Below are 60,948 nucleotides of genomic sequence, written 5' to 3' on the forward strand. Positions count from 1 at the left end.
CCACGTGTGTGTGTGTGTGTGCGTGTGTGTGTGTGTGTGTGTGTGTGTGTGTGTGTGTGTGTGTTCGTGCGTGTGTTCGTGCGTGCGTGCGTGCGAGAAAGAGCGGCGATAATCGATTAGGCGAGCCCCGTACGCATGGGAGCGCGCGCGTCCGCCACCACGCAGGGGGGTAGTCGGTGGGAGGGCTGCAGACAAGGAGGGACCATTGAGGAGCTCAACGGACGTCCTGGCTCCGGCAGGGGTGGAGCCACGCGGTTCGGCCGGCTCTGCTCGGGTAGGCAGCAGCCACGTATGTATACTGGGAAACTGGTTTGACCAGATAACTAATGACGGGGCTCGGGGCAACCGGAGCCCCGTGTAATGCCGGCAGGAGCAGACAGGGGTCACGCCGAGGGGGCCAGCCGTGATCCATTCTTGGCGCCGTCGACAGGTCCATTCATCCTGCTGCTTTCGGCCTCCGGGACGACTCCTGCGTGCCGCGGACGGCGCCGTGGTCTCGCAGCAGTGCCTTCGTCTTCCGAAGGTAGACGTGTAGCGTGCTGCTTATACCTGCCTCGCCCAGTCGTCATCACTGGCCGCCCTGCCTGCTGCTTCGCCGTGAACGAGGCGCCGATTAGCATCGACGACGACCAGTGCTGGCGCTGTGGCGCCTCTCCTCGGCTGCTGTAGCTGGTCCGGGCGTCGTCGCCGTGTCGGCCAAGAGCCGGGGCAAGAGGGGGGGCCTGTTCATTCACCAAAAACGTGGTACCGCGTTTGCTCGCGTAATCACGGCGCGCACCCCCTACTCCGCGCCTCCCCGTGAGAACTTTGTGCGTCGTCGTAGGAGAGTCGAGCTCGGCCACACCAGCGCCCCCTGCTTTTTGCTATTTCTACTTCTGTCTAAGGCTGTCTGTATATTCTAAGGCTGTCTGTGTATTCAAGGGGTGCGCTTTATTCTGCACAGACTACTACTCCAGGGTGGCTTTCGGTTCAGGAGGAGCACCTTTGAGTGGTGCTCATAGCAGTAAAGGGGCCTAGCTTGCTTCGTTTTATGGCTTCTTAGTATTGTGCTGCTGTGGTCCCCATGAATGGAATTACGAGGCAGAAGTAGGCAGCTTCAGCCAAGGACAGCCTTCTCCCTTATGGGTTGCGTGCTTTCATCGCGTAGAATATTAAGCGCATGCCTTCACGGTGTCCTCGCCAGGTGTACAGCTAAAAAAAAAAAGAACATTAAGTGGAGAGAAGACGTGTTTATGTTGGCGCGCCTTAGTGTGCGTGACCGAGAACCGAGGCACCGAGTCTTGACTAATCGACGAGCGAGCGCGCAGAATAATTTGGAGGAGGTTAGTTAAGAGTATAACCAGGCAGACTACCAGAAATTTTGGCCTCATATTATCAGAGAGGCATGCTAAAACATCGCAGGTATTGCCCACAAATATTAACGTTACTAGGCTTAAGCCCCAGGCAAATCACATATAAATTACTTGTCCCGTACAGTATATAGCAGCACCTGCTACTGCCGCCTATGTTTGGGACTCGGTGCGCGGAGCGTCAGTGTCTTTGCACAAGGTGTTTGATCTCAGTGCGCTAGTGAGCTGTTTAATTCTTTAACTCAGCACTCTTGCATTTAGGTGTTTTAAGCTCTGCACTTACATGTTTGCTTGCATGGAGTTTATGGGCCAGGGGAGAAGGCTTTGCCGCTCACCTTACTCTGCTGTTGAGAGGTCTTTTTTTGAGGCTGCTGCCTCTGACCCAAGGCTTCTCGACCCGCGTTTCCACTGGTTGCAGGACTCCGAGTATAAACTACTCTAATTTGAGTACTGTCTCCGCACGCCTGACATGAGTAAAAAAAATCTTTGAGATCAGTGCGTTGACCCGCACTGGAGCAATGCGAAAGCAAAACGTCCACATACTATATCGATGTATGTGGCTGTTCTGACGTCCATGTACTATATTGACGTCCATTGCTATTGTGACGTCTAAGTGTATTTTTGCGTTTAACTAATGAACTAATTACACCTCGTCAACGAAATTTTTCCCCCGGCAACATTTTATCACACACTATCTGTCACAGTCACACTTTCGCACATTTATATTCAGAGAACGACGTACTCGTGCGGACTCTTCTTGCTGAAGCGACAGAGCCCTATAATGGTCTGGCATTAATAATCTGCCACTTTATACGTAACAGCACACACTTCAAACAGGACGGTAAAGAAAGAGCTGACGTTTCATTTTTCATGCTGTGAAATTCACGGAGCTGCGCCTGTAATTACTTCATTGTCTTAATTGCAGGCGCGTCTTGATTACAGCTTTTGAATAAGGAAAGGTAATTTCTCGCCGAGAAGGAGGAGGAGAGGAGGGAACATTAATCGGGAGAACAAATCTGTTTGCTATCTTGCACTGGGGCGAAAGGGAGGACGGGATTACGAAGATGAAGGAGAAAAGGAATTTAAAGCATAAGAGTATGACAATGTACAGACTAACGCGATTTCACTTCAGGGCTCACCTGTTCAGATCGAACTGCTCTAACACTGTTTATTCTCGCAAGGTGGCTGGAACGATTACATGTGCTTGGCTAGCCGTATCATTCTTCTATCGTGCACCGTTACGCGAGATAGTCGCGCCACGATGCGGCCCCGCAGCTTCTACTGCGACCGGAGCCGTGGTCAGTTTGCTTTTCCGGGCGGTAATATATTACCACCCAACAGCGAAGCAATCAATACCCGCCACGGTGCATCTTAGTGGCTCTCGGTCGAAAAACAGAAACAAGAAACGACAGAATTGTGCCCAAAATACGACAGAATGTTTTGTCGTAGGGGCAGATTTTTCGGTGGCACTGCATTTTCTTTTTGTACTACTGTAGTATTGTTCTGTACTTCCGTGGCTACGACAAGGGACAGCACACTCGTACAGAAAATTCTGTAGTTCCTACAAAAAATTCTGTTGGTGCTACAAGGCCATGTCCCGATATACTACGAAAAAAAAAAATCAGTAGAAAACTTTTTGTTGGGCTTTTCGATTGGGCTATGACGGAGGATTTGGGATAGAATCCCAGGCACAGCGGTTTCAACAGAGGCAAATTGAAAAACGAATTCATATGCGCTTCCAGTCTCAGAGCAAGGTCGTCGAAGTTAATCTGGAGCCGTCAACTACAAGGGCTTTCACTCTCCTCTTCCTTTCATCCCGAACTTATCGGTTCCCACCCCGCGCGGATCAGCTGTCGACTGTGCGACAGTTACTGAGTTTTTCCTTTCTTCGTGACTACCAAACCCAAGAAATGCAACAGAAGAAAAACAAGCAGCAGCTTCCCGCGATTTCGTAGACACGTACGTGATGCACATCAAACCCAAACCAGGGATATTCACGTGACCCTGCCAACAAAATAGTGTTCCTGTATACGCTCCCGCAGTGAGCAGAGTTGCGCGAAGGTCCGCCATTATACTCCAAGTTCTGCGGGAAAGCCGCTACTCGTGTGGCAGGAGCCATATGATTAAGGCATCGTCGGCGGTGTTCGGTACTTCCCTTGCTTTTTCTTAACCGCAAGTTACGATGAATCAGAAGCGACACGTTTTCCTTGTACTGTTTAAATTCAGGGGCACTGAAGCAATAGCCCACCATTCTTTTGAATAAAAACACTACACTGAAAACTCGATCGTCGCATAACTCGTCCGGAAATCTTCGGTGTTTGCTCAGCAGATTGATTTGTCATGGCACTGTGGGATGTCGTTTCTGCTGAAGGACGAATCCCTGCATAAAAACGTAACAAATGTTTATTCGATTATTCGTTTATTCGAATAATTCGATTATTATGTTTATTCGAACTAGGTTACTTCTGGCATTCCTTGATTGTGGCAGAGTTGTTTTCAAGATAGTGTACCCTGTGCGTTATGACTTAGCTTTTCACCTCAGTCAACTATCTTGCCCAGAGATTTTGACGTTATCTTTTTGGTTGTTATCTTTTTCTCTTTTCCTTTTTTAAGAAATTTTTTTCATGAGGTGGGTTGATATTCTGTGTTCTTCCCATAAAGCGCTCGTGTCGTGTCTTTCTTCTTACTTTCGTCCTCGTCTTTCGCGCTACCTTCACCATGAATCCGATTCAACTCACCCAGCTTTCAACCTTGAACCTTTTCATTACCCAAATACTGGCAAGACAAAACAGTTGTATTATTTTATATTTCCAAGGATATCGGTAAGTTGCTATTCATTGCACTAAATTAACTGTCCAAGCGTTTTAACCTAATATTACTTTACTTAATTGTTAATATCCGGATCTGCGGTCACTACTTAGCCTAGATAGAAGTACTCGCTTACGAAATCTAATGAGCTGAACCACGTTACGACGAAGTCGTAGGGGCCTCGCTATTGCTTCGTTATAGCCGTCGCTTCGTTACAGCCGCAGGTGACCACAAATGGTCGGAACTCTCGCATGCCAATGGACAACATAACTGGCGTTTAGTCTGTAGAAAATGTGTGCTGACGCCGTTGGGGCTAGCGTATTTTTGCGTCCAAAACGGGTGCTATATTCAAAGCCATTGAAAACGGGTGCTCCTGACTTGAGGCGTTGCCAAGCACCCGCTTTTACCACAGCCCGTGCCTTCTTGGCAAATTCCTCGTTGGCGTCGCTTAATTATCCTCGCAGCTCCGGACCCCTCCTGTGACCTGACAGTCGAAAAACCGCCGTTTTACATTAGTATAAACCCGTGGAATAGTGTGAGGGGCCCGAGTGTGTAAGCATATGTTGAAGGATACACATACAACCGACACTACGGCCGCAGGTGGAGTTTGCCGGCTCGGCAAATGCTCTCGCACAGCGTACGGTTGGCGTCAAGCTTGACGAGGACGATCGCAAAAGCTACCGTGTTCAGCGCCTAGAAGACGCTACTAAAAATTTGGAAGACTTCATATCCTGTGCTCCACAATTCATGCCTCCAAGGAAGCCTTAGACACGTGCTCCGAGCGTTCGCGATGCGGACAATTATGGGTACAGTAACGAATATCTTAGCGTCTCCAACGCACACCCATTTCTTCCCCAGCCCGCGTAGTTTTCAGCGCCTTGAAGGAATTATATAGCCGATGACAGGGAGAGGCTTATTCTGAATATTTAGCTCTGTTGCACTAGCGCTGAAGACAACACGGGCCTCGGCAAAAGCGGGGCTCGCGGTGAAATTGCCACCGCGAGTATCTGCTTTGGTTGGCTTCTCCGCATTACACCTAAGCACGCTGGGCAGCATTGCTGTTTTATGGCTTCACCGCATGGCAGCAATGCCTTGTGGTGGAGAGCAGGTGCGCCAAACCGAAGGCTATTGCTCTGACCATGGCCGCCTTTTAGTCAACAGTAATCACCTTATGCTTTCATTTTGCACCACTGCCACTTGTCTCGGCCTTGTGAAACGAGCGGAATGCCGACACCGTCAAGTACACCAAACGGCCAAACCACGAGTCGCGATCATGCCAGGAAAACTAAACTGAGCACGGAAGTTGAGAGGCACAGTGTGCTCGCGCAAAGCTCGGAGCGGGCCGTGTGCAGCCAGGGGTTGTAGATACGGGAGAACTCTACTGATATTGGCAGCTCTGCCGAGGTGCAGCGGGCCGTGAGCAGTGTGCTGCCACCTTTAGCATGCCGAGTACCGTATTACCGTTGCCGGTACCAGATTACCGGGAGCCTGCGCGTAGCCAATGCGCATGCGCAAATTGCCTTGACGGCGCCAGATGGCACCACATACCCGGCAGCTGTGCTCGCGCCCGCAGCTGCGGAACCAATCAGCGCGTGCTCAGCGGTGGTAGGCGGGCTCCCGGTACTCCGGTAACAGTCTTACACCTTTAGCATACCGTACCGCGTTATCGTTACCGGATTACCGTGAGCCTGCCCACCGCCGGTGGGCACGAACTGATTGGTTTTGATGCAGGTGCGCGCGCACCTGAAGGGTACCTGGAGCCATCTGGCGCCGTCAAGACGATTTGCGCATTGGCTGCGATCGGGCTCCCAGTAGTCCGGTACCGGTAACACGGTGCACTAAAGGTGTCCATTGTTCGGCGTACCGCGTACCGAGTTTCGGCCAAGCTAGTTGCGACGCGTCCTCAAAATTTTGTCGCGCCGAAGTTTGCGCTTATGTACCGTTTAAATGTTCTGCGCATGTTTTATGAACTGAGTGAGTTATCTGTGGTAATTTCAGTTTGTTGCATCGAATGGTTATAGAATTGCTGCGCAACTACAAATCGATATACCCAACGCAAAAGGGCTGCTGTGGTCCATTTTGGGTTCTTTATATCGCTTCGCAAGAAAAATTTAGTACGTAAGAGCTAGATATTAAATACATGGTCTTCTATTGGGGCACTCAAGGTTAACACATTTCCATTTCTGTTGTTTAGTAACAAACTGTTTTGTTATAGCAATTTTAACATTACCTATATCTACCATTAGCTGTAGCCTGCAACCAATTAAGCGGCTAGGATAAGCTCATGTATTTGAAACCATGCCTTCTGTCGAAAATGAGTTCAAGCCCTTTAATCCTAGTGAGCTAGGCCAAAAATACCAAGACCGACAAGTCGGCCACTGACCTGATCGGCAGATGAGCCTTGGACCGACATTGAGCTAACGTTGAGCAGGGACGCAGTTGCATAAATGTCGACCAGGAAGGTTAGGCCGACATGAAGTTATCCGATGTTATTTTTAAAAGATCATAATATGTACGTGACGGAGATAACCGCCGTTGAGGGTACCGGGAGGGAATACGGCCGCTATAGTCTCATGTAAACAAAACATTCAAAAATTATTTCCTGTTATCAAAGGGCGCAATGAAACAGGCGGCCAGCCTACGACTACTTTTAAGATACGGACATGACAAAGTATGCATAGCCAATTCGAAGCTCATATCTTTTTAAAGCTTACCGATAAATGTTTGTTGCGATGCCGGACAAACCTTCCACAACTTCTAGTCGCTGAATCAGCTGGATGCATACTCGAAGAGACCAGGCTCCGCGTGTAGTTGGGTATGCTGCCGCGTGTGCTACATTTGCTCGCAGATTGGCCGTACAGATAAACTATCTTAAACAGATCTACATGAAAAGCAGTTCTCAAGCGACGTTGTAAGTCAACGTTGGTTGAGATCGAAGTACTTCATGTTGTCACTTACCCTACTTTATAGGATGCAAGTCGCCTTTGCAACCCGTACGCTCTTGTTTTACGGCTCACCAAAGCTTGTTGCAGGTGCGTATGACACATAAAAATATGCGCGTAAAGAAAATGAGACATGAACGACAGGCACTTACTGGCAATAAAAGCGCTTTATCTCAACTTTCGGTATAAATAATTGTGAAGAGAAACAATGAAAAAAAAAAATCTGGAAAGTACTATATAAAATAAAAACTGAAAAGTAAAATATATTATCTAAAAAGCAACGCTTTTTTCTATATAGTATAGCGCCTGTTATGTGTGTCCACCCTTCGCGTATTGTTTTTTAGCGCCACTGTATATAGTCAGGTATGTAGTCAGGCGAACACGCCTATGCCGCGCTTTTCTACTTTGCGTCGAAGTATTCCTTTAAAACCAGTTTCTGAGTATGTGTAGACCCTTTATACAGAAACACGAATCAGGCTAGCTGTGCACAGCAGATGGAAGTACGCAGGTAAAATAATTTGTTTTGTTCACACGCGCGTTCACGTTATATTTCGGCCTGATTGTACAATGAACCTATGTACCAATAAGCCCAACTTTCTTTCCTGCTTTAGGTGTGTTTATTTAACGGCTATAAATTGTTCTTCTAAATTCTACTGCAGTTGGAAATATACATGTAAAATTTTTCACACCCTTCAAGGTGTAACACTGTACAAGGGCTAACACCCTGCGAGTTCAGAAGCCTTCTTTCTTCACGGTGGAATGTCTGTGTGAATTCCCTGTGTTTGGCGACGAAGGACGCGTGCTGTGCTGTCTTGGGGCCGCAGTGTTCGGCGGCCGTTATACAGAGCACAGGTCACTGCTAGCAGCCTGCGACTTTCAAACCGCACTTTTCTCGTTTTATTTTACGCCCATCTTCCCTTTTCTCCAGTTCATAGTTGCCAACCGGAGGACCCACTGGTTAACCTCCTCGCCTTTCCTTTCTCTCTTTCTCGAAGGGTGTTAGCCCTGGGACAAGCAAACAACCTTTTTACTCTTATATGGTGGTACAATTTTTAGAGTGATATTCGTTGGGCCATTGTCTCAATGCCGGTATCCAATGACGGCCAAGGATTGAGGGGCTGACGTTGCCCCGCGTGAGGTACTACAACACGCCCATCGTGCAGTCTCGGCACGACCATGGTATATGAGGTCGTGCCGAGCAATTTAAGGTTGGGGTAGCGTCTACGGCCTGACTTTGTACCGACGTTGCTCCGCCCCTCGGGACGAGTGAGAAATACGGCGAAGGCTATTTAATCCACAAGATGCGATCAATTCCGCGACGAGCCGTTGCGTTCAGGCTCTGGCTACGGCACCAACACAATGCAAAGGCTTCTTCGGATGCAGCAGTGCCTCAGAAGCATTGCTAGGCTTGTCTCAGTGAGTATTGGCGCCCGCACACACTTGAAAGGGCAGTACAAACGTCATGATGACACTTGATGCACGCCCGCAGCAACACGAAAAAAAATAGTAGAGATAAGCTTATTGGTGTAGCGAATGTAATCAGAGACAGCTGATTAACGAGATTAAGAGCGGTGGCGGTGAGCCCGGGCCTTTTCCTTCTGCTGCGAAGCGGCCATATATAGTACCAGCTGAAATGAAAACGCTCGATCACTGTGACGTCATGCGGTACGTCCAGCCATATGCGGCCGACCTTGACTCCACCACTTGTAGCTTCTCCGCGCATGGCACTGGCGCTTGGTCAACCGGTGCCGACCAGAGGCTTTTCAGCACACATTCGCTCCTCTGGCATCATGCTTAAGCCATGCAGACGCCGAGCTGATCGGCCCAAAGCAAGCTCACCTCGCTGCCAACCCACGAAACACAAAAAGCGCTAATAGACGTCTAAAAAAAGTCTCGAAAAAAAAAAAAAAGCTTGACATCTAGAAGAAGTTTCATCTAAGCAGTGTTTTAGACTTAGACGTTTACTAGCCCTCTATTAGCTCTGCTAACGCTACGCTTGTATACGGCTAGAAAACTTCTGAGGTAGAACTTTTCTAGAATTTTTTTAGACGTTCCTTTTTTTTCCGAAATGGGCGCCTGTAATATCTTACGCATTTCAAGACTGATTTTTAGTGCTGCCTTTAAACCCTCTAAAGCTTTAAAAATGTTATAGTTCATTTTTCTGGTATACACCCAAAAATTAACTCAAAGCTGATCTGCAATGACCCGAACAATAAGCCCACATTACAAGGGATGTATGGCTGTAGTAATGAGCCATAAATGCATGTGCTAGCACACTTTTCAGTCACTGCGTTACTCTTTATTGAATCCAGTGCATACACCCACACACAAAAAAGAAAGGGACCAGGAAATTAATGTTAGAAGCCATGGAGGAGGTAGCTTCACTGGTTTGGCTGACATTACAACGGTAAGCACTTGGATGGCGGGAAAGTGTCGAGCAGCAACCAACTGTTAAATCAAAAATTCATTCGGCCCCAGGCCTTGTTCACAACGGATGCGTTGATGATCAAGTTGCTGTGATGTGGACGGCAATGAAGAGCTCGCTAGGTGTTCCAAACATCGCTTTCCTTGCAAGGAGGATGCCAACTAGATGGTAACAAGGGGAGGTCAAATCCAGCTCTGTTCAGCAGCCTGCAGAAGTGAAAAAGATTAGAGTAACCAAAAGCACAGTTAGTCAGGTGCATGTAGAATGGCCAATGAGGAGTCGGAAGCAAATAAGACCAGGAAATGGCAAGGAGTGACAGCACAGACAATAAAATAAGCTAACCAAAAACATATATGCATATGATGTCATTGCAAGCGGCATTTCAGCAGAGTGCTACGGCTCACCATAAACTCAAGAAGTCAATCACTGTGGAGGCCTTTAACAGAAGCAAAATTCAAACAGCGTGCATGGACACTGAAAGCCAAGCAGTCAATAGCAAGTGCACTGCCTTACTGTCATGCACACTGTACTCACAGAACCTCCTAAGCTGCATCTTGCAAACAGGCTTTCTCTTACCTGCAAGATGTGGCTGAATCAAAAGTGGTTGATGGTTGACATCTTGCACCGTCGCACGAAAACATAGCACAGATGCTGCTGTCCTGGTAATACCTGCATCACTTCAGTATACACCAGAGATGGGTTAAATCTTGGACCTCTCCTTGACAGCCACACAGGGGCACATCTGAAAGATAAGAAATAAAAGTGTGTATGTATAAGGTTCCTAACACTGCACTGCCAAACAAGCCCTTTCTAATCTGTACGATGAAGCTCAAACAGAGGGCAAGAGATTACTTACACCACTGCACAAGAAGCATTTGTCCAGATTCCCACCTCAGAACTGAAACAATCTCCAGGCCAAGTTTTCTGAACAACCAAGTACAAGGTGCTGCGATTAATTTGCGTGAAACTAGACCAGGTCCTTGCTCCTCCGGCCAACAGTTGGGGTTCTAAAGGACAAACAAATAATGGGGCTTGTGGAATGAACATTAGCAAACAGCCCAGACCAATACAAGAAATCATGAAGTGAAAGAAAAGGTGTCAGCTGCAAAGCGTGCTTACCAAAACTTGAGAATTTGAGCAGGAAAGGAGGTCCTCTGAAAACCACTGTTCAACAGCCTGTACCCAAAACGAAATGCACACAGTGAAGCAGGGACAACGCCAGCTGTGCACGGCGCAATGATTTTCCAAAAAATAAAAGCTGCCATGCCTGCAAAGAGCCGTAGTACTTCACTGCACTGTCAAACAGCCTGCACACATACAGAGCAGCACCACTGAGTAAACTACCTTTGTGCCGGGGCTCTCAATCGTAATGAAATAAAAGCTTGACGCAGTTAAGATAACCAAAAAACTGAAGGCACAGCGCACGATGGACAGGACAGGTCCTTCGTGCGCTGTGCCTTCAGTTTTAACAATGTACCGACTAGCCCAAACAAATACCTTAGTGAAGATAACCAAAGCCTTTTTAACGCGAGTTTCACTGACGGCAATCACAGCAAGAATTAGAGCACACAGGTGGCCAGATGAGAGTCCTTGGCAAGAATAAAACCCTGCCAGAATGCAATAGAGCACAGACTTTAATCAATGTCTAGAAAAAAATTCGCGCCTTATCAACGTACGCTTAAACAAAGCTGGTTGGTTTAAAGCTTTGTCACGTTCACCTTGTCACCGCCTTGGTAAAGAAAGCAACTCGCATGCGAGAGCAGCCTAGCTGTATCCACTTAACAAAAGCTCAAATAGCACTTTGGTATGTAAAGCACTGGCTGATACTGTTTTGTGATTTGTAAACCAAAGGAGTGACACACTAGCCGACCGTTCAATCAGGCGCGTTAGAGGCTTAGCGAAAGCAATTTCCGAGGCTCACATCTCAGTGCAACACTGGTAGTAAACGGTACCGCAGAAAAAGGGGAAACTGCGAACTGCAGCGGCGTGAAGTGCCCACCAGCGCGGAAAAAAGTGCGCAGCGAAACGTACAACGTACGCAGCATCCACTTCGCGCGCGTATCGCTAGCCTCTGCAACGCTAAATGGCGAAATGAAGTACTGCTTCAAACGGTTAAAACCACTTTGGCAAACTAGCCTGCATCGCCACCGTGCGAGCGACACCAAGCAGCAAGCTGCGGCGTGACTCAAGAAAGATTATTGCCTCCAAGCATGCCTCCAAGATCTGCCGACACGATAGCGCGCGGGTGATAAGCGCGCGAGCGAGCTCGGCGAAGGCGGCGGCGAAGGCAGCGTACGCTGCGCTAGAGATGTAAAATTTCAAGAAATTTTGATTGGCATGAAAAAAACCATTCTTTTCAGGGTTTTTTTCATGAAAAATTGGAAATTTTGCAAAACGTGTCAAAAACAGATTTATTTGCAACAGCACAACGATCAATAATAATGCTTCGAAGTAAAGTCGAATATGCAGTTATAGATGACATATTGTGAAACGAACTTGTTCTATTGCACCGAGAAGATAAATAATGATTTGCACTTCAGGCGAATATGGAGATCTAAATATCATATTTGTGGAACGAACTTCTTGTTCTATTGCACCGAGAAAGAAAACATGAAAACTGATCCATATCGGACTCATAGTCACTGTCGCTGGATGTGGCACTACGCGCAGCAGCATGGATTGAAGTTGTGTCCACAGCTAGGTTCGACTGCACATACACGAGCTTTCGTACGCGTTCCCCTGAAATCCTGTTGCGAGTCCTTGTTCGCACGTTTCCGAAACGTGACCAGTTTCGTTAGCAGCTGGCGGTTGATGGTGGCATCTGCAGCAGTCGGCAAGCCAGACGAGTTAGCGGCTGGTTGGTGCAAAGGCCTTGCCACCAGGTAGATGGGGCCACGTGCTTCGCTGAGTCCCAGACCCCTGTCCTGGATCAAATTCCTGCGGATGTCCTGTACTCTGCTACGTTGGAAATCAAGAAGCTAGGCTTGTATTTGGCTAAAACCGCTTACGTGCACAGCAGCCTATGTTATTTATGCTGTGTGTGTCGCGCTGTAAAATTTGCAGCCATTTTGTTCTACTTCAGCCGTGAGTTCAAGTATTAGTGTGTTTTTAAATTAAGCCTGGATCTTACATGTGACCTGGCCTTCAACCCGCGTACTCGCAGCACGAACATTTTAAAAGCACTACCTGGCACCGGCGATGACCACTGCTCTCCAATCGTTCAACGATGCACACTGTAATGGTTATCAAAGGAAAAACAAAAACCTAAACTGAAAGCAAGCAATCATAAGACCTTGAAATTGCATTGTGAAATTTTCGATGTTTCTTTCCATTTTTGCTCGTCTGAAAAAAACGAAAAAAACCGGTTTTTTTCCAAAATTGCAGTGTTTTTTTCAGGCCTTCACATCTCTACGCTGCGCCTGTCAATCCGCGTGCTGCCGCCAGCTAGCCGAGGCGTAACAGAGGCGTTCGCAACATGAAGCAAATTTTTTCGCTAGCGTAACTACCGTCGGCTTTCAGGGCCATTATATGTTACCTAAATCCAGCCTTACGAGTGGCGGGTTAGCTGCACTCGATGTGGAACGTGATTCGGGCTCCGTAGGAGAAAACGCGCTTTCAGTGTTCGAATACAAAGAGCGGTCTTTGCACCGGCGCGCCTGCTCTTCGAAACGTCAACCAGGAGAGCCATCTAATTTATGTGCCGTGAGTTACAGCATGTTTAATCCACGGCGGCAACTCTCTGCTGATTGCTAGGCGCGTCTCCTCGACGTGGTCTTAAGTTCCACGTGTTAGAAACAAGCCTAGAAAACATCTGACTACAGATGTTTCACAGAAGTTTCACAGCAAACATCTGACTGCAGATGTTTAAGAGACGTCGCAGAGGAAACTTCTTCTTGTCGACATCTATGAGACGTTTGAACGCAGCGCAAGACGTTTGTAGTCATTTGAAGCTGTTCCGAGACGTTTGTAAGACGTTTTGTGTTTCGTGGGCGGTTTGTCCAAACGTGTCCACGCTTACCCGGGTCATGCAGCGCAGACCGCGAAGCTGATGCACACGACGGCTTAAGCGACGCTTCGCATTCTTTTATCTCAGCAGCACCAGCTTGACTTGGCCCCTTGGCATAAGCGCCTGCGGGCAGCGCTCGCCGCGTGCCTTTCTGTTTCAACGTACTCCCGTCGAAATAGTGACGTTCGTGAAAGAAACGAGGTTTCTTAAAGGGGCGCTGAAAGACCTTCTGAGGAGAATACATGAACTCGCTCAGTCACTGCATTCTCTCATCTTGAACACCTGTGCCAAGTAATACACTTCTAAACGCAGCAGAGAACTCAAAATCGCGCGCGAAATTTGGCTAGTCCTTATCTGGAGACTTTTTCGTGCTCACGCCTCTTCCGTCACGCGCTCCTGCGTAATTATGTTCAGAGATGGCTACTGGTTAGATAATTTCAGGCGTCATACAGCTGCCATGGCCGCGGCCGGCCAGCAACGTCACTCCAGTCGGTCAGGAAGTTCCACCCGCCCGGGAATTCCCGCGCGCGGCGGCGGACGAGCGCGGAACTTTGAACGCGCAAAAATTGACGAGAGGAAAAGCGGCCAAGACAATGAAATTCAAATTTGACTACAGATTACTAAACTTCTACAAAACGTATTTAAAAATGTCTTGTTGGTGGATACTCGAGAAGCGGTGTTCTTTAACATCACAGGAATACCGCACCTTTATTGGGAGGCTTTCAGGGCCCCTTTAACACGCTGTCGCTGGCCGGACTATCGCAGTCCGAGAGCCTCTTTACGAACCATCGGCCGAACAGCTGTAGAACGTCGAATCGCATCACCGCATGAAAATGCGTCTCCTTAATAACGATATTTGAATAATCGCACAGTGAACCGAGCACTGTCTGAATTTTTTTTTATCATTGCCACTGTTTAAAGATTTAGTCGCACCCGAAGCTATTGTCATTCCAACATATGTGCCTTTTTATCCCTTGTACACCGCCTCAAAATTTTGCTAGCCGCCGCGGTGGCTCAGTGGTTATGGTGCTCGGCTGCCGACCCCAAAGACACGGCTTCGATCACGGCCGCGGTGGTCGAATTTCGATGTAGGCGAAATTCTAGAGGCCCGTCTACTGTGCGATGTCATTGCATGCGAAAGAACCCCAGGTGGTCAAAATTTCCAGAGCCCTACACTACGGCGTCTCTCATTGCCCTAGTCGGACGTTAAACCGCATAAACCTATACCTAAAATTGTGCTAACTGCATATTTGCCTGCAAAATTTTCTTGCACATCATGGTGAAAAAATTTGTGTTCATTATGCCAGCAAATACAACCAATCTGCTCACTACGCCATAACTATGCAACCAGACCACCTCCATGAAATCGGTGTCAGATCAATTAAAGGGACATTCAGGACAGCTCCATCCAATTTTAGTTCTGTAAAAAGTACTCTACAGCTCTGTGTGCGTTGATGTTTGCCCAGCAGCGAAAGATGATTTTACTGACTGGCCGAAGCCGCCGCCGAGAGTCAAGACCTTTCGGCCGTCGTCTAGGTGGATAGCCCTCTGGCTGTTGGACTTTAAAAGTTTTCCTATCCTATCCTATCCATGAAAATTGCAGCCAAAAAATTTTGTCGCCACTCTATTCAAACTTGTGACACCTACACGAAAAAGGACTCCGTGACCACAGCTTTGAAGTGAAGCCCAACCCTTGACGTCCGCGCACAAAAAGGCTGTTAATGCATGCAGTTTGCTTGTGAAGTTTTCCGGTGATGACGACGTCTGTACTACTTTTTGCCCTTTTCTAGCTTGTAAAAGCTACGTTTTCAATTAAAGTAGCATATTCTTCGTCGCTAAGTTTGATTCAGAAAAACTTCAAGCATACTTATGGTATAAAAATTTTTTTTCTTAAAGCAACATTTCTGAAATGGACAGTCGAAATACAGCATTGGAACTTTTTTCTTTGTTGGCCACAAGTACTTTTTTTTCCATACCGAAGAAATATCTTTTGTGATTCTTTCCAAAATACGCAACTTTGGGGCGTTTTCCAGTGCTCATATAAGTACACCGTTTGGATGATATTGATACCCCGCACCTCCACCAAAAGATGTTACGGGGATGTTACGGTAAGTCTATATTGGCGGCTGCTCTGAGACGGCCAGCACTCAGCAAGGGCCCAGCTACCCACTGTCAACGTCGTCGTCGTCCAGCGCACCGCCACTTCTTCGTTCACGATTCGTTCACTTAATCAGTTACCAGTTCACCGGTAACAATATGTTCTTCCAAGCATTTTTAAAGAGCAAAGTCAAGAAATAACTTTTTTTTGGGTCCATTTTACTTACATGGAAGGCAAGTTGCAGGCCAAGCAACGAAAGCCAGCTCGATTTACTTGATAGTTAAACCACTGTTTAAATCTGTATTTCAAGCAGAGACACGAAATGCTACTTTCCATCCCTGCCCCTCCTATTGTAGGCAACTAACTAATGCTTAGTAAGTACCAAGTGCACGGATAGAGTCACTGCAGTCACAGAGGCACATACAGAGCATTCATAAATTTTTATTGCGCTTCCTCGATGCGATGAAATGCATATTATATATATAATATATATATATATAAGTGCTAAACTATTTATACTACACAGCCTTTTATGTCTGCTACATGACAGGTCCACCATGTCTAGCAGAAAACAACTTAAAAAGCATTTTTTTTTTCCTTTTTCCTTGTCTCGCTTTGAGTACAAAAGCAATATTGGGACATGCGACATAAACACGTCATTCGAAAGTGTCGTCTCTGAAGTTCAAAATTATCAATTCCATTTTTTTTTTCTCATTTTTTTGTACACGACAATGGTAAATAGCGCTTTTTTTTTGTCACAAAGAACAAACACAATAACATTGAACTGGAGTGTGCTGTTGCAGCCCAGGTTCTGTGATCTAAAAACTGATGACTTCATCTGGTCCACAGGCCCAATTGAGCGTCCAAGCTGTCAAATCAGGCAAAGAAAAGAAAGAACAGGTGACCAAACTGCAGTTAGTCACTGAGCAAAGTCCTTTTAATAGGCTTTCTAAACACTGGCGAATCATGCAAAGTCATTCACTCCCGCAACATTTTTTCTTTCATGACTGAAATCAACAGCAGTACTAAAGTAACTGCAATAAAAGTATTTGCTGATGTTTCTATCAGCTGTGCCCTCTCTGTGATGATTCCTCTTTCTAGTCCTCTGAAGCCAAGGGACAAATAAGGCAGCTGTTTAAAGTCATACACTCAGCCTATGCAGTCCAAATCTGACTGGAAGCCCATTAAAAGAGGTAAGTATGCTTTGTGACTTTAAAAATAGAAAAAAAAAATGCTCCTACATAAGATACATAAGACTGAGTAATACTTCGGAGCATAATAAGCAGCCATAAAGATATAGATAAAGGTCCAAGAAGATATGCGTTCAGTCTCAACACAAATGACACTGAAAATGGCTAATGTGCCATTGGTAAGAAGCAGCGTAAGACAAGCATGACTTGAAAGAACACAGCTGTTCAATAAGGAAGATTGTTATTCCATTACGCTTCATGTTCATTTGAAGCAATAAAGAAAAAGAAATTCATGCAAAGCCACCGCCTCAGGTGGCTTTACAAGAAATGAGGGATTAGACTAAGGACCCAGTGTTTTTAACACCACAGTAATAGCTAGATGCTTTACAGCGACCAAGTCAGGCATGAAATGAGGACATTCAGGCTAGTCCCAATGTGACCATAAAAATTCCAAAACTGAGCTCCCAAAAATTTCAGAACTGAAGTTCCAAAAATGACGCAGCATCCATAAACAAGGAAGCGACCTGATTAGTTTTGCCAATGCCACTGACGGTCCGAATGTGTTGCAATGTTTCTTCCCCACCAGGGGCAATGCAAACGTGTACCGACTTTTGCACGCACTAGAAAAAGGGCTGTTAAGACTTCGTGCCAAGAAATGCTAATACAAATTTTTATGAAGTGAAATTGTCAATAAAAGCCTTTGTACCTCATTCAACAACTGCACATTTCTCAAAATGTCTTTCCCAACAATACGTTCTTTCCCCACATTGAAAAAAAAATGCATGAATGAGGTTCTGCTACTTCCTACACAGAGAGATACAGTGCTCCTGCTTTTGTAGTTTCAGTGGCACCAGTGGAGAGCGCTCATGACAGTTCATTTGAATGTGTAACTGCAATCTGCTCAAGATGATTATGACCAAGTGCTCTGATAAAGAAAAAAAACTGTGCTTCCAATGCAGGTTGTGCCCTACGCATGCCACTCACTGTGAGAGTCACATAGAGTCTTGCTGGGTGGAGGAAAAGACCAGTAAGTGCTCTGTGCTTTGGCTGGGCGAGTGGTAGAGGGACACATCCGAGTTGCAGCGCGAACCAACGTCTTCAAAGCAGGCCAGTTCTGATGCAGCACATGTCATTGAGAAAACGAGAGGGAGAATGCCCCAGTTACTTTGCCATCAGCAGGCATGAACACAATTAAGAATAAAAGTCTCCAGGAAGTGACGACAGTAATTCAGAAGGGCAGGCACAACACCAGCCAAATCTGTTAGGCTTAGCTTCACAGCCACTCAGGTATATCTTCTGTTCCATGCAAGGCACCTGACCGTTACTGGCAGGAAAAGCTCACAGGCGCCTTTGACTGTGAAGTACACTGTGCAGACCTGTGTGTTGTAGAATTCTCAGCTTAATAAGAGATGTGCTGGAATACAGCAAAACCTTGATATAACAACCGTGGATATAACAAATTATTGGCTACATCGAACTATTCTTAAATATTTTTCACAAACACATGCAATTTCATTTTATACAGCCGAGCCCGGATATATAGAATTACTGTTTATATAAAACATTCAGAACATCCCCTTAAAACTCGCATGCAAAAGTATAACACTAGTAATGTTTGCGCATATTGAACCCTCATTCAGCGAAACATTCAATATATCGAACTGTGTGCCGCGCCCTTTAAGTGCTGCTTCAAACAGTGCTCTCAAAACCCTTTTCACACACAGAGATGGATAAACTGCGCACACTTGGGCAGCTGCTGCTGCTGGCAGTAGTGGCGCTACGAAACTGTCTGATGAGGTGAACGCGAGTACCTGAGGGTGACCTGCGGTCTTTTTTACTCATTTTCTACACCACAATGCTGTCATGCGTTGACGCCAACCTTACTAAGCTACTGCCTGGCATGCTTCGCTGCCAAAATCATTGCTGAAACTAACCGTATCTCAATTTTAATGAGACTATAGTATTTATGGTTTACTGGCAACAGAATCAAACATCTTATGACAGGCAGTGGCTAGTTCCAAAACATCTTCCGTTGCAGATTCCATGCAAAGCATATGAGGTGTAGAAACCCAGCGGTGCACTGCCAGCACACCGGCGGGCAGCATGTCGCTGCAAGAATGCATCAAGCGTGGGTGCAATGTATTCTTGCTTTTATATATCGAATTATAAATTTACTGAGCTATTTCGCGATTCCCTTCGAATTCGATATATCTGGGCTCGACTGTATATCAAACACGGTTGGCCCATGGAATGGATATTACCTAACTCTCTAACCCCAAGCGATGCCCGCTCCAGTGACAGGAGGCAGGCTTTGCTGCACTACGCAAGTGACTGGTGATGTTGTGGCGAGCATTCCCACCAACGTTCAGGCTTTTATCGTGTTAAATCGTGCTCTCCAACATTACCACAAAAGATACAGCAATGCAGAGGGTTGATAGTAGGGTGCTGCACACATTCTGGTCTCTTGCACCTATTGACAGCATCCTGGAAGCATCGCAATGGACGGTTGTAGCCTTTCAGGTTTTGCCTCGACGTATCATTTCCCCCGCGACACGGCTGTGATGCGGGGAAGCCACCCTAGCTATCGCTTGGCTTGCAGCGGCGAGAGACAGCGTCTGGATCGAGGGATAGTCTCCAAACTTGCCAAGAAATTACATCAGCATACCGACTGCACTCCCTCTATCCATCCATGAACAAGTTTCTGACCAAAACTAAAATTAAATGCGTGGTGATGGCTACTGACAAATATCCAGCTGCTCCCGCTTCTACTCTCCAAAATATACGCAGATAGATACACACCAACATGCAAATTTTGTTCACAACCAGACACACTACCAAACTCCCTTCGCGAATGTGAACATCCATCCTTCACACATCCAACAATCACCACAACCGAACAGTGAGAGACACTGTCGCGCAACTCAGAAGCCGCTGCTCAAGAAAGAACGGTCAGCTGGGCCGCGTAGGCCGCCATGGCGCAAGGGCTTGCAGCAATCTGATCTCCAACCCCTTGCTGAAATCTCTCAGAAATAAAGTTGTTACCTACCTACCCAATGTGTGCTGGTGATGAAGTGTGGGGAAGCCAACCTAACACGTTCAGTTCTTTCAGTGTTCAACGCCTTCGGAACGGCACTAATGCTTCCGAGCAGATTTCCCCATTTCTCTAGTTAGGATTGCCTAAGTTGTCGTACCTTCACTGACTAATCTGTGCTGCTCTTGCGTGGTTTTTTGATGAAATTTTATATTATGAATTTATGATTTTTTACCTTTTGCACTCTTTCGACTGTACTAGTACACAAAACAGCATAAAAACACATTAAATTGTGCAACAATTCATTCCAAATTGAAATTAACAAACAAATTTATATGGCCAACAACATCGCTCCTAATTCTTGCAAAAAACAACCCACTCTCAGAGAGATGCAATTGTCTTGCGCTGAAGACCACTTGAACTTGCCCCGTCTCCACACTCTCCCTGCTAAAGCAAGCATTCTGTGGGTCGCTGTCTTTTTACTGACAGAATTGTGCTCCCCTTGCAAGCGCTCTTGATCAAATTTAATATTACAGACTTTGGCTTTATCGAACTATTTTACAAGTCAACCTATTCGCCTCCAACCCGCTGTTCCTTCCATTCAACCTGTTCACACTCCCAACTCACCACTGCCGCTAGAGGTGCGCACAGCTTGCCTCTCCTTGTATGGGGACTCGTTCATGGCATCGGCAATGCGTTCCATGAGCTGCTCCTGTCCGTTGGCCTGGGACGATGCGCCCGAGCTGTCAGACCAGTGGCCGCACACCTCCAGGAGGCTGGGCGGACCTTCGAAGCTACCTGATGGGGTTGAAAAGACACGTGACTGTCATTTGTGAGGGAAGCGCTATAGCGTCAGTCACTCAAGTAATGTGGTGAGGCCTCAACAATCTGAGCTCGCTCACTACGGATGATAGCGGTAACATTAAGGGGGGACACCCCTCTTAGAACTATTTTTTTTATTTATGGACAGATTTACACCAAATTTTCACTGTTTGTACATTTTCATGTGCTGATTCTAAAACTGCAAACAGTTTCCCCCTGCAGCAGTAAGTTTTGTATTTATCATGAAAAATATGTCTTTTGTTTGGAGGAAGTTTGGTTAATTAACATAAGATCTTGTGGAGAAGATTACTATTTATAAATGATCTAGAATCACCAAGGAGTGCAATAAGGCATAAATGAGCATTCTAGGACGACTTGGACAAAAGTTACAGCTGGTCAAACATTACAGAGAAAAAGCTCATTTTGACTACTGAGACAAACGATCTATTTCCAAAATTTTCCTGAGGAAGCAGTAGTTTAAATTTAGCCTTATTGCACAACCTGTGCATTTATCTTTCTAGCACAAAAAGAATTGTAGTAATAGCTAATATAGAATTGGAGATATCGCTCCTCCAAAATTCTGTGCATGCCAAAATTTCAGTTTTGAGAAATCGAAAAAAACGTTTTTGGCATATTTTTGTGGCACTAAGGGTAACTAGAAATCACAGAAGTGAGTTCTGGCTGGTTTCTGATATAAAAGCACCATTTCCCGTCGACATAACTGCGGTTGCAACAAGCAAATTGCCAGCGAATAGATGGCATTGTTTGGAGGAGTGCCTTTGCACTGTGACCTCCCCCAAGCTGCAGCGCGCGATTTTACCTCACAACACGCGCTGTGATTGCAGTCAGCCCCTAACAAACGATACGTGCTCTTTGCTCATCTTGCCCCCCAAAACATTGAGCAGCAAATTTATTTCGTCAAGGTTTCCCATTCCGCGCTTTGAGGGACGCCGTTTCGCGGCCCCCGCCGGCGCCGCGTCATCAGGTTTATCGGAGATCTCGATCTATCGCGCGCGCCGTTGCTGGCTGTCAACGGAAGCTACTTAGGTATCGCTTTTTCATCTGCACAGTCACGATTACGCTGTCTGTAGGCGGCAGGAATCGCCCTGATCACTCCTCGCCGTCACGCTATAAGCAGCGTCGGCGTTATCAGGCCATCACGAAGCGTCGGTGCTTTATCCCTGATTGTAGATAACGGGTCGGCGCCGCATGGCTGATTATAGATAACGGGATGCGACGATGCAGCGTACACAACGCGCTTCGTATCTATACCTTTCGCTCCCTCAGGATGAGTGTTCAATCCTCGCTGTCACGCTAAGCATCCCCGGTTACGGCGTTATCGGACCGTCGTGGAGCGTGGCTGCTGAATGTAGACACAAGGATGCAACGATACAGCGTTCCCAGTGCGCTTCGGATCAATATCTTTTAGTGCTTTTAGACTAAGACTTGCGTAAATTGAAATATTTCGCACTTAGCGCCCCACAAACCTCACTTCGCCGTGACAGTGGGACTGCCGGACCCACACAAAATGGCGCCGGGCTGCAAACGGTCGACGCCGTCAACCAACCAAAAGTCGCCATTTTGGTCACGTGATTTTGAGAGCCAATAGCAGAGCGCGTTTTGCTCAATTTTGTTTCTTTGTTTGCCGCTGCTTGGGCTTGCTCATAGTTGCCAACCGGAGTATGGAAATAGCCTGAATCGAGACATTTCAAACGAAACCAAAATGGCGCCGGCGGAGCGCGTATTTTTCGAACTGCGGGCAGTCAAAGTTCGGTGCGATTAGACCTCAATTTAAAGGGCCGCGCGCGCGGTTTCACGTCTTTGGAACGCTATAACTCATGAATTAGGCGGTATTTTTCAACGAAAATTTGCAGATAGCTGCGCAATCACCTCAGGATCGCGAAAATGAAGAGATTGAAAATGCGATTTTTTGACCAATTTTCGGCCGCAAAGAGCCGTGTCCCCCCTTAACAGAAAGAAAGAGAGTAGAGAAAGGGTTAGAGCTAGGCAGCAAATGCGAATTAACTATATGCTAGCTGAGATCAAGAAAAGAAAGCGGATATGGCCAAGGTAAGCAATATGGAGAGCAAACAAGTGACGGTCAGTTAAGATAACAGAGCGGATTCCATAAGTAGGCAAATTCGGCAGGGCATAGCAGAGAGTAGGATGTGACTACAAAACGTACCGCTACAAAAAGTGCAAAATGATGAAAAAGCTGACAGCCTAAGTCTGGCAATCCACCTGTGTTACCAAAGGAGAGAGAGAGCGAAAAAGAAAGAAACAGGTGGCCAGATTTTAATGTTGTGCAGGGGGCAGCTCAGAATCAAACATACATCTGCTTTGCGATACTCGCTCTAACTTTTATTAGTATGCTCTTCCTTTTACATAGTACTAATGTTTTTCGTTTTTCTTGTTGCCTTAGATGCAGCATACGGCTGTTTTCTTTTGTATACATGGTGGTCCAGTTTGGTTTCTAGCATGTACTGTGATGTTAGAATCCAAGGTACTCAACAAGAATGCGAAGCCACCCACTGCGGCAACTCTCATCGCTTTTTCATTCACTCCATAACAGCTTGGTCATGAGTGACACAGCTGCAGTGTTGTTCCTTCCATTACATCTCCCCCCCCCAACTGGTCGTCTCCTGAGCAGCGTACAGGCAGCGAGCTAACGCATAAACTGCTTATACAGAAGTGGTTTGCACAGAATGTCTTTTTCTGCCCAGTCATGCAAAACCCAGTTGTGCCTGGGCATCTCATATAAAAAGTAATAATAATAATAAAAAAAAACAACTCAATGATGCCTGCCCGCCAGGGTGACATGATGGAAATGCGTGAGCAGTCGCTGCTACGACCTATGCTCAGTGGCTACACACCGATTTCTTTCTTTTTTTTTTACTTTTTCGGCATCTTCGTTATCGTCATCTTTTAACACTCCGGCGTTGATCACTCTGCTTTGCATTCATGGATCCCTGGAAGTCCTTACATCACTCCTGGCGCAGTGGTGCAGCGATTAAGCAATGCTCTATAACCCCGCGACAGCAGCTGCTACCATCAGTGGGGCTTGTGCGACCCAGATTGTTCCTCATGCACAACCTCTCGTGACCAATCATTAATTATCATGGTGACGTTAAAACTGAGGTGCAGTCAAACAGTGTTGCCTAATGTCCTCATTTCGTTCCCATTTCTGCCTCAAGGAGAATCTGATAGCACCGTTCTCCGACATCTGGAGCCCATACCTCAACGTGGTGCATTGGGGTCAAGCAAAAGCAAACATTTTCTTGAAAACGGTGCAGTACTCGCAAGGGAGAGCGCAGAGCTTTGTCAAGTGAGCTTACCTGAGGTAGCCTCAATCAGCAGGGGAGGAAAAGCACTGTCCGAGAAGTAATGGCTCATGGATGGCACAGCGACGGGTACCGACATGGGGCCGGAAAATCTGCAGGGAAGAAATTTTTTCTATCCCTTAATGCACTGCCAAAATAAGCTACTGCGACCGTGTACAATTCAGCAGATCAATTTTCACATTGTATATGAAAAAATCATTGTGCTATAACACATGAAGCCTACAAAACAAAAATACCCCACAAATGTGGCAGAGCATATAGATTGCTGCGGTGAAAAACTAAAGAACTGCAAACCAAATGTAAAAGGTACTGTGAAATGCTTCTTTTATGTATTTTCTTATTATTCTTCATCTGTTACTTTTGGCCGCAAGTACAAATAAGCTAATAATTTATAATATGTTCATTCAACAGCAAAAAAAGTGACCCGGAACAATGATGGCAGAAAACCTACTCAAGCTAGCAAAAGGTAGTTTGTTGCAAAACTGAAGCCTGAACTGAAAACTGTCTCACCATTTTTGGATGAACTGGACACTTTCGTGAAAATATATAGCAAAATATAAATAGTTCAAATATACAGTAAAAGCTTGTTAATTCTAACTTCACGGGACCAGAAAAAAAGTTCAGATTGATTGGTTAATGTCACTTAATACCAATATAAATGCAAACATGTTCTCTCACCGCTGGCTTAATCTATACGTGAAATTTTCACTTCTCAGTTGAGTTGAAAATGTCCCTTTAGACGTCTTCTTATCACCGGCATAACCAGTACCTTAACTTTTCACTTGATCAGTTGCAAGTGTACTGCTAGAATCTATACACACATACAAGCACCTAGGTGTCACCCTGTGCCACGACCTCTCCTGGTACACATGTAAAAAACATTGTCGCATCCGCCAACCAATCACGTTTTCTTTTAAGCATCATTTACGGCATGCCCCTCAAAGTGATAAATTTCTTGCCTGCAAATCATTTATCAGACCAAAACTAGAATATGCATCTGCTATCTGGAGTCTGCACCACGCATACCTTATCAGCACACTAGAATCAGCGTGTCGCAGCCTGCCAGGGAGTCCATGGAACGGCATCGCACGCTTGGCGCGATGCCTTGCCCGTTGGACAAATCGCTCGGAGTCTCTCGGAGACCTCTCAACAAACCCGATGCCAAGAACACGAACGGGCAGCAAGCCGCAAGCTTCATGGTGAACACGCCTTGGATATGCGCTGCATTGTTCACCCCTCACCGCGTGATTCCTGCGTCCCCGCACGGCCCCACTGCGCCCGAACGAGACGAGCGGGAGGCGCTGCCATCGCGCACTATCTGTTGGGGCAGTGGCGTACATTGCGAGGAGGAGGAGGAGGAGGGAGTTGTTTTAGTGGGTGCTGCTAGATGGCGCTACGTGTGCGCCAAGCGAAGAAGAAAAGTAGCGGAAACGCACTTTGCTACTTGCTTAACTGCGACTTTTGTAATTTCCATGCTCATAATTACTAATGTACACACCGCAGTACATGTCAATAAAGCACCCTTCTAAGACAACACCGTATTCACTAGACGCGCCTTTGTTCATTCCAAACCATCGAGCTGGCGTGGCGGAGTGGTTAGCGTGTTCAACTCGCACTCCGGAGGCCCTGGTTGATTCCCCAACTCGACTGATTTCCTACTCGGTTTTATTTATTACCGTATTTACCCAATTCCAACGCGCACCTTTTTTCGGGGAAATTACGTCTCAAAATCGCATGCGCGTTGGATTCGAGTGCAAACCGAAACTGCCCCATAGCTGCCCATCGTCATCGCCATTATACGATGTGGGAGCTCACTAACTGCTGGAAACATGGGAGCACGTTTGCTCGTCGTTTTCTGCGTCGCAGGAGCCGTTTTCAACCGGTGTGGCGCTTGTCATTGGTCGCGTGCTCAGCGACCACGGACCGCGTTCACGGCGACGGTATCCCGTGCACTGCCGCGGGCGGACGCCTCATCACTGCCGTTGCACGATCAAGATACGCGGATCGAAGAATATGTTGATGAAGCAACGGTTGTCGGAAACGCGTCATTTCGGCGGTAAAGTTCCAAAAACGATGAGACTCCTTTCTGTTTTGCGGCCGACTCTCTGACAGAGATTACATCGTCCGCAGGCGGGGCACGCCGCGCCGCTGACGAGGTCGTGCATCATGCCGATCTCACAGATAACAGCGCTCCCGCGCTCGTTTTTACAATCGAAGATCTTTATCTTTCGCTCAGACGCACTGACGAAGTCGTGGATGCTCCGCAAGAAGCATCGCCGTTGCCGCATTTACGCCTAGCAGCAGACGAACCTCCCGTAACCGGAGCTCTCCGCTTGCGCTTGGGGCGTCTTCCTTTATACTGATGCTTTGTCAGGAAATTGCGTGAGCGAAAATCTCGTTTCTCAGTCACATCCATAGCGGAGACAGGAGAAAAACCCGGGCAGAAGCGTTGGTTCACGTCTCGGTGGCGGCAGAACGAAGAAAGAGCGTCTGCGCCCGACCGTGCGGTGGAATGCTCGTAGCCAATGGAACGGCTCCGATCGTACCACGTGATTTGAAGGGCCAGTCGCGACGCTCGACTCGGGCGGGAAACGATCTTTTTTTTTCGTATTTTTATTAAGAATGCGCCGCTGCCGAAGTGGCTTCTCGTAGACGATGGGTAGGCCTACTTCCCCGCGAATATTCAAGAGCGGGCGACGCCATAGAGCGAAATGCCGCGTTCCCGAAATTCGGTCAAATTCGCACTTTCGCGAGCCACCGCGAGTGCTTTAATTGTATTTTTAACTAACTTCCCATTGATTATCGGCTTTGATTTTTTTACACATAAAAGAAGAGGCTTGGGGGAATACAAAACGCAAGAAAATACAAAATCGACTTTATCGAAAAAAATCGCGGTTTTTTCACCCGCATCTCCCCTTAAAATATAAAAACGGTTGCAAATTATTTTCATTCGTGGAAGTCACATGCACGTTAGAAGCGGGGCTTGTAGTTTTTTTTTTTTTTTTCATTACCAATATCGGGCGCGCGTTAGAATCGGGGCTTGAAATTTTTTTTTTTTTGGTGCCGTAAATTGGGTGCGCGTTGGAATTGGGTAAATACGGTAATGCTTCTGAGATTTTTTGTCACGGCCAATGACGCGACGACGTCAACCAACTTTTCTGCGACACAGGGCCCTTAACACTATAACGTTAAAATCGTGCCTGCCACAAGGTTTGTTCATTCTGTCCATTCATATGATGTCAGGGTATTGTCACTTAAAAGATATTCAGGTCTTACTTTAGCAACTCATGCCTTCATCGTTGCATTGCTTATCTCTGTCTGTTTCATTAGTCTTTTTACACTTTGCTTTGCAGACTACCCTACATCGCCTTACCAGGCCGTATATCTCATCACAAAGGCCATCCACTACTGGTTGCTTGCCAATGGCCAATGCGTTTTCCGCGTCCTTTTTTCTTCGTGCTGCAACTGACTGGAATGGTCTTTCCCACGACGTAGCAGCCACCCCCTGTCCATGAAGGTTTCTTAACAGTTTACATAATCACTCCAACGATTTTATGTGGTGATCAGCACTATACCACCACTCACTGAATACCCCCAAAGTGGGGTCTGTTTGGTTGGTTGGTTTGGTTTGTGGGGGTTTAACGTCCCAAAGCGACGCTGGCTATGAGAGACGCCGTAGGGAAGGGCTCCGGAAATTTCGACCACCTGGGGTTCTTTGACGCGCACTGACATCGCACAGTACACGGGCCTCTAGAATTTCTCCTCCAAAGAAATTCCAGCCGCCGCGGCCGGGATCGAAGCCGCGTCTTTTGGGTCAGCAGCCGAGCACCATAACCACTGAGCCACCGTGGCGGCACAAAGTGGGGTCTGTAAGGTAATAAAGTGAAGTGAAGTGAAATGAACAAATGAAAGAGCCTCACCCAGGGCTCTGCATTGTGTCCGAGTCCTCGCCGTAAGAATCAGGGGACAGGGGCGTGTACTTGGCGTCGGAGCCCTGCGAGTGCTGCGCCGACAGAGGGGTGCTGGCGGGGGTCTGCAGAGTTTTGAACGAAAACTGGGGGCCCATCCACAGCCTCCGGTGAGGCCCCACATGGGTAATAATCTCCACCTGCAAAATGGAAGACACCACATGTATGATGACGATGCTTACCGGGCTGAAGTAACAATGTAGTGCAACTAAAGATGACGGATACTAGAAAAAAGGAGGAATACTCCAAAGGAGGGCCCTCACCCACAAGGGTATGGGCCCTTGTGGGTGAGGGCCCATACCCACAAGGGTATGGGCCCTCACCTTCGAAGCCCTTGCTTCAACATTGGCATGAGTGTAATCTCGCCGCCTCTCATACATAACACACAATGTCAAATTTTTTTTTTCTCTCTCTCTGCTGCTTCCTCACTGCAGTAGAATCACCTTGTGCCACAGCAGCCAAAAATTAACAAAAAAAAATTCTGATGCTTTCAGTCATTAGAGGCAACTGCCTAGTCTTTACATTTTTAGTTAACGGGGGAGACGGGTCTTGGACGCAAAAATTCCCAAAAAATCAATTTTTGGAAAACTGCATTTTTCGAATCTACAACAATTATTCTACCGATTTGTCAAGTTTCTCATCTGCTCGATTAATATTTGAGCCGTAATATCAATTTATAACAAGCCTCAGGGCTAATTTCGAGCCAGTGTTCACGCCAAAACAGCGCGCTTTCAAAAAAGTACAGCTTCCGTCTCACGCCCGTGCTCATGGCAATCTCGGTATCGTTTGAAAGAGCGGTCTTTCCTCTTCAAATTGTGTGTGCCAGCTCCCTGTTCCGCCGATTGGTTGAGTAAAAAATAACAAATAAAAAAGGTACCCACGCGCGTTCCTATTCACTAGTCTGTGCACGTGACGAAAAGGGCTCGCCTGATTGGCTGAGCTCACTTCCCATCGTCTGCTGCGCACTTCGGAGACGCGCCCTGACGCCATTTTGACAAGTGCTGCCGGCCTCGGAAATTTCGCTGTGATGCCGACACCGCTGCCTCAAGGCACAGATACGGCAAAAAAAGGAAGAAGTCGTTGATCGCAAATGTCAAGAAACGTTCTCCGGCGTTGCAAGACATCGATGACGAGCGAAGTTCAGCGTCAAGTGCCGGAGTTGGCGAGCCTGCGGTGCCCATGGTAAACAAGTAGGTCTAGCGGGCCCACCGGGTGGAAGCGCTCCCGATGTCGGCCGTGTTCGTCGGGATACAGCAATGCTGACGCTTTGCGGTGTTGCGGAAGCGAAGAGGAACGTATACTCAATACTGCACAAGCTGTCATTAACTGCAGCAACAAAACGTATGAAAGATTTGACCGCCAGCGATGTCGCGGTCAACCTGCTTGATCAGACCAGTTTCGCTGTGATTTGACTGCACTCGCTGAACAGCCTTCTTGGTGAAACTAAATGCTAGCCGCGCGGGGACAGCGTTAGAATCGACCGTGGTGATCGGGATTACGGTTTTGCTGTGAAACTCATCCTCTCGTGTTGTAACTGCGGCGATACGGGATCGTAGCGGAGTTCACCGCGCGTGAATGGTACGCGAAACGTCAACCCCTTTGCAGTGAACATTCTGACTGCGCGCGCGGTGGTGAGCACCGAAAAGAGACAAACTGCGCTCAGTGGCATTTTCCGAGCAATGAATATTTACAAGCGCCTGTCCGATAAAAAACTCCTTGAGGGTTGTGCATGAGGAAAAACGCAAAACAAGTGCTTGCATTCCCTCCTATGGGCACTGGCACCAAAAGAGAGAGATGCATCTATCTCGCTTTGGTATCCAGACAGCTGTAGCAAAAGTAGTCTTGAAGTTAAATATGGGCTATGAGAGGAGTTCAGCGGGCATTTTAAGCGAGCTAAGCATGAATCCTGGCGTGCGAAGTGCCCAGCGCATGGCTGAGAAAGACAGACGTGGTTCAGCTGCATCTGCTGAAAAGGTGCAGCACACCATGAAGAAGCGCCACAAAGATTGCAATAATCAAAGAGACTATGCTCCTGGGGCATATTAATGATTTGTCACTGTGAATGTATTGATATTTCCTACTTTTCTTGATTAAAAAATTACCTCTATTTGTTTTTGCCGTTTTCTCAAAATCTGAATTTTGGTGTCTCGGCAAGTCTGCAAACTCAATATTTCGGCACCTATTGAAGATAGAATAATAATTTCTTTTTCAGCATGAAGCCAAATATGAGAAACGCAATGTTGGGAGCAGATTTTTAAATTTCTTCTTCAAAAGTTTTTTAAATAGCTTTTTTTGTGACCACTAAATTGGTTTTTGACCTTTGGACTTCATTATGCAATAAAATAAAAAATAATTGTTTAATCAAAAAACTGCTTCAACATTGTGTTCCTTATTCCTTCCTGTGTCTAGCAATGTGTTAACCTGAAGTTTTTCTTCAGTCATTATTTTTCAATTGTTCTTGCAAGAATTGGAACAACTAGGGTAATTATCTAAAAAATAATTGGTTTACAAAAAAGTAATTGCAGTTTTGAAATACACTAAAAAAACTGCACAAGCACATCAAGTTTCATCAATTTTGGTCGGTAAATAAGGAAAATAGTTTCAAGACCAGTCTCCCCCCTTAAGGCAGAAAATTTGCCTCACCAAGAAAGACAAAAGCAACAGTGACATGAGTAATGACCTCCCCCAAATTGTCCATGGTGCCGTGTTGGTCATACTAAATGGGTAACCACCTCACACTAAGCTGATCTTTTTGCCTGCAACAGCTCCACTCCCCTCTCTAACTCCCGAATTGGGCCCACAAGGTATTACAAGTACAATCAAACCTTGTTACAATGAACGCAGATATTACGAATTATTGGCTACATCAAAATGTTCCTAAATATTTTGTAACATACACATGAATTTCTTATTTCATACATGGAACAAAGTTTGCCATGAAACGGATATATCGAACTGCCGAGCGCCAAGCTGTGCCTGCTCGGAAGCCAGGCGACAGGCTCTGCCTCACTACACAGCTGACTGGTGGTGGTGCAGTAAGTGTTCATGCCCTGGCTCATGCTTTATCTTACATTGGCCATCAGCACCGCAGAAGATATAGCGGCGATAACAGCTGGTAGGCCGGCGGTGAGCACCCGCCTGTGCTTCTCGCACTCGTAGGCTGTGTCTTGAAGGCAGCGACACGGTTGGTCGGTTGTTCTAGCTTTCCAGCAACCATTCTCTGCTCATGCCAACTGTCACCGAGCAGTGGCGGTGAAAACACTGACAGCTTTCATCATGGTGCCCGATTCTCTACGTGACACCGCTGTAATGTGAGGAAGCCACCCTGGCTGACGTTTGACCTGATGGTGTCATGTGCTGTGATCCTGTGTGGGGAAGCCAACCTAATGCGTTTGCCGCTTGTTTTTTTTGTTGTTGTTTTTGCGACCTTCTCTATTGCCGTGAGCGGCTTCGAAACAGTGAAAACTATGGAAAAGGTCTCTCCCAGTTGCCGCTCCTTCACTGACTAAATTTAGCTTCTCCAACATCAGTTTTTGGCGAAATTTTATATTGTGAATTTTGGCTTTGTCAGAATATTTTACAATTTCTTACCAGTTCTCTATAACGAGGTTTCACTGTAAAAAAACAAAACATTTAAAAAAAATTCAGATTTAACACTTATCTGAGGCACCTGCAACAACTGCTTTGCTCTATGAGATCTGCAACATCTCTTTTTTCAGTGTTCCAAGGCATGCTTTCAACTTAAACAAGGCATGTTTGTGCTGAAATGTCTCATGAATAGTTTTAAAGAAAAAGAAAGTTATTGATCAATTCGCTCTCGCCCTACCATAAGCTTGCCGTCCCGGTTAGCTCAATTGGTAGAGCGACTGCTCCGGTGAAGCGGTGGTCCCGCGTTCGATCCCCGGAGCAGGACGAATTTTTCTTTAACTACGAAGTTTCTGAGAAAACTCCATAACTTTCCTTTGTAGCCGTATGGCTGCGCTTGGGTGGATGCCAATGAGTAATTACTCCCTTATTACAAATTTACTCCACCTTGGGGGATTCCCCTAAACATTTGACCAGAAAAAGAAAGAAGACATTCAGTGCACTTCAGATCAATGTAAATCAAGGTTTAGTTTTATCGCAAGCACAGTTGGTTCCTTCTTTCTAGTACTTTTTGTCTTGCGGGGAGCTGCGTACATAATGAAAACTGTCAATAGGCTTTCTACTCAACCAGACTACTGAGCATGTCTTGCCACAACTTCAGCCATTCCTCTGAATAATAACTGTGTACAAGATATCCCCCCTAAAAATGCTACACTTAAATGCCATAAACACAGACAATGCAGAGAAGCTTGCCACCATACCTGTGAGAGCCAGCTGTCATCGCTGTCCTTCTGACTCATCCCTGGACCTTCCATGTGACTCATCCCATTGATGTCTGTTTCAAAACCAGAGCCACAGTTAGCAAAGTGGAAAACAAAGTCATCACACTACAATCCTAACCTGGTGCTACAAGTTTAGAACAATGCATACTATTGAAAGAACAAGCACTGCAGGTTTTAACGCACAGAAATCAAGAGCAGGTATGTTACTATTGGGCTGTTTGCTGGTATGCAAACTATTCGCAGATTACAACTGTGTATCCATGAACACAGCCAAACTTGCTTATTTCCAACTTGGTAATTTACTGTTGGTATCAAATCACTGAAACATCTCTGTGAAAACTCAATGTAGAAGTACAGACATGCTGTACACCAGCACCAGGCACCATATCTCACACATGGTTTCTGGTTTATGGGGGTTTAACGTCCCAAAGCGACTCAGGCTATGAGGGACGCCGTGTAGTGAAGGCCTCCGGAAATTTCGGCCACCGGAGGCTCTTTAATGTGCACTGACATCGCGCACTACACGGGCCTCTAGAATTTTGCCTCCCCATCTCAGGCAATGCGCTATACGCCACCCTCTAATTCGCTGCATGACTGCCAAAGCAATGGGAGGAACTGCACTGCAAATCGGAGACAGAGAACCCCACCTCCACAATAAGTCCCACTTATATGTGCCCTTGCTGTGTTTGCCTGTAAAACACGTACTGCAACTATACTGCCCTGGACAAAACCAACACCTCATTACTACCCTCTGCGTGACAGTAAAACAAAAAAGGAAGTACGCAGGCCACCCACCCTTGAAGGACTGCTTCCCAGTGGACGCAGCACTGGAGGCCACCTGTCCTGCCATGAGGGGGTTGTTGTTGCTGAGTGGCTGCTTCGTGTCATGGCTCATGGGTGGCCTGCAAGCGCCACAGCGATCTGGCATTAGATTTGTTTTGAAGCGAAAAGCTTCACTACGCTGGTCAGAGCCGAGCTTCGCGTGAGCCAAACTGGTGAGTTATGCGCATGAGCGAAACCGAGTGATGTCACGCGCCTCGCAGGCGGTCATTCCTCGCCGCCGCCGACTCCGTCACCTGACCTTTCAGCGCAGCTGCGCGCTACTGCGCATGTGCGCCGCCTTCTCACCACCGCTACTACTGCACGCGCTCCTCTCCTCCCTGCCATTCGACCTTTCGTTGCAGCTGCGTGTTGCCCGCATCGCAGCCGGCAACCCTCCTCTCCGCATTCCTGCGGGCAGTTTTAACCGCACCGATTCCCGTCTCCTCCTCCGCCTCCGTACAGGCAGTGTGTGGACGGCCAAATGGCTCCACTGTTATCGTGGTGCTCCCAGTGCATTGTACACGAACTGCGACAGCCGTGACGTCAAACCAAGCATAACTGAAGCTTTTCGCTTGTATATATTCAGGTTAACCAGAGCTAAGCCACTGCCTAATTTTTTGACAGCGGAGATAGTCAGGGCACAAAAAACAAAACCAATCCTTCACTCAGATATTACCTTGCAAGGGCATATGGGGCCATTCTTTACGGTATGAGGCCACTTTTCCGACAAAATAGTTTAATAGCAGATAAGAACAGTAAATTGGTTGTCTGTCTTAAGATGGACGTTGTTTTACCCTTATCAAATTGTCAAAACAGACGAAAAGAAAAAGATTATTTGATTTTTATTTTAAAAGAAACGTGGCTTGATACGGCGCTTTTTGAAGTGAATGATGGTGAACACTGGCAACACAAACGCGAGCGATGCATGGATGCAACTTGTCGACCGCGTGCTTTTGTTGATGATATGAAACTTTGATTCTTATGAGAAGAAACTTTTTTTAAAAAATAATCTGTCAGCTTTCCTGGGAAAAAAGTCAAGGACAGAGTAGTTTTGCCAAAATTCTATAAACAGGCAAAAGCAGAATTGCATGAACGCAAACGGTGACGATCACTTGGATCACCTAAAAGAATTTGGCGAAACCAGCTGTCACCGAAAAACAAAGGGCCCTATGTATACTTTATAAGTAGGGTTATTCGTTTTCGGGTTTTATATTTTTTCAAATTCAGGGGGTAAAAATCAGGCGTTATTTTTCGGCTTGATAATAGGGGAGAAATCGGGTTTTTTGTGGAAAAACTCCGAAATTCGGGTTTTATCGGGTTAAATTTGCAAACTAATAATTTATTCAATTTGCTCTAACCGGTGGGTAACAATTAGGGCTATATTTTGGGCTGCTTTCAAGAAAGTATTGCAAAATTTGGCGTTTCTTTGCTAATTAATTATTACTCGCAGTGAGAGGCAACGGTCAGTTTTGAGAAAATAAACATTTTATTCCCGAGGGCTGGTCATCGACGTTCTACACGTCTTTATTAACATACATAATCACCTGCATGCGCAACATCTCGGTTTCCATCCGAGACCTGTCTGATTTCTGCAGGTATACTTAGCTGAGAGAACGTTCGCTCAAAGTCACAGCTGCCCTTAGCTAGGCACAACAATGACAATGCTGCATTTGCTAGCCTTGGATAACGCACCGTTGCGTTGTTCCAATACATAGTCCATCACTTCAACACCTTCATTTGTGGGGCTTGCTTCCAGCAAGTACTGGTTAAACTCCTCGCGAAGCGAGCCTACATCGTCCAACACGGAAATAAAGAGAGGTCGGTAGTCATCAAATGACTGACTCAGCAGCCGCTTCTGGAACGGATCGAGTACGGCTCCCAGTTTCCACAATGTCAACTGGTTTTCTTCTTTGTCTGAGACGTTCCGTTTCAAAGTGAAGTCCCATTTTGTGGAGATTTCGGCGCAAAACTTCGGGAAAAATTGGGTTTTACCCGATATTTTAGGAACACGTTCGGGGTGCAAAAATCGGGTAAAATAGGGTTTTACCCGAAAACAAACAACCCTATTTATAAGCAACCAGTGTTGAGTAAAAAACTGCCCCAGAAACAACCTTACCAGACAAGAACACTGTGAAACGATGGGTTCGTTGGAGAAAATGACTTTGTTTGGTGAGTTCACTATGGAGCCTCACAAATTTTATCCCTTAATTTGCTCTGTTGAGATATCTTGTAGCTTAAAGCAGTTTTATTTCAGACTTTCTTCGTGCTGTTGCAACTGCCGAGCATACATTCGTCACGAGAAGTGCGTTGACAACTCAATCGCGAAAATGCACATCGGCACTCTGCTGCGGACACACCTGAGGAGGTTCCACTGGGCGTAACCAGTCACGTCGAGCTCAATGGGCGAGTCCTCAGTGACCTTGTTCAGGGAGGAGCAGGGCCGGGGGTCGACAATGTACTCCGTGAGGGAACCATTACACGTCATTATAAAAAGGGAGTCCACGGGATTTTTCTCTGCACCCAGAAAAGACGGCACAGAATGAATTGTGGGGGGGCTCACATAATGGAAAAAAAAAAAGGAATAATTTAAGGGAAACCACATGGGCCATGTGAAGCATCCTTGAAGAAACAAAACATGAAAGAAAAGGAATTTCGCATAAAAATTTAACATAGTTAAATCATCATTCACTGAACATGACCACTTGAGCGGGGACAGCTTGAGGCTCCAATGGACAGCGAAAGAAATGTATGGCTTCCTCAACATGTCTGGCAGCCCTTTAGACCAATTTCATTCTGCTAGCAATTAATTTGGACTAATTAAGTGCTGCAGCCTACAGCATATGCATATCTTACATTGCTCGTTTCCTCTCAAGGTAGAGTCAACAAACAAAGACTTTTTTTAGTTGTGAGTGGTTATACTAAATCAAGCTGCATCATTTCATAATCTCAATGTAGCTGGAGATCATCCCACTAACTAATGACCCAATAAGCGGCCACTATAATTGACAACAGCGTGGCACTCCAGGTAATATGTCGCAGTTATTATGCAATGAAGAACAGTCATTTGAACTACCCACATTGTGGAGCCACTTGTTGCTATTGCAGAAAAAAAATAAAAGGCGGGGGGAAGATAGTTATGATCTACTATGTACCCCTGAAATCACAACCAAAAGGAACACTGTTTTAACTGAACTCCACTGTGACGCCATCCACTAGCAATATGCGATATCCTTCCTATATGCATATCTATCCTATATCCGTATCTTATATGATGATATACTATAAAATATACTCGGACACAACTATAACTACAAGCTCACACACTTTAGTACAACAGGCCACAAGTGCTCCAAAATGCTGGTTGTTGCTAACCTCCACACTTCAGAAGCCTGTCCCAATTGACTTCTGTTTTCACTTGTGTCCCTTTTGTCGAGTCTATGCACTTGGCAAATGCCTGCAGTTGCACGCACCTTTCTTGTCACGGGCCGTGCTGGGGCTTCCCACCAGCCAGGCTCGAGGTTGGGCAAAGGCAGCCACAATGCTGAAGGCCTCCTTGGTGGCGGGGCCTGAGGGGCGGCGCCCCCGCGGGGGACTGCTCTGGGGGGCACCAATGCCAGCCACCGAGAAGCCAGACCCCTGCTTGATCTGGGCCAGGGGGGACACCAGGGTGGGCTGCGGGCCCAGGCGCCGAAGACTGCCCGAGGCATATTTTTCCAGGCTGCTGCTTGACGAGCCTGCAGCCAGGTTCACACGCGCACCACATTTGTGTCACGCCATGAGGCTTGTTCCCCATTTTAGTCGAAAACAAGGAAAGACAAAAAAGTTTGAAACTGCTGCCCCAGGAAAGATGGTCCCTGTTGCTGATACCATTAAGCACTTTTTCGAGATCAAAGACTGGTACAGTTTGGCCTTTCCGGCATTTTATGAATGCATGAATGCAGCCAGACGGCAGCCTTAGATACTTGCAAGCCTTGCAATCTTGATCATCAATGTCTTCTTCATAGCTGCGCTAGTTAACGCCAACCTCCACTCATATGAAAGCACTGCCTGCAATGGCCACTGGGCATTAAAAACAAGATTAACCAGGAATCCTGATGGCTGGGAGCAAGGGTCAGTTCTCTGTGCCAAACTGGCTCTGGTCCATTGCTACAAATTCACCGCTTCTGCTGGAGGTAGATTCAGAGCTAAAATGTCTCGCCGTGCTAGGTTGGCAGGAAACAGCTGCATTTGAGCACCAGGTGCTGAGTGGATGCTATCTTGTGAGTTTTGTTAACTAGTTGCTGCTTTTCACTCCATGGAGGGTGGCCTTTTGCATGTACTAGATAGCAAGTTGAACTACTCGAATGTATTGTTTTTGTTGCTCACTAGTACAGTAATAATTCAGCAGACTTGTTCCAGGGATTATGGCATCACAGTAGTACGCACTGTAATAGATAGTTTCTGCAGTCACCTGCTTGCCAAATAGAACACTGTCCAGGAGGGCCAAGAAAGCCTTGCAGCAAAGAGCAGCACATTTGTACATGAGCATGAAAGAGTGGGTGTGTTAGGTTCAGAAATTTTTTGGCACGTCAAGCACTGCCTCGACAATCGTTATGACTAGGCCATTGCATTTTCACATTAAGCAAACACTTTCGCTCTGAGTTAAGAGGAGCAGTGAGAAGAAAGAAGCAGAGGTGGAGTGGTGCGCACTTGAAGAGCTGGGGCTTCCCGAGAGCACGGGGCTGTTGCGGCCAGTGGAAGGGGCGGACTGAATCTCTTCCAGGCCCGCGCTCTTGTGAAACCTGCTCAGCCGGTTCACAACTCGGGGGGAGGTGTGGGTGCGTCGAGTGATGGGACCTGCACAGAGGACAAGCCAAAGAGGCCAGGCGGCAGCCCTTTTGAATTCTCTTTCCTATGCTTTTTCAATCAGTCCATTTAATGGTGACAAGGAAGGCAAGGCAGAGACATGAAAAAAAAAAAAAAAGACGGCCTGGCTACTTTAAAAACTGCTAAGAAAGTGCAGTGTGTGCCATATATTGCCACACATATGGCAACTATGAATACAGTTAACCCCCACCTTTGCAGCCCTTGCCAACTGAAATAAAGTTCATTCCAAATATAAGCTAATATGCATACCCTTCTATCCTCCACAAGATGGCATTCAGGAGCATGCAGCTCAAACAAGAAAAGCCCAAAACGATGCATTCTCAAGGCCAGGCAACTTGAGATCAAAGGCAACGAAACGCCGCTCCATCCTGTCTTTCATATATGCACATGGCCAGCCGACTAGTGGCAAATCAAACTCCCAGCAGACCTGTAGTTTCGGATTCCAGCGTAATGCATACCCCAGATGTTATTGGAAGTTTGCTCTGGCATGGTCTACCGCTCGTCAGGGAAAGCGACTGCCAGCAACAGCGAACTGAGTAAACGGTGCTCAATTTGCATTTTCATAGTAGACCCTATTGGCGTACAAATGAAGAACTTTTTTTTTTTTTTTTTGACACAAGCAGCTCTATGTGTCCCGCCCGGTAACAAGCACTGCCATGAGACCATCCTCAGTCGAAAGTACCAAAGACCTCTCAAATAGGTTGACTTCACTATAGGTTGACCCCCACCCCCATATTCAGGTGGCTATTTTCTGAAATAAAATGTCAACTTATACATGGCAATATACGGTGGATGATCACCACACACTGCATGATGTCACATATTGCTACCAAAGAACTAAGTCAGCTAACGGACAATTCAATTACTGAACTTGAGCTTCATACAGTCAAACTCGGATATAACGAACTCAGATTGAGTGAATTGCCACCTCTGGGGTAGTCTCCACACAACCACACTGGCTGGCTGTGCATCAGTGAAACTTGCGAAGCATAGGGAGAGCAGGAGCAGCTCTTTAAAAATCTCTGCCTTCATCAGCCTCGCTTTGCCGCGATCCTATCTGGCAGCGGCCTACCATGCGATCACGCACGTGCGAGCAGCTCTGGATCTATCGCGCTGCCTTCGAGAGAACAAGGCACCTGGCGGCCTACGAACACTATGAGATGTCGTCCTCTAGGCTTTCTTCATTCACGTTTGCTAGCCGTGCTGCTGTACTGCTCCTCCGACTCTGGTTGTGCCTGCGTTGTTGCACATTTGCTTTCCGACCCATCATCCTGCAAGACGACAACGGAACAACGGCAAGCCTTGCCACTTTCCGGCAAACTTGAAATTATTCACCGCATTGAGCGTGGCGAAAAAAAGTTGGACACTGCAGCACAGTTCAAGATTTCAGCAGAGCACTAAGTGCCATCTTGAAAAACAAGTCGGACATCACAGACAACGCACAAGAACACCCGAATACTGATGGCCATCGCCTTCAAAAGCTGACTTATGACAGAGTTGAGAAAGCCCTGTGCCAGTAGTTCTGGGATGTCCACGCGTGAAATCTGCCCATCTCTGGCCCCATGCTGCAGCAGAAGGCAAAAGATTTTTTTGCCTGCATCTGCTGTTCACAACCTTGTGTACTATAACAAATTTGGTACTGAAGTTTACTGAACTTATTTATAAGCAGGTTTGAGTATACCAAATTATTCCATATATCGAACAAATCATACTGAATCATGCCGTTCGTTATAACCATGTTTGACTGTATTAACAGAAAGCACAAGAACCATCATAATCGCATCACATGCAACAAGACAGCATCACACCAAACAACTGAAGAAAACCAAAAATAAACAACCTCTAGAGACACCCACAACTTCTGGACAATAAACAACGAGCAGTGGTTCATTACAAGTACTATAGAATAAGAAAAGAAAGGAAAAAAGTGCCAATTTACAGAATTACAAGGTACTACTACTGCACAACCGTACTAAGGTACTTCGAGAAGCAAGGACCGTAAGCAGGAAAAGAACTCCTGCAGCAGTTGCATAATTTCCTGGTTCAAGGTATCTCTAATCCCATTGCTCTAACTACGTTTTTCTTTCTCCAGGTTTACGACACACGGCCATAGTGACTATGCACAATTTGGTACAAGGTGACAACGAACTCGCAACGACAGCAAGGTAAAAAAAAGCCAAGCGCGTCTCACCTCCATAAGGGGTAATGGGGAATATGTGCGTGGTGCCCCTGAGCGTGCTCACCGCCACCCACCGGCTGTCCAACGAGAACGCCACGTCCTGAATCTGGTGGCACAAGAAGCACACAGCTTGCAAACACGCTTGGCCCTCTCGCATCTTCAGAGCGTACACGGCACCATCACAAGGCGCACTCAACTAACCACCCTGCTTATCCAAGAGCCACTCCTTTTGAGTTTGGCTCTCATACGGAAGGGTAAGAAAACACCCATGTTTGGAGTGGGTGAAAACTGAAGACTGCGATTAAACACCTGACAGGATATCTCACGAAAGTACCACTGGAGCTCACCTGCTCACAGGTATTGAACATGTGATGTGCATTTGCACAGATACTACTGTTAATACCTTTAAGGTAGCAGGAATTTCAAATGCAACGGGTAGCAGTGACTGCAAAACCTAAGGAGAGTCCTAGTCATGGGTCTGGCCGAGTACCCACAAGTGGATGTCGGATATCACATCATTATGTACAGTATGAATAGACGTTTTTTTCACGTGTGCCCAGAAAATTGCACTGGCAAAGCACCCAATGATAAGAACATTTATCGTTTAACAGAACGAATGGTCTGCACCAATATGCAAAGCTTATTTTTGTGAGAGTACTCCTGGTTAACACTCCCTAATCACAACCACGCAAGAACCAATCGCATAACCAACAAAGACTACATTCTATGTGGCTTCTGTCAATAGTTTAAACGCAAAGTGTCCTTTGAAATTATAGCTACAGCAACAATGATGTTTGCTATATTATGCTGGTGGAAACTGTGGATTGCATATTATGATCCCTAGGCAGTCCACCAGGGAATCTAGCTTGACCGAAAACATTGCTGGACCGTACCAAACCACAGCAAATGGAATTCCAAGTTACACACCCAAGGAAGCCCAAAAGAACGCCTACAAATCACAATACAGCACATTAAGAACTATCAATGCTCTTTCAAAATACAGTGATGCAAAAAAAAATATAATAATGAACTGACCGATGTAAGCCGTTACTCACAGTGTTATGTAATTTCAATAATAAATTAAACTAGAAGCTCACAGCAGAAGCCATGAAAGGAAGGTTAGACTAAATAGGTTAAAACCAGAAGTAAGCCAATGTTTCAGGAAACAGCTTGGAAAATTCAGCATGTTGGATCAGGCTACATGCAAACAGGTTCTTCTAGAGGCAGATGACCAAGCACAAAAGGCACTTTTCACGAATATGTTACGTTGCTCATGTTGTTTAGTAGTATCTGCAGGGCAGCACATCACGCTAGTGCTGTAATAAGCTTTACTCCAACTGTACAGGCTAGTTTTTCTGAGATAAGTTTAATGCTGATAAGTCCAACTTTTCTGTATACAGCCGTGTCTCGTTAATATGACCCCCGCTAATATAGACGACCCGAATTATGGACAATTTTTCTGGAGACGAAACTTTTTCAATGTATTTAAGCTCCATTAATATGGAAACTCATTGTCTGGTCAATGGACAGGGGGAAAACGTACAGTGCCCATTAGGGCCCATGTATTTTCATCTCGGTAATATGGCTGGTAATGAGAACAAAATCTCTACTGCCCCAACCTGGTGCTTCAAGTTCTGCACATTGAGCACAGGACGCCAAAGAAATGCAGTGTGAAAGTGCAAAATGGCTGAGTAAAGGCTGTTATCTTTTGTGGTTTCATGCTTCGTAGTGCAAGGTCACCCAATCGACACACCTCACAATTTTCCATACTGAACGAATGAATGACTGTGATGAAAACTCCCACTGCAGCTTGTGCCGCGTAGAAAGCCACATTTAGCACCTGTCAACCCACTGAGAGCTGATATGCAGTAGTGCTTCGTGAGATGTGAACAGTCATAGTAGTAGTTAGAACATTCAGCCATGACAAGCCACCAAGCATCTCATAGACAATTAGGTGCTTGAAGCTACATCATATTATTTCAAGCACAATGGCGACCAGGGGAGGAGGTAGTAACAGTGGAATATATGGAACTAATCTGGAGGCATAAAATTCAAATGATCGGCTTCTGTCTCAAGAGCTGCACAAGTGCCATTGATAGCTGACCTGAAATTCAAAGACACCAATGGAAGTTAACGACCAAATCCCAACTATACTAGTACTGACCAACTACGAAAATCTGGTCACTGACAGCTCAAGAAAAATTCCAAAGACACTGCTTTGAAACTCATTTGACGTGAGATATATAGTATGTTTGAAAACAAAAGACTTCAGCACACATAACATGTGACTGCACATAAGTGTGACGTACAGGGTTGTCAACCTGGTTTCACAACCTGAAAACAAAGCAAATGTGGGGTCTCCCTTCCAACTACACACGCAGCTGCCGTTGCCAGATACCAAGACAATTTGTCTCAGCTCTGTGTGTGCCCTAGGGAAGTCCCTAACAGACAATAGTCTGCTTGCTTATGAAAACAGGCTGTACAAAATGGCTACAGTTCTGCAACACACTTATCTTATACCCCTGTCACACGGGCACTTTCGATGCTCATTGAACTCGATCTGCATCGAGATTTTCGAGCACGCTTGAAACATCCGGTGCTACACGGGCATTTTCAATGTTCCTTGAGAAGTTTCCCTCATGTGTGTTAGGTGGCGCCAAATGTTCCTCCAACAGCCATAACAAGGTGATGTTCGGCAACACTGTGCAGTCGGGGGCAGCGGAAGCCAAATCCGTAGCCAGACGTGCGACGCACCTCTGTTCCTCTGCTGTTGTGCGATGGAACCTGAGGGTCCGCAACGCCTCCGCGATTTCTGCGTAGACTACTGCGTTTCTCTTCTGCCGCCGCAAATTATCTAGGCGGTCTAGCCAGCAGTCGATGAGAGCGGCTGTCTCGCGCTCGCTCCACAGTTTGCGCGTCGACGAGCAGGAGGACGCCATCTTTGTTGTTTACACTGACGCCGAAGCTTGGAGCATGGTATCGAGATTATTTATAAATATGTTTGCATATAAGCAGGCATAGCACCTGAAAATGTTCTTACATTTTAATCAATTACAACAACAACAGTTGTAGTTTTGTTTTGTTAACTAGTGTTTGTTTTTATAGCTTCGTGAGAGCGAGAGTGCCTTCGATTGTGCTTGGAACCTCAAACACCCTTGAGGGGCCGGCATCGAGTCAAGCAGGATCGAGCTCGATTGCGCTTGAAAGTGGCCGTGTGACAACCGTCGATCTGCATTGAGTTCGATGAGCACTGACTCAATGAGGATCAAAAAAGCCCGTGTGACAGGGGTATTACTCATACCCTGTCATCCCACTGCTTTGTCACACCTTTGTGCACACATGCCAGTGGACCCAACTCAAACAGGAACCCTTGCCAGCACTACTGGTTGTGTGGGAAGCAAGCCATCAATGAATAAGGGGTTGACGGATTTTACTTCATGCGACTCTAAGGAGGACATGAATCATAGCTGGTTGCACACTATAGGCGAATATCACAAAGAGAAAGAATGTAAAGAGCGTGTAGTTTAACAGTTATGGCACTCCCAAAGTTACAAATCTTCAAGGAAGGAGAAAGACTCTAGTCCTCATCTGTCCAGGCTTTTCCAAGCTTCTGGTGTGCTTTAATAAAGCCCATCACTATACTTCTCAACGAAAGTCAGTCCAGAGTCACGGAGGCTTGTGACCACGCACATACTTTGTTCACAGCAAGTGCTTGCCCTTGATTTCAGCCCGACGGTACCAAATGGCCCAAGCATGCTCTCTATAGATTATTAAAGAATCCCAATCCCTCGTTGCTCAAAACAAATGGCCAGGTTCCCCCCCCCCCCTCCCCCTTGACAAACCGACGACTGAAGAGAGGGAACCCTGCCTGACCTTGGCGGTGGTGTCGCCTCGGTGCAGGGTGTACAGGTGCTGGACACTGCCGAAGGTGGGGCCCCCGGGGTGAGGCTGCAGGTGGAACAGGTGGAAGTTGTGGCCCAGCCGGTCGGCCGTGAACAGCAGCACGCCGCTGGGGTCGAAGTGCAGGGCGGACAGGGGCTCCCCATGGTGTGCCTGGAAGTGGGCTACCAGTCCGTCGGGCTCGGCATCCTCTTCCGTGCTGAAGGACGAGCCGCGGGCCACCCCGAGCACGTCCACCACAGACACCACGCCGGGGCAGGTGGCCATCGAGGCTGCGGCACTGCCCGATGCGCCACTCAGGCTGCCTCCCAGCCGGTGACAGTCCTTCTTGGCAGAGGTGCTCGCCGAAGGTGCCTTGTGACCGGTAAGGCTCGAGGCCACCGTCTCGCTGAACAAGGATAGGCCCTTGCCCAGCGTCTATAAAGCAAGGAATGGCATGACGGTAACGACATCAGCTTGTTTTTACTCCAAGAGCTGTGAGAGCTAGGAAGGTACAAAAGATCATTCAGAAAGCTTTACATGACTATTGCCTAGTACGACCCTGTTCTGTCTCATGCCAAAGAATAACTTTACATTGAGGTGTGCCTAATCTAAATAACTACAGGACTTTCTTTTTTTCAACACAACGTTCTCTGCTTTTACTTTGGCATTTTTCTTTCCTGCATTTTGTACTATGCACCAAAATCTAGCTGATGCTAAGTAGCTGATGCTGAGGAAAAAAGAGTATTAGTGGGAAAAAGTGCTGAATTCTCAGGCACACTTTTAACGTTTGCCATCGACAATGTAGCTACCAGAAAGCTGCAGTTTTATTACCAAGCCTGTAATCTTAGCATGGCTACCATTCCACCAGCTCTGCAACCTCAATGTGGCAATTACGTGCTTTGAGCAAAACAACAATGAAGTCGTGAGAACAGCTGGATGAATAAGGAAATTGTTGACATAGATATGTACAGGGACCAAGCAACGAAAGCCCCACACAACTTACGCAAAGTAATCGCTGAATTATCTGTTAAACAGAAATGAGCGTAGCCTATTGACATTGCCCCCGCATTGCCCGTTTATAAACTAACTGTGCTGGGCACATTAGCAGGCATGGTTCACGTGCGGCAAACCAGAATGATCTGATACGACATATGAGAACAACTGCACCAAAAAAAAAAAAGACGCTGAAAGCTGTGCCTCATGAAAATCATAGCATATTCAGCCCCTGAGGGAGGGTAGGGGGAAGTGTCGAAGTTGTTCAATGGGTCTACCTTGGCAGCGTGTATGACTGTTGCAGTGTAGGACTGCGTGCCTTCGCCAGCAACTCCGCCTCTTGTCTGGTGCACTGGAAAAAGCTGCAACGGTTCACAAGAAAGCTGGACTTCAGAGACAAGAAACAACGAAGAAGAAGCTTTAGCATTTGGCTAAAAAAAAAAAAAAATCATCAGCCAATAGAAAAACAAGACAGAGCAATAAAATTTCCAAGCAGCACCTGTCAACACTGCGTAGTATTTAAATTTTTTTCTTGCAGCCACAAACAGAGGACTCTTTCAAGGCAAACTCTCTTCTGAGGAGCTGAACAGTTTGCGGATGCTTGTACAGTTTCTCACAGATATACTGAGGAAAAAAACTGCTCAATATTAGCCATTATACCTGCAAACGACGGTTAATGCTAACTGCTGCAATGACACAAAACGGTAACTGACTAGATTTGTTCGTGCAGAGGTTCCGACAGCCCAGCAACATCAATGATGAACAGCACATGGCTTAGCATGCGTCACCCTAAGCTTATTCAGAAGCATGGATGTTGTGAGCAGCCTCCATCCAACACTGAGCAGATGTCCTCAAAAATGAGAACCAGTTGTCATTGCAAAAGCTTAAACACTACATGACAAATAAGTGGTTGAGCATGTAGTAAAACAGGTGCACCACGGTATGAGGAGTTAAAGTCCTAAAGCTGCATATCAGTTCTATTTTATTTCAGGCAGTTTTATTTAAATTAATATACTTACACAGGCCTGCAAGTTTGTCTTAAAAAGATTCGAATTTAATTTCTTACTTGGCTACTGATTTTATAAGCTCTCCGAAGGCACAAACTCAGGCATGCTGATGATGATGATGGATTTTTGTGGCGCAAGGTATTTGCTTCAACTCAAGGCAGGGGGTCCTGTAATGTTGGTAGCTCAGGCATGCTACCAACATTACAGGACTAAGTGCTACCATATTTATCAGGTCAAGCATGGTCCTCTGAACAAGTCTCTGATGACTTACACACGTCATATAAAGTTAGATTTGATTACAAACAAAACATGCACTGCATCAGGCATCCAGCACGACTTTCTCGTAAACTTTGGCTCACCGCTTTGTCCGCGAACGCCAGCCATCGAGTATGCAGCGCAATTGGGTTGACATTTGGCCCCGACACAGGAAAGCAACCTGTAGAGTCACAGTAATGTGGCAAAGAATAAGAAAGAACAATGCATTCAAGATTTTTATGATGGGAGCACAATGACAAGCTGAATGGCATCCACAGAAAAGAAATGCGAGATAAAAACATTGAAGGTGAAATAAATAACGACGACGTACCAGTAATACAAAAGCATTCCTTAAACGTGCAAGCATTGTACACAGAAATCTTGTCTTGGAAGGTGACAGCCAGGACCCTGTAGGCAAAAAAAAGAACAAAGAGCTAGACTAAGTCAAAAGTAGTGACACACTGCACTGTAAACTAATAAATTTGGAATGCAGCCTAATAATCCAAAGCTGTCACGACTGCTCTTACACTGTACTATGCATATTCCTCCGCTAGGTTCCAAGTTCCTTGGGTATTAAACCCTGATCTGCACTATCCTTTAATACGGCTGCATTGTTTTATGGCCTTTCATGACCAAATGAAATGGACAATAGTCTTAAAAGGTGACCATGCTTCGATAAAGAAGGATGAGCTTCAGAAAGCAGGTAGAAATGATGTGGCTCTTTTAAAAATGCTGCAAAAACAACAGGTACCCTTTTATATGCAAGCTAAAATGTTATCTGAACTTACATGCCACGGTTAGCTAACTAACCAGATCTCATCCCTCCTCATTGCTTAGGCCTCAATCTTCATTTATGTTACAGTATTCCTCCTAAGTACCGTTAGTGAACCTGCTGTCTCACCACACAGCTTTGTTCGAACAGTACAATCGTGATGACACCAGAACTTATAGATTTCTCTCGCAAAAAAAAACAAGTTCCCTCTCCATAACGATTCTTATTCAAGTCGCACACAGTGGCAACGGCTATCGCATTGAAATTGCTTTAGAGAAGCAACAGGCAGCATGAAGTCTGTCCGGAAAGTAACCCCCACGTTTGGTATCTTTCAAATGCACGGCACAGCTTGCATCTCATTTCATTCTCTGCTGAAAGAGAACTCGCCACAAGTTTGATCAACAGTGAATGCAGCTGAGTGAGGGGCTGCTCAGTGTCATCCATTTGCACCAAGTTTGGGTTTGGCTTTAAAAACCGTTCCAATGATTCTTAAAAATTTTGAGGCTTATTACATTCAGCGAAATTCTGTTATCACTGGTTCTGAGGTGACTGCAGCGATGTTGAAAGTGGTGAACACTGAGGGTGATCTGCTACTGCCAGAATGCCCAGAAATGTGAAATGGGCGAGTCTAGTAATCAACAAAACTCGTCGACTGACAATCACGCGTAATTATCTTACCATTCCATTAATTATTGCTGCTTTCAAAATTTGGACACAGGATGTAAGCAAATGGTGTCTGGTGGCCAAATGCTCACATTTTAAAGAGCAAAAAGAACTTCATGCCAAAGCTGCATGGGACCTGATGAAAGCTGCTAATGACCTATTCAGATTTTTTGGGGAAGGTTAGGGCAGATAAGATACAGTACAAGATAAAGGAAATGAAAGTGCAGTTCAGAAAGTGGAAGCCATCAGAGTGCCCACATGATGATTGGCAAAGTTAAATCAGCATGAAGGTCAGGGTGATGGTCTTCTTTGATCACTGAGGTATTGTCTGCTATATTTCCTTGACATCGGACAATACACAGTCAGCACAGAAGCCAAAAAAAAAATGGCCTCAATTATTGAATCGACAAACTACCACCTCTACTCTGATAATTTGTCTGCCTAGTCGTCACGTCTTGGGCAGGCATTTTTTGTTGAAGTGTGTTATCATCCAAGAATGCCAAAACTAGAGTGTTACCTAAAGATGCTCCAAAAGCTCAAGACTCATTTGAAAGGCAAGAGATATTTGTTAACCAGGAAGAGAAACAAGGCAACACAACAACTGCAGGCCATCCCAAGATAAGAAATTGCAGTAGATTTCACAAAGTGGGAAGGACTCCGAGGTAAGTGAGCAAGCTCCTTAGGAGAGATTACTGCGGAGAGCAGTGAAGCATCACTGCCCTAGCTCGTTAACCCTCTATGAAATAGCATGATTAAGGAGAACATTAGATAGTTTCCAGGCAGACTTTGTAGAAAGGAATGTCAGAGTTAAAGCTTACTCCTAGGCATAGCAATTGCAAAACTGCCAGCATTTCTTCTTTTGCTCTCTCTAACTGTCACATCGCATAAAGCAACACATACAATAGAAAAAATGCCAATGCATTCAGCACTCTTAGGCACCATGATTGCAAGCTATATTTTCTCATCATCACCCTTACATCTCCTCTTTGTTCGCTTACACATTACACCTAAAAACATTACAGCCCTTTCACTGTTTGAAGGCTGAGGAAAGCCAGTCTCCTGCAATGCCTTTACAAAAATTCTGGACTTAAACTGAAACTGCATTTCGATTTATTCACCGATGCTGATATTAGCTGGCCAGCTTCAGTGGTACCGTCACTTCACTCACAATCACGATACACAGCACATGCCTAGCATGAGAATGACCACTCTGTCTTAGATATAAGTGACCTGGAGTTTGCGTCTCACCTTTTGTTGGATCGAATCTCATTGATGGGTTCCTTGAACCTGATGTTATGAACCTGGTCCATGGTCTTCAGGGAGACGATGCTGACAGAACAAAACTGCTGCCCAGGACTGAGGCAATGTGGGAATAAAAAAAAAATAAAAAGTGAATATTAGACTAGAATTTTTAAACCCCAAAACGCTGGTCAGCTATAGACTCATTTTGCTTTCTTTAATTTTTTTTGCAGCAATCAATAGCCAGTAAAGACAAGAAAATATCTGCTGGGTTTCCCTTGACTACCAGAAAAAGACAATCGCAATAAACTGTTACCTCGAGCTGTCGCAAAGAGCCACGAGTGGCCTCTTCGAAGCAAACGGGTCATTGCCACAACTGCCTGCATGGTCAAGAAAAAAAGAAAAGCAGGCATATGGTCAAAAGTACAGAAATTGGGGCACAAGACAGTAATTTGTGGTGCTGCACGGTTCACTGAATATACTATGCTCTATCCAGCTGTGATAATGTATCCATAACCTCAGAGCTAAACTTGAAAACTGGTAAAACTTGATTAAGGGAGAACATGGGTCTTAGAGCATTTTTTTTTTATTTACAGACCAAATGCAATGAAACTGCATAGACTTATTCAGTTTTTTCTGATTTCAAATATGCAATTTGTTTATTTATAGGCCAATTAGTTCCTGAGATATTGTTATATATCATGCCATTGTCTGCTCAAACAATAGAAAAAAAATGGGCCACCAGAAATTTAATTTTAATATGTGGGTAGATACTACAGTGTGTGAGGAATGCAACGCTGGAAGCAGTTTTCAGTTTTTTGTCCGTGTGGACAAAACCAGACATACAGTGCCAGAAAACACATGACACACATGAAACTAACTATTAAGCCATTTGTCCACACAGACAAAAAACTGAAAACTGCTTCCAGCGTTGCATTCCTCACACACTGTAGTACCTACCCACATACTAAAATTAAATTTCTGGTGGCCCATTTTTTTTTCTATTGTTTCAGCAGACAATGGCATGATATGTAATAATATCTCAGGAACTAATTGGCCTAGAAATAAACAAATTGCATATTTGAAATAAGCAGAAAAAAACTGAATAAGTCTGTGCAGTTTCATTGCATTTGGTCTGTAAATAAAAAAAAATGTTTTAAGACCCATGTCCCCCCTTAAACAATACTTTTCTCCTAAAAAAAAAACCATCACAGGATTAATTTTGAGACACCAGAACTCTATAATGGCAGCCGAGTTACAATGCATGGGCATTTCTGTGCCCTGCTGCTCTCGTAACGCCACCCGCATTGTAACTTAGGCCGCATCCGTAGTCCGAACCTTCTCAGTGAAAAATTGCTTCAGCCACTGTGATAGTTTCATGAGCTGAAAGGCAAATACTGAGAAAGGTTGCTTACGAAAGACCTTTGGTAAAATAAATAAGGAACCATCAAAAGTGTCAGAACAGCCACTGTTATTTGACTTTCGTGTGTTGCATTACTAATACAGCCGATTAAAGAATGTGCAAAGTGAGGGTACAGAGTTGCGGTTGTTGCAAGTGGGTCACTTACTGTCTGGTGCTGGCAGAATGTTCAGTGCTCTCACAGGCCCCTGTCTCCAAGACAAAACTTCTTGCGCTTCCCCATTAGCCTGGAAATGACAAACATACTTCACATCTCACGCATTTCATGAAAACTACTCCATTTTTCTATCTAGCGCACACTGCAATTGCTTTCACTAACAACTTTAGTAAAGAAGACGAAGGCAAAATTCTAACATGAGCAAAGTTGAATGGACCATGCAGTGGACTATGAAGTTCAAACGGATCGAAATTTTCTACAACATTTCCGAGTAGCGAAAATGCTGGCTATGCTAAAAAAAAAAATTTATTTTTTGAAGTCTTTGTCTTATATTCGAAGAAAAGAAAGAGAAGTTTATACCTAAAACTAGCAGCAGGAAAGAACAGAGACTGGCGTCATAAAATGGCACAGCTAACAAAAAAAAAGAAACAAAAAATTATGCAACTTGCAGCACTGCATATAAGCCGAAATGCTTCATCACTGCGATTTCAATGTGGGCTAGCATGTATAATCCTAGCCAAACTGTCAGCAGGCAATAGATCCTTTAATACTAGAGAAACAATACTGAAAAACTTATCTTTTGCAACGACACCCAGAACAAGTCACTATCAACTAAATGCAAAGGCATAAAAGCTTATTTTCTAACAGCAGCTCTCAATTTTATTACTATGCTTGAATCACAGGCAGTTTGTTACGTACCGATACACACCACACTTGGACTCCATTTACATAACCAACGACAAGTAGAAGCGGTGGGGCAGTTCCATTGTAATCTCTGCTGCCATCTGCCAAAAAGAGTTGAAATCTTGTGAATCACAACACTAAATTTTGATCATAGCCTTTGATGAAACGTTACTAGAGGATACACGCTACTTTTTCATTTCGATTTTCACTCAGTCCATTAAAATGGAAACAATATATATATATATATATATATATATATATATATATATATATATATATATATATATACCGGGTGTCCCAGCTAAATGTAACCAAACTTTTTAAAAAAGCAAAGTGTCCTAGTCCAGTGAAACCACCTGAGGGTTGTTCATAGTCACGTGGCCTAGTCTTGAGTATTTTTTTTCGCTCTTCAAAGTTAATTAATTAGTGAAGTTCAATTAGCTAACTTTTTAATTATTGGCTTCAGGAAGAAAGTGTCAATGAAAAAGTTTTAGATCACCTCGAAAAACCGCTAGTAGTGCTGTTTCTGTCAAGTTACGATTTACGTAGCTTCATTTATTGGCCTTAAAAGAAAGTTGTCGCGTGACCAGCTGCTCACTCACTTCTCTGCCCCATTGTGCACCCAAAGTCTCATCGAGGAGAGGACTTCAGAAAAAACGGATTTTATTCTTTAGGGCGCGTCTTGGGACGTTGAAGCGGCACAGTTATCATGTGAAAGCTTTTTCTTATTGTGCGGGTTATGGTTAAAGGCCGGTAAAAAAAACTACTTTACGTAAATATTACTTTGCTGCAAATGTCTCAGTAAGCTGTTTCTCAAAGCGATCTACAACTTTTCCATTGACACTTTGTTCCTCAAGTCAATAATTAAAAAGTTAGTTAATTAAGCTTAACTAATTAGTCAACCTTGAAGAACGAAAAAAATACTGCAGACTAGGTCCCGCGACTCTAAACAACCCTCATTTCGTTTCAGACGGCTAGGACATCCCGTGTTTTTTAAAAGCTTAGTTACATTTAGCTGGTACACCTGGTATATGCATATATTTATTTGCATTTTTTTTCTTCTGAAATCAACATTAAAGCAAAATGAACTCTCCTCACCAAAATTTCATTGGTGAGAAAACAAACTTTAAATCTATAAATCAACTTCATTTTCAGTCATAAGTGTTATTCCTTAAATGACATTTCACCAGCGACAGCTCATTTTGCTGGGATCTGCAAGTGAAATACACATCTCTGCTGTAGATGCTTCATCAGTGGAACTGAACAGCATGCCTTCAAGAGTACATTACACACTTTTACTTCGACAATGAAGTTTTCCATATTAAAAAGGTGCTATAATAAAGCCTATAAGAAACATGCATACAAAACAAGCAGAAGAGCTGCGTGCTGCTTCTCAAGTTCTAGGCCACTGACAGCCTTCCTTGATTGAATCCAAACTTTATTTTACAAATGTGCATACAGTCTTTAGAATGAGCCACAGGCCAAAAGCTAAAGAAAATAGCTTGAAAATGCCTGTGGCTCATCTAAGAGCCAGTACAAAATAGTAAATAAAATAAACACATACATACAACGGTGGCAGGTCGCATATGAGCACACTATAGAAAGAATTTATAATATTTACGATTGAACGGATGGCTACACAGAGATGTAGTTTGAAACTAGAAAAAACAATTAAAACTGAACAAGTGCATTTGAAAGTTATACACTGCTGGGTTGATGACAAAGGGGAAAAGGACACCGATACATACACAAAACTACAATATATGAAAAGTATTCCACCTCCACAAAGTATTCTTTGTACACTGCAACTATACTATGTCACAGCACAACTACATCAGACAATGCTTACCATTCACTTCTGTGTACGCAAACCGTACCCACTGAATGGTTTCTTTTTCTTCCGCTTTTGAAGATTGCGTGTAGGCCTGAAATAGGGGAACGGGTTTCAGTGCTCGGGCCCGAACATCAACTCATTCGATATTGGTATGCCTGAACAAATGTTAGCAGCCTGAGGTGTCATTAATATCTGCAGTGATTGGCCAATATTATCATTCAGCTGGAATGAGACAGATCAGGTGTAGCGTTACTAATGCTGGCAAACAATGATGAAGTGAGAGAGTTTGCCTATAACTCTAGCAACTTCAGCAAATCTAGTGCTGAATTGTAGGCAAAAATGAAATTAAATGGTTTATGTTGGAGTGCTTTTTAATTTTGTCTTCATATCAATTTAACAAGGCCTCAAACCTTTGCTCTGCAGACAACAGTAAATTATTTCTACTGTTCTCTACTTTTGGGAACTGCACAAGCAGATTGGCTTGAATATTTACACCACAAAACTAATGCACTATGCAGCAATATGACACCTGCCTACAGGATGGCAATGAAAATATTCAAAACACGCTGCAACATATGCAATATATGAACAGTATCGTTTTTCTATTATTTCAGTATATGCAATACTGAAATATGTATAATGAGTGCTGATCTCCACTAACTAAAAGTGTATTGGTGACAGGCCTCTGAATTGGGCGACCAATTGTGTTTGGGCGGATAGTTATCTTTGCAAAAGAAAAAGTTATAGCATGGACCCTTTGTGCCCTTCTAACAATGCACGAGAAACGCACAACTGATAGCCTACGTAAAAGACAAATGGAGCACATGTTTACTGATAAGCGCACCTGCATTTATCATTAAGTGAACACACACCGATAAATGCAGGCAGATCAACAGGCGAAAACGGAACACTGCCCTGATTAAGTCTCCTTTGGAAAGTACGCCATACTAATGGGTAACAACCACTCAGAAACACCTTTTTCCAACTGACTTCCAGAATTCGTACTTGGGCACACACATTCATCTGCACATGCCTTTTACGAGGCTTTAGTACCTACTTTAAAAAATATTTCATGCAGCGGTTTCTACATGTTTTACTATTTAAACAATGAAATCTTCTTCAGTTTCATTATAACCGAAAATAAACGTGTGAGCAAGATGGACAACATTTGAGAAGTTTAAAAAGCCGTTAACAATTAACAGCATACTGTTGCATATTTTCCCGAGGAAAGGTTTTCATTCACGAAGTAAAAAAAAAAAAACAAAAAAAACAAAAACGCAAGAGCCTCGCAACTCCAAACGCCGATATGCGAAACGCGGTGCAAACTTCCCTCACTTTCGCTTTTTTGTTGTCTGGGATGCATGTCGCAATGCACTTCATTTTTTTTTTCCCCACTATTCATTAACGCGCTCGAAGGGAAACTTTAATTCGTGTTCACTTACTTGAGGAATGACTTCATTGATCAGATCAACAACACTGCCCATGTAGGACTTGTCACTGCAAAGCAAATGGTCAAGCATTAGTTAAATTAGCTGGCTGAGTGGGACAAAGTTGTGTTACTAGGGGTGACTAAGCGACTCCCAACGTGCGCGACGAAACAATCGCTCGGCTGATATTTTATTGGCCTAAAAACAGGCATTTTCTCCCAAACCGTTGCACGTCGGCACTGTTGACGGCAAGCGCGCAAAGGAAAAAAAGTGTCTTTGTTGTTGGGGCGCAGACGATGCAAGCAAACGAAGGTCAAGTTCTCGTTTGAATGGCACCCCGGAAACAACGGAACGCGATCGCGGTTTCAACACGCGCGCACGCAAAGAACTTCGTTCGCGGCTCTTTGCGCACGCTTGAACACAGCGTTACCGCCAAGAAGGCGGAGCGGCCTCTAATTTACCCGACCAGCGATTCATACTTTATTAGGGTTAGGCATTACCGGATGTTGCATAAACGGTGAGCAGACAAAGTGAACCCCAGAGCAGCGTGCACAAAGCAAGGCTCCACACCTTTTTCAAGCCTCGCCTCTGCGCCACCGAAACAAAAACAGGCTCGGGAATGGATTATCATGTCGGATCGCGGCGAAAGGGAGCGCGCGATCGGCTGATTTCAGTGTCAAGACTGGGTACTGCGTATTTTGGTGTATTGTTCTCCGAGCACCTACTTGATCACGGCCTGTGGTCGCACCACAAGGCCAGATGGCTTGACACCTCGCCTGTGAGACTCCGCTGCCATGTCGCTGGCAAATGAGATCCAATTTTGGCATACGACTGGCTAGTGGTTCACACAAATTCAGAAGAAATATCAAATGACCGTCCGGACAGATGTCTCCATCTTGTTTACAAACATCAGCTGAAGCCTGACGTCATGTGCAGACCCCAAAACTGTGTAGGCTTGAAGGAGAGCGTTTAGCAACAACTGCAACTAGTTTAATGAAAAATAAATATATTTTTATAATTGATAAATTTGATAGTTAAGTAGTTATATTACAATATATTTTGCTAACAGACACAATACATTAATTTATTATTTATTATTTTGTAAGTTATGTAGCGCCATCATCTCTTGTCAGGGTTATCGGACGAAGGACGCTTGCGTGCGAATCGCGGTCGTGTTCTACGCTTGTTTGTCGTTGCGTTTTTTGCTTTCTTCGCCTACGTCGCTGGCGAAAGCAAAAACTGCTTGTGTGCACTGTATGCGGAAGCTTCGGAGATAGCCGTCATGTCTACGTTGGGTGGTGTGATGCCTGCTCCCGGCTGCCAACAGCTTTCTTCTTGCCTGCTCGTCGTCTCGGCCGAAGCGCTGAACATGGAGTAGCCACGTAGTGTTCGACAGTTATGGGTGCCGTGTGTGGTGGGGGGGACTTGTAGGACGATGAACGTTGGGCAGTGATCGCTCGCCTGCATAAAGCCCCCCCTCGTCCACTGCCTGTCAAGCCAAGTGGCACATCCTCGCGTCATCTCCGGACAGCTGTCCCGGAACGCAGAAAACGGCCATGGATAGCGCCAGCCTGCTGCAGTTCGCCCCCGACTGCACCGCAAGGTGCAAATCGTCCGCGCATGCCGATCTTGTCCTTGCCTCCATAACGAAGGGGACAGTTCCCGAGATCCAGACGTACTGCCGCTACCTTTGCCACAACTTCTGGTCTGTCACCGACCCAATTGGTCGCACGGCGCTACAGGTAGCCTCATCACTGGGGAAGGTCGAGCTTGTCAGATGGTTGCTCGAGCAATGTCACGCAGATGTGGACGCTCGCGACCGTGAATCCGGGTGGACGGCCTTGCACCGGGCGGTGTTCTACGGCCAGCTGCACTGCGTCAAGGTCCTCCTTCAGCACGGCGCGAACATTGGCACTTTCGACTTCGAAGGCCTGACGCCCGTAGACCTGGCGGTTCGGGACAGGCTCCCGTACATCGAGTACGCTCCGTCGGATCCGTGCGAAGTGTATGTATGGGGTTCTAACAAGAATTTTACTCTTGGTCTGGCGAGCGAGCAGTCCCCGAAAGACCCCGAGGTCCTCGAATCGTTTCGCCGGGATGGCATCTCCGTCCAGAAAGTCGAAATGCAGAAGTTTCACTCGGTTTTCCTGACGAATGCCGGAGATGTTTACGTTTGCGGACACGGGCTCGGAGGTCGTCTCGGCCTGAACTCCGAAAAAACGACGTTGAGCGTGACGCAGCTGCCGCTGTCTAAGGTAGCCAAAGGGAGGTGCGCCGACATAGCCTCGGGGCAAGACCATACAGTTCTGCTTATGGAAGACGGACAAGTCCTAACTTGTGGCTTGAACACGTACCACCAGCTGGGTCTCATCCCTCCACCTCCCCAGGTGCTGTCCCCTAGGGCCATCCCGATGAAATTTCTCAAGGATAGAAAAGCAGTCGGAGTCTGTGCTGCAAAGTATCACAGTGTCATCTACACAGAAGATGGTATCTACACTTTTGGCCTCAATGCTGGACAGCTCGGACACCCAAAAGGAGACAAGCTACAGACTACGCCAAGGCAGATCTCTACACTTAGTCATCCTGACATTAGATTCAGCCATGTAGTGTCTTCTGATGGCGCTATTGTCTGTGCGACAACAAAGGGCGACATATATGTATGTCAGGAGTACAAGTGCCGCAAAATAGCCTCCAAGCAACTCGAAATAAAGCAGCTCTGCGTTGTCGGCGGTCAGATTGACGACTCTGTAGAAAGTGTCGGCGGTGGCGAAGGTGAGAAGCATTCACTTAAAGTGGCTATGCTGACCAAGTCTGGAAAGGTCTACCTGTGGCAGTCATCGAGCCTTGCTCTCACGCGCTGTCTCTTCAATACTCACCTGCAGCCTACAATAGTGGACATCTGCCTGAGCTCAAGGAATATGGCGCTTGTCTCGAAGAGTGGTGAAGGTTACCTGGGAACGCTGGTTCCAAAAAAAGATGCAAAGAAGGTACCTGAAAGCAGCCCTCAGTCAAAGAAGACAGCCTTGCCACCATCTACTAATGCCTGCAGTCTGGTGAAGCTTTTAGAATGGAAAGAGTGTGAGCATGTGAACCTGAAGAGGTTGCACTCTGTTAACAGGGCAACAAAAATAACCTGCAGTTGTGGTGGAGAAAGCTTTGCTGTGCTCCAGAGTAACCCCAAAGTGGGGCTTCTGTATGAACCAAACGTAAGGTACTCTGAATTCCAGAGCCACATGATGCAGCTGCTGGAGTCTGCTGACTCGGGAGATGCCGTGCACGACATTGTCGTCAAAGTGAAGGGCAACTCGTACCCTCTGCACCGTTACATTCTCGCCTCCCGCAGTGAGTATTTTCAGAAGGTGGCAAGTGAGGTAGAGCCCTCTGGTGTGCATGTCATTGAAAACATAACTGTGAAGGCATTTGAAGAGGTTCTTTGCTTTATCTACACCAACAGCTGCAACATTCTGGAAAGTGACAGCATGCGTGTTGTTGTTGGACTGTCAAACAAATACAGTCTCGGAAAAAGAATCACCACTGCATTTCTGAAAGAGGTGCAAGATGCTTGCAAGAAGCTTGGAGTTCAGTCTTTGAGAGACTGTCTCAGCAAAGCGAGCATAAAAAATAATAGCGTGACTCTAGGAACTGTGCCGCCAATCACCAAGTACCGTTTCTTCAGGAACAAGTTTGAAACCTTATGTGATGTTACTCTGGTGTCCAGCGACAAGGTTAGCTTTCCTTGCCATCGCTGCATCCTCGTGGCCAGGTTGGAGTACTTCAACAGCATGCTTTCATTTGGCTGGGCTGAGTTTTCAAGCAGCCAGCTGTCTCTTCCCATAACATCGAAAGTGCTCGAAGTTATCCTGGAGTTTCTTTACACGGATGACGTGTCCAGGCTGAAGCACTCCAGGGACATTGAATTTCTCTGTCAAGTCCTTGTCTGTGCTGACCAGCTTTTGGCAACTCGTCTGAAACAGATGTGTGAGGCAACACTTGGTGATCTGATGACCTTGAAAAATGTATCGGACCTCTTGGAGGTGGCCTGTATGTATAATGCAGACCAGCTGAAAACACTTTGTGTGCAATTCATGTGCATCAACCTTCCCGCAGTACTGGAATGTTCCTTGGATTCGCTCAGTGATGATGCCGCTGAAGACCTTGCTTCCTGCTACAAGGAAATGATACCAGCCATGTCAAGGCGAGTCATAACGCCATACATGAGTGGTCCCAGCAAGACAGACATTGAGAGGATCCAGGAAGATTATGGGCCTTTGTTTGATCATGCGGAGTTTACAGTCACTAACACCCCTGACACAAGAAGCAAAGCTAGACGAAAAAGTACTCCGAGGAAGACATCGGAATCTTCTGCACCCGTTGGACTTGCTGCATTGCCCATAAAACCTGTGGAGGAGGCTCCAGTGCCTCTCTCTGGTTCTGGTGATTGTGCAAAAGAACCTGCTAGTGCAGCAGCAAAGCAGTCCGTGTTGGCTAAACAATGTCAGCGATTGTCAAGTGAGGGAAGTGCCCCCATTAAGGCGCCAGAAAGAAAGACTAGAACGTACTCTGAAGGCGCTGCCTCTCCGCCACCAGTATCAGCATTCACATTCCCAAGCCTCAAGGAAGTCATGGCCGAGAAAGATGCGCCCAAGACGCCCAAAGATTGCAAGCACGCAGAAGCTGTGCGACCAATGGTGAAGCTGTCCCAGAAACAACGCAAGCAAATGAAAAGCACAACTCCTATGAACATACTTGCACCTAAGACACCTCCACCGTCCAACAACTGCCCGTGGTTTCAGAACACATCGCAGGTGGTTCAGGCTTCGTCACCGCCAAGCGCAGGCTTAAACGAGGCAGTGGTGCATAACAGTTTTCCGTCTGCATCTTCACCACCTGCTGAGGTGCCGAGGATGATCGATATACTCAGGCTTGAAGAGCAAAAAGTACAAAACCTTGAGAAGGTGAAGCCAAAAGCGCTTCATGTCATAAACATGGAAGACAAAGCAATTGAAGAGCTGTTGAAGCTTTACAATGCTGAAGACAACCCAGAGGAAAGGATAACGGCTTGCAGGGTCCTGCCTGAAGCATACGCTGCTCCTGTCTGGAAGAAGCAGCACTGACTTTTGCTGGTGTAAAGGTTTCAAAGAGAGAGTTGTGGGTTATAAAAAAATGAACTGTGGATATGCTGTTCTTGCGGAAATTATGTGGCTGACTATGTGTAGGCAACTTTTCAACCTTCTAAGGCTCTTAAATCTTCTTTAATGAACTTTTGTGAGAGACTAAATAATTGCTTTTTTTCCATTGTTTTGTTTATGAAGCTTTATGAAATATGAGACTTTTTATGTGTGAATTGTGCCTGGACTCGGAGAAACTATAAAGGTGCATGGTAACATGGAGTTTGTGCTGCTACTTCTTTTTTTATACTGCCTCAAAGCCATCTGGTGTACTGTAAAGACGGCTGACTGGGTTGTGTGCTGTCACCTAAGCTGTATGCTGTTCGAGCTGCTGCAACTGCACTTCTCAGTGGCTTCACTCTGTCACGGAGGTTGCAGTCCATGGCCACCTTTTACCTGCGCAGAACGACCTCTTGGGCCACTGCCTCATCACCTGCTCGCTGTCTTGAAGGAGGACCCTGAACAACCTCACACTGATGAATAGGAGCCAGACATGGGTCATTTTAGTTAATGTTTTCTGCGTCTTGGACACACCCTCACATCCACCACCAGAGCTGTCATCAGTTTTTGAGACTGGATTTGGTGTTGCATTGGTGTTGCATTTTAATGAAAACATTATAAAAGTACCCATGTGCAGTGTTTCCGCAGGTTGAACTCTGTGTGTTCAAAATAAATCCAGAGCCCTTTACTGCAGCATTGGCACATTAGACCTAGGCGTACAACACAGTTTCACTATGAAGTTTGCCCCGGTTTCCTCATATTTGCCCCTCAAAATGTGGAATGTGATTTGCAAGCATCTTATGCTTCAAGCATTAGATTTTTTTTGCTGCAGCAATATTTTTGTTGGACAGTTGAACTCAAGCACGGTTGCATGTTTGACGATTCTTACAGTGGAAATAGCCGACCACATTAACTGGAGGTTGTTGATGAGACCTGGAAGCTGAACCCATTTCTGAAGCTGGAAACCATAGGTGTCAGATGCAAATTGGTTAGGCACTAGAGCTAGTGCAGAGGCTGTATAGGTTTATTTTCTCCACTCTGTTTCAGCTCTGTAGATGACGGCAATTTCAGAATTTGCATTTGCAGGTTCTTGAAGCGAAATTCAAGGTATGTCCAGAAATATTCGATTGCAGCGCCCTTTAGGGCTGTTGTTTTTAGTGGCTATTTATTAATAAAAAAATAAAGGAAAAGGTGTTGCTAGCCGCGGCATCTACCATCGAAACCTGAAGCACC

At 45.7% G+C, this 60,948-nt stretch overlaps 2 protein-coding genes and 1 long non-coding RNA gene across 4 annotated transcripts; 1 reads left to right on the forward strand and 2 right to left on the reverse strand.

Moving 5' to 3' along the window:
* Positions 1-9,376: 9,376 nt before the first annotated feature.
* On the reverse strand, positions 9,377-10,920 carry LOC149363903 (uncharacterized). Of its 2 annotated transcripts, XR_016288591.1 has the most exons (4): positions 10,644-10,920; positions 10,381-10,531; positions 10,101-10,266; positions 9,377-9,730 (listed from the first exon to the last, which is right to left on the reverse strand). It is a non-coding gene; the product is annotated as an uncharacterized LOC149363903 (long non-coding RNA). The 2 variants fall into 2 exon arrangements; XR_016288590.1 differs by lacking the exon at positions 10,644-10,920 and having other exon boundaries at positions 10,381-10,612.
* A 5,129-nt stretch (positions 10,921-16,049) lies between these two features.
* LOC149363904 (BCAS3 microtubule associated cell migration factor-like) lies at positions 16,050-55,477 on the reverse strand. The gene is made up of 22 exons (XM_089573878.1): positions 55,273-55,477; positions 54,563-54,617; positions 53,136-53,211; positions 51,302-51,387; positions 50,594-50,672; positions 49,342-49,405; positions 49,035-49,142; positions 46,683-46,759; positions 46,456-46,532; positions 45,368-45,451; positions 44,088-44,531; positions 40,227-40,320; positions 37,859-38,005; positions 36,640-36,903; positions 35,527-35,683; positions 33,143-33,249; positions 32,327-32,400; positions 27,933-28,120; positions 24,007-24,104; positions 20,477-20,647; positions 17,803-17,932; positions 16,050-16,496 (listed from the first exon to the last, which is right to left on the reverse strand). Exons 1-21 carry the CDS (start codon positions 55,341-55,343, stop codon positions 17,811-17,813), a joined length of 2,643 nt encoding a protein of 880 aa, XP_089430004.1. The 5' UTR covers positions 55,344-55,477; the 3' UTR covers positions 16,050-16,496; positions 17,803-17,810.
* Positions 55,478-55,694: 217 nt separating this feature from the next.
* On the forward strand, positions 55,695-60,408 carry LOC149363905 (inhibitor of Bruton tyrosine kinase). Its single transcript, XM_089573879.1, has one exon. The coding sequence runs from the start codon at positions 56,104-56,106 to the stop codon at positions 59,659-59,661; it is 3,558 nt and encodes a 1,185-aa protein (XP_089430005.1). The 5' UTR covers positions 55,695-56,103; the 3' UTR covers positions 59,662-60,408.
* The last annotated feature ends 540 nt before the right edge of the window (positions 60,409-60,948 follow it).

This window comes from Amblyomma mixtum, chromosome 2, assembly GCF_055824585.1.
Source record: "Amblyomma mixtum isolate Tamu chromosome 2, ASM5582458v1, whole genome shotgun sequence".
NCBI classification, from domain to species: domain Eukaryota; kingdom Metazoa; phylum Arthropoda; class Arachnida; order Ixodida; family Ixodidae; genus Amblyomma; species Amblyomma mixtum.

Bases quoted from the DNA above. Each gene is read 5' to 3' on its own strand.
- LOC149363905 (XM_089573879.1), top strand. From the start codon at position 56,104: ATGGATAGCGCCAGCCTGCTGCAGTTCGCCCCCGACTGCACCGCAAGG.
- LOC149363904 (XM_089573878.1), bottom strand. From the start codon at position 55,343: ATGGCAGCGGAGTCTCACAGGCGAGGTGTCAAGCCATCTGGCCTTGTG. The intron at 53,212-54,562 runs GTAAGTGAACAC...CCCCTATTTCAG, and splicing joins TCAATGAAGTCATTCCTCAA to GCCTACACGCAATCTTCAAA. The intron at 32,401-33,142 runs GTGGGTGGCCTG...GTTTTGAAACAG, and splicing joins TGGGAAGCAGTCCTTCAAGG to ACATCAATGGGATGAGTCAC.